Source organism: Molothrus aeneus, assembly GCF_037042795.1.
Source record: "Molothrus aeneus isolate 106 chromosome Z unlocalized genomic scaffold, BPBGC_Maene_1.0 scaffold_55, whole genome shotgun sequence".
NCBI lineage: Eukaryota > Metazoa > Chordata > Aves > Passeriformes > Icteridae > Molothrus > Molothrus aeneus.
Genome location: NW_027098762.1, coordinates 135162 through 189135, shown reverse-complemented (window position 1 = coordinate 189135; position 53974 = coordinate 135162). Strand labels below are relative to the sequence as shown.

General features: G+C 44.7%; 5 protein-coding genes across 8 annotated transcripts; 2 read left to right on the top strand and 3 right to left on the bottom strand.

The window, feature by feature from the left end:
- The first annotated feature begins 3909 nt into the window (after window positions 1-3909).
- SEC11C (SEC11 homolog C, signal peptidase complex subunit) lies at window positions 3910-7821 on the top strand. 2 transcript variants are annotated; one of them, XM_066569910.1, is made up of 6 exons: window positions 3910-4018; window positions 4704-4813; window positions 5257-5406; window positions 6530-6649; window positions 7177-7234; window positions 7638-7821. In XM_066569910.1, exons 1-6 carry the CDS (start codon window positions 3977-3979, stop codon window positions 7689-7691), a joined length of 534 nt encoding a protein of 177 aa, XP_066426007.1. In that variant the 5' UTR covers window positions 3910-3976; the 3' UTR covers window positions 7692-7821. The 2 variants fall into 2 exon arrangements, with proteins under 2 accessions (XP_066426007.1, XP_066426008.1); XM_066569911.1 differs by having other exon boundaries at window positions 3931-4014.
- Window positions 7822-11774: 3953 nt separating this feature from the next.
- Window positions 11775-16285, top strand: GRP (gastrin releasing peptide). The gene is made up of 3 exons (XM_066569912.1): window positions 11775-11961; window positions 12391-12641; window positions 15879-16285. The coding sequence occupies exons 1-3, from the start codon at window positions 11820-11822 to the stop codon at window positions 15930-15932; spliced, it is 447 nt and encodes a 148-aa protein (XP_066426009.1). The 5' UTR covers window positions 11775-11819; the 3' UTR covers window positions 15933-16285.
- Window positions 16286-21236: 4951 nt separating this feature from the next.
- RAX (retina and anterior neural fold homeobox) lies at window positions 21237-22829 on the bottom strand. 2 transcript variants are annotated; one of them, XM_066569927.1, is made up of 3 exons: window positions 22562-22829; window positions 22212-22441; window positions 21237-21689 (listed from the first exon to the last, which is right to left on the bottom strand). In XM_066569927.1, exons 1-3 carry the CDS (start codon window positions 22827-22829, stop codon window positions 21237-21239), a joined length of 951 nt encoding a protein of 316 aa, XP_066426024.1. The 2 variants fall into 2 exon arrangements, with proteins under 2 accessions (XP_066426024.1, XP_066426023.1); XM_066569926.1 differs by having other exon boundaries at window positions 22212-22507; window positions 22586-22829.
- Window positions 22830-29103: 6274 nt separating this feature from the next.
- On the bottom strand, window positions 29104-36629 carry CPLX4 (complexin 4). Its single transcript, XM_066569928.1, has 3 exons — window positions 36463-36629; window positions 34584-34671; window positions 29104-29331 (listed from the first exon to the last, which is right to left on the bottom strand). Exons 1-3 carry the CDS (start codon window positions 36627-36629, stop codon window positions 29104-29106), a joined length of 483 nt encoding a protein of 160 aa, XP_066426025.1.
- Window positions 36630-39266: 2637 nt separating this feature from the next.
- LMAN1 (lectin, mannose binding 1) lies at window positions 39267-52670 on the bottom strand. 2 transcript variants are annotated; one of them, XM_066569918.1, is made up of 13 exons: window positions 52480-52670; window positions 51528-51682; window positions 51337-51444; window positions 50813-50874; window positions 49990-50089; window positions 48722-48845; window positions 48307-48365; window positions 47591-47723; window positions 46591-46787; window positions 46415-46485; window positions 44041-44191; window positions 43212-43333; window positions 39267-42127 (listed from the first exon to the last, which is right to left on the bottom strand). In XM_066569918.1, the coding sequence occupies exons 1-13, from the start codon at window positions 52664-52666 to the stop codon at window positions 42091-42093; spliced, it is 1506 nt and encodes a 501-aa protein (XP_066426015.1). In that variant the 5' UTR covers window positions 52667-52670; the 3' UTR covers window positions 39267-42090. The 2 variants fall into 2 exon arrangements, with proteins under 2 accessions (XP_066426015.1, XP_066426016.1); XM_066569919.1 differs by having other exon boundaries at window positions 46591-46784.
- Window positions 52671-53974: the final 1304 nt, after the last annotated feature.

The following is a 53974-nucleotide window of genomic DNA, read 5'->3' as shown; positions in this document are numbered from 1 at the left end:
AGCTCTCTTCTCTGAGCTCCAGGATTCTATTTTGAAGGAAAAAATGTATTTGAAACAGTAATGTGACTATTAGCCAAATAAGCTGAGCACAGTACCCTTCTCAGCTATGTCCCCTTATATGATTTGGCGAAAGACTTTATGCAGTTCATTTCTTTTCTGCACTCAAATTGTGCTACTTTGTATTCAATGGCTCTAATGTGCTGGTGGGGATATGGATGCAGTGCATTACCAGCACTGCTCTCCCCGGGTCAGTCCAGCGCTTGCTAGCAGTGCCATACCTCTGCGGGCCAGACCAATATTGCAGGTCAAGCACAACAATATTTCCTGATTTAGTGATTGTTTCTGATTTTTTTTTCCCTGTTCCATGGGAGAAGGGGAAGAAAAAGAGAACATTATCAGCTAAATTCAACTGAGTGTTCAAATAGCTGGATCCTTCCCTCCCCTTACCCTTTTTCCCAAGCAAAATAAATTGTTTTCACAAATAAACTATTCCCTGAAACAAATCCACTCAGCTGAAATCCAATCAGCTCTGCAGACACCGGGTCACAGAGCAGACTCAAAATGTTGACTCATATCCTTAGAAAGTGACACTGGGGTTGCAAACTGTGCCTGTGAGTGGTCCTTGCCAGCTCCCAAGGCACATGACAAGGCTCAGGAGAAGAGTGACACAAGACAAAAGCCACACATGCTCCCAGGCAGCGGCTTCCAAAGTGGGGGTATGCATCCATGGGCATGCAGGAAGCAAACAGTCTTTCTACTCTTACAAAACTGCAATGAAACACAAATATTAAAAGCATCCAGAAGAGGGGAGAGCTCTGTGCCCATAACCAGTCCCCTGGAAAACAAAGAGCTGTCATTCAATATTATATATACAGGTAGTACTAATGTCTGGCTGTGTGCAAAGGTCTGGCAAATCCGCCAGAATGTCAAGTGCTACATTTTCTGTGTACTAAAAATCTAGCATGATTTTCTAGCTGCAGAGCTCCAGAAGATCTACTATACAAATATTGAAGTCAAACATCCAGCGCAGGGAAAGATTTCAAAATACATGAAACCTTTAATAATCGAAATCATGCAGTTGGTAAAATAACAAAGCCACCAAGAGAGCTGTGGGTGATTCCCAGCAACTCTGGAAAAGGAAGAAAAGCAACTTCCTAGTATGTTTCTCTTGCCTCACCACAAACAGTGGAGGAGTCCAAGTGTTTTCTGTGCTATCAAACACCAAGCACAACCAAACCAACCGGCAAAGGAACTGCAGTGTCAGAATTAAGTGTGGGCTCATGCCTCAGACAAAAGAAAGTCCCCTCTATGTGAGCAAAAACATGAGCAGCTTTGATCCTCCCAGGTCCCAACACAAAGCTGCCTTCTCACTTTTCTAAATTCTCCATACGTTAACTCTGCTTCTTCCCTCTGCTTGTTACAGAACTAGATTTTACCACCTCGATTTCCACTTTTAATCCTCTCCATCAGGAATGACTGCCAGGAATTGTTCCAACACTGCACTTTGTCACTTATGTTCTCTCAGCTGCTGCCATCTCCCTTTGTTGAGTGCCTTGTCTTTTGCCTGCAAAAATTATATCCCTGCTTCCCAATAGGCAAGAACATTTTTCTGCCTGTTTGATGAATAAAGCCCTACCCAAAAATAACACTCAGATTATTCTTCTACGACAGCCATTTCTCTTTGTTCTGTGAGTGGCAGCATTGCAACTCTAGTCTAGGATGAAAAGTCATCCATTTATATTCAGCTATTCCTTGTGTGACCAGGTAATAGAAAAGTCTCAAATATTTACTGTAAAGTGCAAATATATAATTAAATACAAAGTAAGGATTAATTCTATTGTACTTAAGGAGGAATTTGGGTGTGATACACAGCGTTTTGGAACAAAAGCTGGTTCCTTGTGAGTTTTTTTTCATATTGATGCAGATATGGTACCCAGCATTAATATAATGAATTAATAGCTAAAGTGGAATGTACAGCTATAGCCACAAGAAATGACAGAGATTTCCTTCCGATAGCAAAGCAAATTTAACAAAGAAGTTTTTGTCAAATGGTTTTAGATTGCTATGAGTTAGTGGTCTGAACCCTAGTGTAAATTAATGGTATGTTCAATGAGGTTTTTAGACACTGAGGTGAGTCTCCCCTGTGTTGATTGTACAGCCTGTATCAATTTTGCCCCAATCACCTTTTTTAATCTCTGTTTTCTTGGGGTTTTTAACAAAAATAAAGGCAAGCAGATTTGTACACAAAGGTAAAAAACTCTATTTAAAAAATCCATCCAAATAGTATGGTATGAAAAACCTACTCAGGGAATTGCAGAAAACCTTTTGCTGGGCAAGAGTCAATATAACATTTCAGTGGGCAGATCCCACTTGTACAGAAGATATAACTTGTTACACACCTTTTTAGTTCAACTCCTAATTGCACAAAGAAAATTCAGAATCTTTTCACCACCTTTGAGTCTGCTCTTGTATATTTTCCTTCTCTCTTCTAAATATTGTATCTGCTCAAAGGGGACAGTAGCAGATGCTTTTCTCTGAGTATGTAAAGGATAGCAGAGAACTAACCTGAAACAACGTAAACTTAGAGGAACTCTTGTAAGTAAAAGAATACTGGTGTCACTGGAAGATAATTAGATGAGGGGAAGGATCTTATCTAGATCATGCCTACCTGGTGTCCTTGGAGCTTTCTTTCCAATTTGCCATTTCTGTTCATTCCTAAGAGCATCACACCTTCCCCTGCGGTCTAGTGTCAGTTCTGCCTCTCTTAGTCAGTCCTAGTCTGTTTCATGCAACTGTTTACCAACACTACAGTCTTGATGTATTTCTAGCAAATTACAAAAACACTGCTCTGGTCAGAGCAGGTTTGTTTTCATTTATCTTAGTAGCATTTCCATGTGTTCTCTGTTCACCCATTCTCAGTCTTCAGGGGCTAATTTTAAACTTGGTGAATGCCTGACTCGGTTTGGTCCATTTAATTCCCAGGAAATCAGGCTCTGGGCTGTGTTTTTTATCTGTGTGCCTGCTTACTGCTTCAGGCTCATGCAACCATTCAGTGACGAACTGGAAACGGGTGTGAAGTCTGTCTGTGCTGCTGAGGGTCTGACCCACTGCCCGGCACACTGAGCGGCCCCGGCCCATCGCTGCGGGCCGCCAGGCCTGCGGAGGGCACTGAGGGGCTGCCGCACACGGCTGCGGCTTTTCCGGGCCTCTGTGCCCTTTGACCGGGGCCGTGTCGCGGTGCCTGAGCAAACGCTGAGGTCACCGCTAGCTGCTGCCATGAAATGACTCCGCTCACAGCTGCCGAGGAGGACGCTGCCGTGCCGCTCGCTCCCTTCGCACCTCTCCGCCGCCAAGGCCCTCACGGCCCCTCACAACCCCTCGCGGCCCCTCACGGCCCCTCAGGACCCCTCACGGCCCTCACGGAGTTCCCGCGCTCTGCATAGCGCCCCCTGGCGCACAGCGCCCCCTGGCGGACGGCGCCGTCCGCCCCTCACGGCGCTCGCCCCCGACGGAGCGCGCGCGCCCCCCAGCGCCCCCCCACCTCCCCTTCCCGCCAATCAGCTGCGCCCACGCCGCGGCGGCACCGGGATGCCCGCGGCGGTCGCCTGACCCAAGGCTCTCCAAGACTCTCCGCGCCCGGGAGAGCGACGCAGCCGTCCCGATGCTTTTCGGGCGGGTGGGGCTCTTCCCGCCGAGCCGAGGGGTCTGAGCCTTCACCGACGGTCCCTCGGTACAGCCAGCTGCTCAGGCACCTCCAGGGGCGACAAGCAAGGGGCCTCTCCCTCAAGACCTTTTGCCGCGATGCGTCTGGGAGTTATGGTTCACCTGGCGGCGGAGGCCCCCTGTGCGTCAGCAGGGCGGGAGAGGAAGCAGACTACAGATCCCAGAGAGCAGCGCGGGTGCCGCTGCCGTCGCCGGCGCTGCGCGGGGCGCGGGCAGTGCGGGCCCGGAGCGCGGGAGCCGCGGCGGGGCCGCCATGGATCTGTTCGGGGACCTGCGGCGCATGAACAAGCGGCAGGTACCGGGCCCTCAGCCCGCACCGGGAGCGGCCCATCGCAAACGCCAGCTGGCAGGGTCCTCCCACCGCTGTCCCCCTGTGCTGCTGAGGAAAGGAACAGAAAATGAAGGAGTGTGGTTAAAGCGCCTCCGCTGCTGAAAGGGCTGGCGGAGCAGCAGCATTTGGGGGCAGAAAGTCAAATCTGTGATTTTCTAGAGAAGAAATTTTAGTATGACAGTTGCAGGGAATGATCTTTTGTCGTCCCTCGTCCCCTGCAGCTGCTCTTTTTAAACAAAAGTCGCTCTCAGACGGGCGGCCTCTGCCTTTGCCCGGTGTCCCACGCAATGTCCCTCTGGGGCAGTTCCGAGCTCGGCAGGGAGGGAGGGAGGCAGGGCCGTGGGACCCAGCCAGCTCTGAGCGTTTGCCAGGTCGCTTCCCCAGCTTTATAAGCCTTTCTCAGAGTGCTTGCGTCTGTCACTGACACACAGGAGGGGATTAAACCAAGACTAAGGCACACAGGAGATTCCATCTTTATGCTGCAGCTTGGGGTGGATTCTGACATGGCAACCTGTGCTACCAGACTTGTGTTGGAATAGGATTCTAGCATAAAAACCTAGAATTTGTGGTGTGCTTGAGTTAAAGTTCTATGTTGTGCTTCTAAATACAATACAGGACCTTTAAAACCCAATTTTCTTGTTTCACACAGCTATATTACCAAGTCTTAAATTTTTCTATGATTGTGTCTTCTGCCCTCATGATCTGGAAAGGGCTGATCGTGGTGACTGGCAGTGAGAGCCCCATTGTTGTGGTGCTCAGGTGAGTCAATGGAAAGGCTTTCTGCTTCAAGTCCAGGTATTGTTGTGCCTTTTGTCTCCTCCCCCTTCCCCTTGGATACAGTTGGAATTTGAAATGTCACCTATGTAAAGAAGGACTCAAACACTCACTTTCTTCTAGCTGTGTTTGGGCTCTGGCAAAAGTCACACTGTCAGTAGCCATGGCCCAGTTCCCACTGAGGTTTGTAGGAGCAGTAGATGTGTGAGACCTTTTAAAATCCAAGGTCCTTCACTCAGTGGGTAAACCCCTGCAGATTGCTTTCTGGGATTTGGGTTCTGTTAAAGGTCTGAGCAGTGTTACTGAATGGGTGAGGCTGCAGATTTCTGTTAAAATTGTGGGTTTATCTGTAAGAATTAAATGTTCTTTGATTTCATGATGCTTCTTTCATTTATGCCAACAAACTCTCTCTTTCTTGTTGTTTGTAGTGGCAGCATGGAGCCAGCTTTTCACAGGGGAGACCTGCTGTTCCTAACAAATTTCCATGATGACCCAATCAGAGCTGGTGAAATAGTTGTTTTTAAAGTTGAAGGCAGAGACATTCCAATAGTTCACAGAGTTATCAAAGTACATGAAAAGTAATGCAACTTGGTATTTTTTTTGTTTGTAAAGCTCCTTTCCTTCCCCATGGCCTTCAGTGTCAGTTTAGTTGTGATTTAGTGTGTGAGAAAGGCACATGAGGATCAGCAGTGAGGGAAACCTCAGCTGTAGGATGTGATCCACTTCTGTCCCCAGTTCTGTGTCACACTTTGTGAGGGTCAGAGACCTTTCCCTCAGGGCTGGAGCAGGTGGAGCTGTGCCCAGGAGGAATCTTGGCAGCAGGAATGTGCGTGGGAGCAGAATCTGCTGCTTGTGCAGTTGGGATTTTGGTTGGAAGAGCAGATTTTTCATGGAAGGTGGAGATTCACAATCAGGGTGCAGCCTGACGGTGTGTGAGCTTCACTAACGGAAGTTTTCCAAATTTGATTCAGGATAAAAGGAGACTCTTGTTATTCTTGTGTCCCTTGGCCACACTGCCCATGACAGTTCTGGCTGAAAAGCAGCAGGGAGAGGGCTTGGTGTGGCCGTGATTGCAGATGCCTACCCTGCTAAACAATTCCTAACAAAGCACAGCTCTGCTGCTAGCTCTGCACAGGGGAAAGCCAAGCTGCAGGTGGCAAGCCCTGATGTGTTTGCTCCATGAACTGAAGGTGTTTATTCCTTGAGTAACATCTGTTCTTCCATGCTTTTTTAAAATTTCCAAGAACTGCCTCTGTTTCATTTTTTTTATTACCTAATTTGTCTTTATGAGAAGTCCTCATTTCTTGATATTAGTACTTAAACAAAATTCATTTGAACACTGTAAACTTAAGAACTTTATTTGAATTAGTGTTCTGTTGAAGATGCTGATAAACACACGGGATTTTGATGAAGTTTAGTGCCTGGATGGACAATGCCCCTTTCATGTCCATTGTGTAATTGCTTACATCAGTTGACAATCTAGGAGTGTTGTAAAAAATGTTTCTTGCTAATATCTGTTGATAGATAAAGTCAGTAAAGTCTGTAATGTTAATGATCTAATGGTGGTTGTTCAATAAGCAGGGCTGAAAGCAAACATTGTTATCTAATCTTGTGGCACTTTTCATCCTCATTTGCTTTGTAGATGTTAATTGAGATTTTTAGATTAAGTGCTATTTAGTTTATCACCTCATTGCCTTCTAGAGGAAATGGGAACATCAAATTTCTCACTAAAGGGGATAATAATGAAGTTGATGATAGAGGCTTGTACAAAGAAGGTCAGAACTGGTTAGAGAAGAAAGATGTTGTTGGAAGAGCAAGAGGGTAAGTAAAGCAAAATGTACTTTGTAATTAAAGAGAAAAATTAGCTCTTAAATTGGTTCTGCTGTTGATACAAACCAGATCTGATGTGTTTTTTAAATTTCTTAGATAGAATTGTAATTTAAAAGAAAACCTGGAAAACTTGCTTCCTATAGTCCTCAGACTGATGTGGAGTGTGGGCGGAAAAAAGGGGCATTTAACAAATAGTTCACCTGAAAATACAGTATTAACCAGCTTCTCCTTGTGATTGCTGGGCATTTCTAGAAAATTGTTTTGGAATTCCACAGGAATTTTATGGAAGGCTTGGGCTTTTTACTTTGTCTCCTTCTCCTTCAGTTGAGTTGAAGTCTCTTCAGATTTTCTCAGATAAATTCATTAGTTTTCCTTAATCAAAGTTTACTTCCTATTCAGATCCATATTAGGCATAAATTATGTGATTGCACTGAAATATTCCAGACTGAGTAGCATTAAAATACTTCCATGTAATGTTTGAGAGTTAATTTTGCATTCACCTGTTTTATCAATTACAGGTTTTTGCCCTATGTAGGAATGGTAACTATAATAATGAATGACTACCCAAAATTTAAGGTATGTATACTGACATTTTGAATACTTGAATTGCTAAAATAACAAGCACACACAACAAGAACCTTGCCTCTAAGCATACATGTTAAAAGATTTGTGTCTGTGGTTGGGTACCTAACGCAGGATGAGCTGGGTTTCCTTGCTTACTGTTGGGCAGTAGAATTTGTTGTTTGTAAGGAGTTGAAAACATGTCATTTATTAGAATGTTATTAGTTAAGTGTATGCAGTTGTGATGCCTGGTTATGATGAATTTGATCACTTTAAAATCTTCCTGCAATTTGGTAGGACCAGAGCTCTGTAATTGTGCAAAGTGTGATGTCTAAGAGGGCACCTTTTGAACAATTTGTGCTTTCAGAGCTCGGTGGAGAGGAATTGTAACGAGTCTGTGTTCTGTGTTTCTTTGCAGTATGCTCTCCTGGCAGTGATGGGAGCATATGTACTGCTCAAGAGGGAATCCTAAACACAGGAACAAAGGGAAATTCACAGGGGGGAAAAAAACTAATATATTTCAGATGGTTTCATTTCTGTATACAGTTACAAAACTGTGTGAGCTTTTGTCTTGTCTAAATAAATGACACCTAATGAGTGAAGCTATTGGCTGCTGGCTAATTAAAAATGATGTATTTACCACCTTCTGCAGACTGCTCTCAGCTAGCCTGGCACTGGTTTAGAGGGCTGTCGTGCTGGAGCAGCCAGGTGCTCTCCTGCCATGCCACAGTGGGTTTGACTGACTGGTGCTGCATCTGAACCCACTTTTGCCCTCCTGCTTGTCTTGGGGGTTATTTTTAATCTGTCAGTGCCCTCTTTTCTCCATATTACATTCTGTTTGGATCAGTGCTTGTAAGGACACAGAATCTCTGAGCAGGTAGGAAGTTCTCGGAGTTTAGTCAGACTTATGCCTAAGTTGGCTGATTGTGGCTGCCAAAAACAGCCAGGAAGGGGAGTTCCACTCTGACTTGGTACTGAGCAGTGGGGACTGAGAGCTTTTTCCTTCCATTTGAAACTTGCTCCTTCACGGGGTAAGGAAAAAAGCCCAGGTGGCCTGGTTTTTAGAGGCCTGGTTTTTAGGGACTGTGTGTGTTGCTAGCGCTCAGGCTGTTGACAATCTGCCTTTTGTGTTCCAGCTCTTAAACTAACCTAACAAAAAGGTTTTCTGGGGCTGTAATAACACTTGTAAATTACTGAATGAATAGCACAGTAGTACACTTCAGGGGTATTGCCAGGATGGGGAAACCAGAACTCTTATGCCAGTTTGGAGAATGTATTATTCTCTCCTATCATATAACACCTGAATAGTGTTAAACGTAAAATTGATTTTTCATTTAAAAACTTACCTGATAACTGTCTTTTATGAAATTTGGTATTTTTCTCTTATCTTCAAATATCAGTGTTGCACCTTCAACAAAGCAAACTTGTTTTCCTTGCTGGCTTTGTTTTTGTAGCTTTGATAAGGAACAGCATGGTGCTTTTTTCCTCTGGAGTTCTGTTTCTTCTGTAATCCCTTACCTCTGCAAAAATACTCTATTATACAATAATGACACCTTTTCTGTTGTAACAGCTCATGCTCAGCAGACAACTGCTGAATTTCTCCAAGTAATATTACTTCTTTTGTGTCCTACTAAGCAGTTTTCATGTCCAACTGTATTATAAAAATTACTTATTTTGTGTCAAATTATATAGAAATAAAATTGAGTATAATAAATGGCATGGCAGAATAATGTTGGGATCCTTAATGCAGTCTTCCTGGAAGTGTATCATCCCAGTTAAGAAAAAATAATGTGTTTTTTGGAGACAGTGTATGTGGAATAAGATTTTTTTCTTTCTCTTGGTGTTGCTGAAATCCAGATTTATGCTGTCCACCTACCCCAATGCAAGCACAGTCAGCTCTGACTTGGAGAGTGCAGTTGGACATTTTGCAGCTGGCCAACATGACAGTGAGATCTAGTCACAGAAGTGGCTCAGAGCCGTGCCAGGGGGGATCACAGTGAGTGTCAGGAAGCATTTCCATTCTGAGAGGGTGCTCAGACCTGGAGCAGCTTCCCTTGGGAGAGGATGGATGCCCCAGGCTCAGCTTTCCAGGAGCCCTTGGACAATGCCCTTGAGTTTCAGGGCAGCCTGGAAGGGCTCAGGCTGTTGGGCTGGATGGTCCCTGTAAGCTGCTCTGGTCCACAGGCATGTCCATAAATGCTTCCCATTTGAATTCTCCAATTATTGAACCCCTCCACTGCAAAAACCACAAACGCAAACTTGTGGCTGCCACAGCAGCCTGGCACAAGTTCAATGTGCAGTGAGCAATCACTGGGCTTTAGCTTCAACTGTCCAGGGCTTCCCAATGTGCAGCACAAACAGTGTCTACTATCTTACACCGGGCCTTATTAAATAAATGTTATTATTTCATATTATTCAGCCTCTGTGAAGTTGCGGAGCTCTTTTCTGAGAAATGTCTTTGGTTCTTCAGGGAGCTGTTGCTGCACTGAGTCGATGTTGAGGTTATTTGCAGAACACCTGCCCTGAGTGCAGGTTGGAAATGCTGGAGATTAGTCTATTCAGCATCTTCAACATTTACAGAGTATTCCTCAGTGATCACGCCTGTTATTGCGTTGGAGGCAGGCTCCCACCAGTGTTTGTTCTGTGCATACATCCTGGCTGCGTGTAACGCCAGCATCCCTACAAAGAAAATGATGAAAGGCACGCCATTCCCTTTTTATAGCCAGCAAATATGCGTTGCTGATAGAACAATTATGCTTGTCTAAAATGTAAAGGAAGTGGATTAAAGTGTTATCATGGTAATAGCATTTAAAAACCATGAATGTTTTCCTGCCATGAAGAAGCACAGCAACATTTTGCTTTGCCATGGGATACATGAAAACGGGAAGGGTATTTTAAAACAGAGAGCTGTTCCTTGATATTTAAACACAAATTGATGTTATCAGGCTTCTTTTTAAAGAGAAAGATTGTCTTGAGTGAATTGAGTCACTCACAGTTCGTAACATCCTTTGGTTGTACCTGGTTCCTTTTCTGTTGTGGGGGGTCCAGAATAATATTTCTCTATATAATCAAGTTACTATTTTCCTTAGAAGGGTAATCAGTTAAAAATTAGAATAAATCCTTATGAACAAGTAAATAAATAATAAAGGCAATAATAATAATAGTACATATACAGCATATGAGCAAGGTTTATTTGTTTGCATGGTACTTTCAGTACAAGAGATTTGGGACTGAGTAAGAATTCATGTTTGGTTGGTTTTGGCTTTGTTTTCTGAAAATGGACAATTTCCTGAATTTTTCAATTTCCTGCCTTGATTGCTCCAAACAATTAGAAGTTTCTCTGGATGGCAATATTTTATTTGATCAGCTGTCACTCAGCACAGAGCACATGTCAGTAGCTGTACTGCAGGCTGCACAGTGCAACTTGAGGCGTAAGAATACTGTTGTGAATTAAGCAGGAATGCATAATTAATAACCAAAAGAAAAGAGTGAATCACATTAATCAGTAAAAGAAGACTAAACAAACTGTGACTAAACAAGGGGACAATTTGGCTCAATACAGCAGGATACAGGATTTACTTCAAAAGGAATTGTACAAGAGTTTGCCTGGAAATTATGTTAATTCACATCCGTGTGAGTTTCCAGTAGGGATAGTTCAGTTCCAGTCATGAGGGGCTAGCTGGAGGAGCTGGCAAGTTCCTTACAGTCAGCTCTGCTCTCTGTGTATCCCAGTTCCTGCCATAGTTCTCTAAGACAGCAAAATCATCACATTACACGTGGCTTCATCCTGTCCCTGCTGTTCTCCTGGGTGACAAACAGCACATCAGGGCTTCATAAACATCCCATCGTTGCTCACCCACCTTCACTCCAGTGAAACCACTTTAAGTGTTCCACTTCAGGGCCTTTCCAGGGATGTACTTGTCTCTATCTTTTCCCTGCACTGCCTCTTCAGGCTGGAATTATTTTCATCTATTTACTACAAAGCTGGCCAGTTCCAGGTGACTCAAGGGCTTCAAAGTTTACAGGTTCCTTTGTGCAGGGAAAGCAGAAAGTCCTGTAAATGCGCACCCACTTTACTGTCACTTGTGACAGAAGATTTAGGTGGGACTGGAAATTAAGACAAGCTCTTTGCGCCAGACTTTGTACCAGGAGGCCCTTTGCCCCAGGTGCAGCCGGACCGAAGCGCGCCCGGCGCGGTCCCGCAGGGTGGCGGTGACGTCGCCGCCTGCCGCTCCCGGGTCCTCTCCACGGCTGTCGCCGCTCTCCGAGGAGCTCCGGTGCCCCGAGGTGCCCGGGCCGCCCTCAGCGCCGCCCCACGGCGAACGGAGCGGGGAGCGCGGACTGGCGGGACGCGCCCGTGTTGCGAAGGGAGGCGGGAGCGAGAGCGGCCCCCTCGCGCCGCCCCGCCCGGGCCGGCACCGCCTCGCTCCCCCCGCGGGGCGGGAGCGGCCCCGTGAGGAGGCGCCAGGCGCGGGGCTCCGCTCGCCCGCGCGGGCCGGCTCCGGATAAATGGGGGGCGGCTCGGGCGGCGCCTCGAAGCCCTGGCGGAGCCGGAGCGGAGCGCGGCTCGGGCGGCACCGGCAGCACCGAGCGGGGCAGGATGCGCGGCGGGCGGCCCGCGGCGCTGCCGCTGCTGGCGCTGCTGGCGCTGCTGACGGCGCAGGGCGGAGCGGCGCCCCTGCAGCCCGGCGGGACCCCCGCGCTCACCAAGATCTACCCCCGCGGCAGCCACTGGGCTGTGGGTAAGTGCGGTTTAACTCCTGCAAAGGCACTGGAACGCGCGGTTCCCGCGTCCCGTGCTGAGGCAGGGTAAGTCTAAAACCTCGCCTACTCCGTCCGCTTTTATTCCAGCAAATCTTACCAAGAGCCTCTCTCTATCTCCAGACAAAGCGCTTGGTAATCGCTGCCCCTTTCTCAGCCACGTTTTCTCTGACCACGTCACTTGTACAAGAGACAGAAGAAATTAATAGTACTGTATGACACTGACAAAATCTTCACTCCCAATAGTGCTACAACTTGACATTATCTACCCCCTTCCCTTCCCTTCCCTTCCCTTCCCTTCCCTTCCCTTCCCTTCCCTTCCCTCAGTCAGTAGCAGTCCCACTGATGTTTGAACAATCAAAGTTTTACCCGTTTTGGTTAATTTTGTGCTACTTTAATTGTTGTTACAGGACATTTAATGGGGAAAAAAAGCACTGGAGATTTTCCTTATGATTTTGAAGAAGAAAACAAGACACCATTTTCAGCATTACCTGAAAATATCAAGCAGCTGGAAGAGTATCTGCAGTGGGAAGAAATCTCAAAATATTTGCTAAGGCTGCTGGAAAGCAATGAAAATAAAAGTGGTCATTTTTCAAAAGGAGGGCTCCCGTGGTATACCAGGAACACCTGGGAGACAGATGACAATAGCAGTTGGAAGCATGTAAGTAAGATAAAGCCTGTAAAGGTGCTCCATGTGTTCAGTTTTTGGTTTACAGAATCATATCAGCTTCCTCTAACTGGTGGATTGTTCCAAAAAGCAGCAGAAGAAACACATCTCATATATTAGACATTCAGTACAGTAAGACTCTTCTCTTGATTGCAGATTGTCACTCACCGATTGTATTTTTGGTGACTTCATTTGCTAGTGGGCATAAACACAGCATGCATTCAGCAGATTTTAGTGCCTGGGCTCCCTTCAAGCTGCTTGGTTGGGCCATCCTTTTCTTTTCTTTTCTTTTCTTTTCTTTTCTTTTCTTTTCTTTTCTTTTCTTTTCTTTTCTTTTCTTTTCTTTTCTTTTCTTTTCTTTTCTTTTCTTTTCTTTTCTTTTCTTTTCTTTTCGGTGATCACATCAGCAGCACATATTGCCCAGCAAAGCCAAGCTGGTGTGAAAAACAAGTGTGAGGGCAGGAGGAACCACATCACACTGACCGCCCCCCACTCAGGATGTTCTGCCTTGAGCTAAGTAAAGCCACAGGGCTGCAGAATTTTTTCTGGTCCCAGCTTTGTCCCTGTTTCCTTTGCCTTTTCTCCAGCCCATGGGGCTGGCTATTGCTGTGGTCATTCCTGGGTTTGCTAAAGGAGTCTGGGGTTACTGATAAGCTGCCCCCTCCTCATCCCTCAAGCTAATGTTCTTCCTAGTGTTGTTGCACAAGACAACAAGGTTTTGGAACAGATTAATCCCTATTATTTTGGGAAATCCTATAAAATACACTGGGAAGGATAACAGTGAGGTTTTACAGAAAGTAGTTGGGGTCTAATGTAAATCACAGGATCTACAAGAAAAACAAAAATTACCACCTCAGACACAGTCATGGTGATAAAGCTTCAGAATTCTTTTGGGTGACAATGAAATAGAATAAAAAGATTAATACATCTTCTTAAAGACATCAGTGGGAAGAATTTTTCCTTCCCGTATTCTACTGCAATATGATGTCATTAATATTCCTGGGCTAACTTCAGCCTTGTTTCCCTCCAGAAATCCTGGTGCAATCAAATCAGTGAATACTTAGGCTTTTATTTGAATGTGGGCAAAAATTCACCCTTTAAATTAAGCTATGATTTAAGTCTCTCACACAGTCATATGAATGCTGCCCATAGGTTTCTTTTTGGCTGTAGCTTTGTGATAGTGATGCATCATAGTAACTGATTATTAATACTATCTAAAAGAGAAACTATTTATTCCATCTTCAGTTCTGCAGTGTGCAGCTTTGTAATCAAATTAAATGAACAAATTCCATTATTTAATGTAAAGAGGGAAATGTTCTGACTTCTAAAAGTATCTGTCAATAAATCCTGCTTAGGAGGGCTGGAAGTTGCCTCCGGTAAGTTGAATCATACCCATATGTGTGTACTTTCACCATAAATTAACATCCGCATTTCTGTGGTCAGACATCGGACATCCTTATGGAGTAATGAGGTTATTGCCTTAAGCATCCAGATTTCTGCAAGGATTATTAAAAAACAGCTCATGTTTTTCCTGTGACTAAGATAGAGGACAACTTGCAGAACCTCATTTGGCCATAGAACCTTTGATGCCCATCATTCAACAGTTTCTTTGTCTCCACCCTGAAGTAAAATCTAATGAAAGGACCTGTAGCTGTACTTTCATGCGGTTGGACACGAACATCTGATGATACACAGCCTAGACAGGATATGATGTCCTGTTTTCCCCTTGGCTTCAAGAAAGCACCTGAAATTTAAGGTATTTCTGAGATCTTCCTTTTAGATGAAGAAAACATGAAGATCAAAAGGAATATACTTTACTCTTTTGAGGGCCATGATAGTTTCCTAAACATTTAAATAATGAAAATTATTTTTCATTTTAAAGTTATTTTGAACAAAAGAGGCCTTATTTATAAAGGTGGAACTCTGATATAGGGAATGGGACATTCCCTGTAGTGTGCATAGTGGTACAAATGCATAACTGGCCTTTGGGGGTTGATTGTGTAGATTTGTCAGGCTGTGAGGGGTTTCATGTGCACAGACTTTGGTTAGATAACACCTTGGGGTAAGGTGCTGCTGTACCACAGCTGTGGAAGGTGTCCACGCACAGGAGAGGATTACCAGGTTACAGGAAGCTGAGGATGATGGCACAGCGTGTCCAGAAAATTTGTCCTTGGCATGAAATACTTTTCCAAGCATTTTTCATGTGAGTTTGGAACAGAAACTTTTTCTAGGAGGAACCAGACAGCAGATTTGCAGTGGGTTACTGTTCCCTGTGCAGTGGTCTGTTGGACTGAGATGCTAAATGTGACCAAAAGGAGGTAAATAATGAGCCCTGCTGCCAGCTTCTGGAATGGCTGTCCCAGGAGCACATGCCCACCGAGGGCTTCAATTCCCCTGCACTGACCATGAGAGATGCCAGCCCTGCCCTGCCTGCAGCCCTGTGCTCCACCTGCTGCACACGGGAAGCACTGCCTGTGCTGGGAACAAACTGACTCCAAGAACTTTGCTTCATGGATGCTTTCAAATTTAGCTGATTTAATTTAAAACTTGAATTTTAAATTTAAGATCAGGAAGGCCCAAAGCTAGAAATAAACACAGATGAGTACCTCAGGTAACTCAACTCAGGGTCTCTCTTATTAGCCCAAATCATCCAGTGCATCACCACTGATGCTCACACTGGGCTGCACATTTCTTAAGAATAAAAGAATTCTTTCTAAAGCACTCACTCAGAGGAGGGAAATAGCTGTAACACACAAATAGTCAAAAAATGGAAGAGGTGAGCCAAATACTTCTTGGGGTTTGGCTTAGGGTGGTGCACCTGTGTTATTTTCAGTAAATACCTTGCCTGCTCTTTATTCTGTGAAAAAAGTACAGTTTATGTAGTTAAAAGGGAGGCAAATCTCTCCTGCAAGTTGGACTAAGTGCAAAAGTAAGTTGGAAAATAAACTTTAAATTGTTTCTATTAGTTGGCTTTTTCACACTAATGAGACAGGATATAAATGAGATGGCACACGGAATTATCTGGGAGAATGACTTTCCTCCTACTTTGGCAGTTGGTTATTACACTAACCAAGACAAATGGGGTCTGTTTCAGAAAGATTATTAGGAATATGTTTGTTATGTGACAGAACAGTTATCTATTAGGTTTATTAACTTATAGAAGGTTTATTATCTTAGTGAATTACTTTTTCCAGGACTGGTCTATAAATAATATATTTTTCTTTTTTTTAGATGATGGACTATCTGCTTCAAGTTGTGAATATGAAAGAGAGCACTCCAAGCTGAAAGAAGATCGCTAAATCATGAAGAAATTGAATACTTTCTGTAAGAGACTATATTTCACAAGCACTTGATTGTATCAGATAATCAACACGGTCACTTTTCTGTACACAAGAATTCCTTTGTGTAAAGTACTTAAATACACAGATTCTTGTATGGTTCAGCAAGGACTAAATCCTCTACTTCATTTTCAAGGTTGCATTTTCTCATTTGAATGGCTTTGATATATATACATATATAATTGTCACGGGAGGGTCTTCCAATTAATTATATGACTTACCTATCGAATAATTTCATCTCTTAGTTTGAAACTACATGACATTGCAACATTCGCAATAAATAGTACCAAGAAAAAGGCGGATTTTATGCTTTTATTTGAGCAGCGAAATTCACTGTGTAAAAGCCAGTAGCAAAGGCCACCCCCTTCCCCGGGCCAGCGCGCGTGTTGTACTTTGAGCAGGTCTGCCGGGAGCCCTCGTGCCCGGTGTGTGCCCGGGAGGTGACGCTGTGCCCGCGGCCCCGGCTCGCTGGGGCAGCTCCGCCGTGCCCGGGGGCGGAACCCGGCCCGGGAGGGACCGACCACCTGCTCCCGCCGCGTCCGCCAGGGGGCGCCCTCGGCCCGGCCGTCAGGGGAGTGCTCCGGGGAGCCCGGGACCGACTGTACCACGGCCGTGAGGGGAACGCTCCGGTGAGCCAGGGACCGGCTGTGCCCCGGCCGTGAGGGGAGCGCTCCGGGGAATCCCGGGACCGGCTGTGCCACGGCCGTGAGGGGAACGCTCCGGTGAGCCAGGGACTGGCTGTGCTCCGGCCGTGAGGGGAGCGCTCCGGTGAGCCTGGGACCGGCTGAGGCGGCCCGGCCGTGAGGGGAGCGCTCCGGTGAGCCTGGGACCGGCTGAGGCGGCCCGGCCGTGAGGGGAGCGCTCCGGTGAGCCTGGGACCGGCTGAGGCGGCCCGGCCGTGAGGGGAGCGCTCCGGTGAGCCTGGGACCGGCTGAGGCGGCCCGGCCGTGAGGGGAGCGCTCCGGTGAGCCTGGGACCGGCTGAGGCGGCCCGGCCGTGAGGGGAGCGCTCCGGTGAGCCCGTCTGAGGCCCGGCCTTGCAGGGTGTCCGGGTGCGCTCCGGTGCCAGGTGAACCCCGTGGCTGAGGCTGTTTGCCGTATCTCAGTCGCACCACAGTGCCCGGCTCCACAATCCCAATCTTTATGAGGCAGAAGTGTCATATGACACAGGGATGACTGCCAAATGTCAGCCAGTTTTGACATAATGCCTTGGCAGAACACAGAGATGCTCAGAAAGGAGACACAGTATTAATTCTACTAGAGAGACTGGTAATGTCAGCGTCCTGGTCTCACGAGCTTTTGGTTTCACTTTTTTTTGTTGTTTGTTTGGTTTTTGGTTTCTTTTTTTTTTTTTTTTTTGTTTGGTTGGTTGGTTGGTTGGTTTTTGTTTGGTTTAGTTTTGTTTGTTTTGTTTTGTGGGGGGTTGTTTGTTTGTTTGGGGAGTTTGGGTTTTTGTTTGGGGTTTTTTGTTTCATTGTTTGTTTGGGATTTTTTGGTTTTGTTTTGTTCCACTATTTTCTCTAATGCTAGCATTTTGCGGGTGGGTACACTGTGGCTGACAAACTATTGAAGGAAGTCCCAAGGTTTATAGCAGCGCCAAAGGAGGACGGCTGACTGCATAGAAGAGAGAAGCTAAAACACTGTAGCTGAAGGGAACGCACTTGAATTAATTCCTGTTCATAGTACGTCCTAGAGATGAGGAAAGATGTAACCAGGAGCTTTGAGCAGCGACTTGAGATGTTGCAATAGTAAGAAGCTGGATGTCCATAATTGAAATGCCTGTCAGATGTAGCCAGGGCAGATGGAAACAAGATCGTTCAACTTTCTGTGCAGAGGAAGGGAACAGGATTGCCCTCAACGCCAGCAGCTAGTAACAGAAATTCGAACTATGGCTGAGCAACGTGTGTTTTCATGTCACAGGGGCTGTGAGCTACCATGGCAGTAGCACACACAACAGCCAGCCTGCTGCTCCAGAGGGAATGACAGCTTCCGAGCCATCCAGCAGAGACTGAGGGTCCCTCCTGCGCACAGAGACAGTCCTGCTCCACCGGGAAGCCAATGAGCTGAACCTCAAGTCAAAATTAGAGAGCTCAGGTACCTGCTAGTTTTCTTGAATACTGATAGGATTTTGAGCAGGGATAGAGAGAAGCAAGGGAGACCAGAATGCACTCTTGAGAACAAATTCCATCATGGCATTTTCCTTATAATTACTCATTCTCTGGCAGTCTTTTTTCTGTATTATTCTTCCTTATTCCAACTTCAGGTGTTGAAAAGAAGTCAAGTATAGTCACTAAAAATACTATGTAGCTAATACAGTTTAAGCAAAAGAAGAAACAGACCACTCAGAAGGCCATGTTAATAGCCTTAGCAAAGTTAGAGTAAAGAAGTGGTTAAGGATCTAGATGATTTAATCCAGTTTTAAGAAAAGGTTTTACAGTGAGCAATTAGATGCTGTTTAAGGAATTAATCGCTAATGGGTCATTAACTCTGACTGGTATTGTACAGTTAACAAGCCGAGGCAGGATTATTAGACTCAGCACCCAATTAAGGAGGAGAAGATATTTACAACAAAATGAACAAATGGGCTTTTAAAATGGAATGGGACAATTTGAAAGAAAGTGTAGAACACAGAAAACTAGACAGGCTGGAAGAAAGATGTGTTTGCATATGCCTCTGTCTCTTTATTTGCCCACTTCTGTGTAGCTGGTAAAATATTCATTTTAGCAATAAACTCACAGCTTTCCTTGAGGGACATGACTGCACAAAGTCGATCCACTTACAGGGTTCACCTGTACAAGATGTAAGAAAGACTAGTTTAATATGCCAGTAAAAGAACAACCACCATATCTTGCCATAATCTTTATTTGTTTGCAGGTGCTGGATCAGGACCTTATTAAAAGTGAGCAGGTATCTTCAGTTGCTCCTTCTGCTGCCCTGTCATTGTGGTTTTATCTACTGCCAGTCTTTGACTATCTCAAGTAACCAAGCATCAGCGCTGCTGACAGCTGATCAGGAATTAGAGGGCTTCTTTCCAACGGCTTTACAGGATACAGAAGAACTGTAGGTAAGAGAAAGGGAGGGTAGTAGTGCCAAAATATGGGAAAGTACTATTGAAATCTTGGGGAGTTGCTTATTAACCATGAGCAATAAGGACATGTGAGAACTTTAGGGCAGCAATTTAATGTGCTTACCTGCAGGAGGGTTTCCAGCTTTAGAGCCACAGCTGGACTGTAGCCAAGTAATGACAAGTGGGATTGTTCTTACCCTGAGAAGGAAGAGTGTGCAGAGCCTGTGCAGTCACTCATTAGTGTGTGTCTCCTGCTGGCACAAACCAGGCTATGCAGGCACTTCTCAAGCACACCAAGAGAAATCCTTCTCTTGCAGCCACCAAAAATGCCATCCATGTCTTTTTGCAACTGGTGATGCAAGCAAAGCTTACCTGTGAAAGGACCACTAGAATAAGACCTAAAAACTGAAGCAATCCGATTTTTGTTCTCCTTCAGGTGTCTTTGCGAGAAGTTAGCAAAATACCTCCCTTGTCCTGACAGCAATGGCAGTTCTTTTCCTGGCAGCACTTCCTCTGTCTGCCAAGGAAGCAAAGAGATGTGTGCTGGGAAGGGTGGGCACCACCACAAATGCACACACAGTAGAACTGTCAAGTCCAGAGCCCAGCAGGATAGTCTCTCCCAGCAGGGCTTCATTCCCCCCAGAATGAGGTCTGAGGAACCACTTGGCTTCCCTGCGTGCCCTGGACCAGCATAGCTCAGGGGAGGGAAGCTGGGGGTCCTGAACAGTGAGTGCTCTGGTCCAGAGAGGCAGGTTGTATCTGCAGGGAAGCTGGGGACAGAGGAAAAGGCGTTTGAAAACAAGAGGGATTCCTATTATCTGTAAAAGAAGCTCTCCATACAATAGATGGGGGCTGCTGTGGAGAAAGCTATGAAGGGATGTTTAGAAACTGCTGTCTGAGGTTAAAAAGCTCTCCAAAGTGAAGCTGAACAAGGCTGACATACGTGTTTCTGACTGGACTCTTAAAAGATACGCACAGATTGTGAAAATATAATTAGACGCCGGCCTTTGTCTGGCCACAACGAGTGGGAAATGGTGAAAGGAGAGGTCTCCCAGTCTGCATTGAATCATCCCCAGGACACAATGAGGGCACTTGTGCATCCTTCTCTCTTCCCTAATGAGAAACATTAATTGCCACAACCTCCCGAGTGTGTAGAGCACCCCATGCCCAGCAGAGGAGAAGGGGTGTTTCATTACAGCTTCTCAGCCCCATTACAGGCAGTAACGGAGATAATGAAAAATAAAGATGCCGCAGTTTTAGTTCGGGCAGCCTGGCGATGGGCACTGGGTGGGCAGGGAAGTGGGCATGGCCCAGCTCTGTGCCAGCCTCCAGGGGCTGTCCTGGGCAGCCAGAGCGGGCAGGATGAGCTTGCCAGGCCCCAGCCGGGTGTCAGTGCCCAACCCGAGACCGTCTGTCTGTCCCTGTGGGCAGCTGGGCTGCAGGGGGAAGGAGCCCTGTGGGTCCTGCTATTCCCCTTCTTTGCAGAGGCAAGCACTGTCACTGACTCAGGTCTGCAGAGCCCACCTGAGCCTGGCACTGCTTCACAAGGGCAATGGGGGGAGTAGTGTGCCTGGCCCAAGGACTGCAAGGGCTCTAAGTCCCCCTCTGCCCACTTCCATCTGGGCACACTCTCCATCACGGGGATGCAGGCTCCAATGCCACAGCCAGCTTGGGCAGGGTTCTGTTGATGGAGGACAGAGAAGAGCCCACAGCCAGGCATCTCCCACCCCTCCGTACATCACACGGAGCAGAGGCTCCAGCCCAAGATGCCCATTTGGGTTCAGAAACATGATACACAGCCTCCATGCAGATGGTACCATTTAATGGTGTAGAAGTAGAACCCTCTCCCCAGGTACAGCAGTCCTGAGCTCCCAGCCACCTTACATAGCTCTTTGCCCTACTGTAGCTTTTATTACAACTAAAGCATCCAGCCAAGGAGGGAGAGCAAAAGAAACTGTTTTTCCTAAGCTATCAGGCCCCTAACTCTTCAGGAGTTGTGGAAAAGGGAATTAAAAGGACCACAAAATACAAAAGCAAGTCAAGGTGTAGGGGAAAGGCGAGTGTAAGGGACAGCCCTCCTGTACCTGGCCATCCATCCGTGGCAGCCAAGGCAGGGTAAGGGTGTCCTTCAGATGTTCTGGGATGCGCCTCTCCCATGGCTTTCTCCCAGGTGCTGAGAGGGAGTTCAGATTGTCTGCCAGGGCTTGCCGATGGACTGGATGTGCTCCTTGGCCTTCAGCCGCAGGGCAGCAATGCTGGTGTTGCGTGGGTCTGCCTCATCCAAAGGGAACTTGTCCACAAAGGTGGCCCCACACTGATAAGGCGGCGGCGGCCCCATGGCTCCCAGGGGCTGCAGCGCGTGGGTGACTGCCGGAGAGTTCAGGAAGGGCGGTGGCGTGTAGCTGCCGGGCAGGCTCTGCGGCGAGGCCACGAAGCCAGGCAAGGTCTGCAGGGCCGTGCTGCTGGGCACCGGAGGGCTGAGCCACGTCTCCAGGGGCAGGCTGCTGCTCAGAGGACCCATGGGTGCTGCCTGCGGCGAGCGGTTGAATGAGAGGATGGGCGAGTCCTGCAGCTTCATGGAGGTCACCTCCAATTTCTCCTGCCGCCTCCACTTAGCCCTTCTGTTCTGAAACCAAACCTGCAAGCAGAGCTGTATCAGCCAGGCCCCGGGCAGTGGAAGGAGGCTCACCCCTGGCTGCAGCGGTGAATGCAAAACAGAGTGAGGGAAACACACCTTGCCGAGCTGGGGCAAAAGGGAATTTGGGGGGCTCGGGTGTTCTTCCACGACCCACAGCCCTGCGCTCGGTGGAAAGCAGTCCCGCAGTGGAGCTGGCCCGCCCATCCACCCGCCACTGCCCTGGCACACAGCAGATTGAGCGGCCCCGGGCTGGGGCACGCCGCTCAAAGGGCGGCAGCAGCACCGACGACGCGCTGCCGGACGCAGGTCTACCCCGAGCCCCGCGCTGTCCCGCCGGCCGGGCCGGTTCGCGGCTATGCGGCAGCCCTGCCCAGCGCTCCGGCGGGGCCCCGAGTGTGGCCGGAGCCGTGCTGCGGTCACGGGCCCGCGCGCCGCGCCCGGGCTGCTCCGGCCGCCGGGACCACGGGGCTGCGCCCAGGCGCGTCGGGCCGGGCCGTGGCGGGGAGCCGGGCCGGGAGTTACCTGGACGCGGACTTCGGGCAGATTGACCTTCATGGCCAGCTCCTCGCGGCTGTACACGTCGGGGTAGTGGGACTTCTCAAAGGCACGCTCCAATTCGTGAAGCTGGTACGTGGTGAAGGTGGTGCGGTTTCGCCGGTGTTTCTTCTTGGGCTGTTCCTCTTCCGACGGCTTCCCCTCGCCGCTGCTGCCAGCGGGCAACTCGGGGCTGGTGCTGCCGGGACAGTACGGCTCTACGAGGGGAAGACGGGAGGTCACCGGCGGGATCTCCCCGCGGGGCTTGCCCGGGGGCGCGGGGGAGCGGCGCCCACCCGTCCGCCCCCCGGCACCCGGCGTTCGTCCACAGCGCTCACCTTGGAAGCGCTCAGCGCGGCCCTGGGGCTCGGCCGGCGGCTGCTCTCCGGGCATCTTGGGCAGGCAGTGCCGGGGCCCCCGCCGGTCCGCCTCCTTGGCGCTGCCGTCGGGCGGGAAGGGGCCCAGCAGCCCGTCTTCCTTGGTGAACCCCAGGATAGCCTCGATGCTGTGAAGCCTCGACGGGTTTCCGCCGGGGCTCCGCGCCGCCGGGGCGGCCAGCGAGAAGGCGCCCTCGGCCATGGCGAGCGGGGCGCCGGGCGGGTGCATGAGGCTGCCGGCCCGGGGCTCCGCCGCGCCGCTGCGGTCTCACCCGGCCTCAGGGCGGCGCGGGCAAGTCTGGCACGGTGTCGCCGGGCGGGCTGGCCTCCCTGGGGCGGGGGAGGAGTGCCAGGGGGCGGTAAGCGAGAGGGAAGGCGAGGCCCCCGCACCTCTTCGGCGTGGAGGGGGAGGCAGGGCATCCCCCGGCCCCCGCCGGCCGCCCCGCCCCTCCCCGCCGGCCCCGGCCCCAGTCCCAGCCCCAGACGGCGCCGGGCGATGCCATCCGGGGCCCCCGAGGTGGAGCGGGGCGGCCCCCCTGCAGCCGGGGGCTGGCTGGCCCGGGGCGAGCGCCGCGGTCGGAGCCCCGGGACCGGGGCAGCGCTGTCAGAAACCGCGGTGGGACGGGCGGCGAGAGGCGCGCCGGGCACGGGGGGACAGAGCCGGGACGGCGGGAGCCGCGGCAGCCGCTGCCGGGGGCGCGGTAAAGGGGACTCGGCGAACGGGACGGGAGGGGCCGGAGCCCGGAGGTGCCGGGCCGGAGGACAGCGGCTTCCCGGCACGGCCCCGCGCTGTTCGGCGGCTCTCGGAGCCTCGCCGCGTTTCTCTTGTCCGACGGCCTCAGCCCAGATCCCTCCCGGACGGTTTGTAGGTGCGCCGGTTTCACGGCGGCCGCTCGAACGCTGCCCTGCGGGACGATCCGCGGCCCCGACCCGACTCAGAGGCTCTAGGGTAAAAGCCGCTGCGCTGGTGCTCTGCGGGACCCTCGCCCTGCGCCCGATTGCATCCAAAGGCATTTCACAGACCAGGCGCTTCCGGGCAGGACAGACGCAGGAGGTGGGCTCAGCCTCTCAGACTTCACAAACCCGAGGAAGCTCTAAGCAATATTTGCGAGGAAGTTTTCAAGTATGCTGCTAGAGGACAGAGCCTGTGAGAAGAGCTGATTCGGTGACCCTGTACTCCACGATGCGAGTGGGGCTGGGGGCGGTAGCAGGCAGGACATAGCTTCATGGGGGATGCACAAAATATTTTTGGAGGTGAGGCAGGGAGCAAAATCCCACACATTTCTCTTTGTACTTGGCTTGGTGGAAGACGTGGACCTTCCACAGAACCAACCAGATAACAGCATCACGTATCCTGCATCTATCTTTTCCCTGCTTTTGTCTTTGTGTCATTTTCACACCAGCACTTCCCAGTTCCTCTGAGGCACCAGCTACCTTTTGTCCCAGGTTGTTTATGTGACAAACGCAGTAACATCCAGAGTGATTTTCAGTCTACACTTAGCTTTAGGATGCTTCCATTTGAAGCCTGAGGAGAGTGAATGTGGAAGAAAAACACCACTGCTACTGCTTGTTCTTCCAGATATATTAGCTAGTCTAATAAGTATGACCTCTCTCAATAAATCTGCATTTTTTATTCCCCTTCTGCCCTAACAGGCTCCATATTATGTAGATTTTCTCAGAGGAATCACTTCAAAGATTGCCAGTGCTTGCTTCTGCCAGCGTCCACACCTTTTGCAAGTTTATGTTCTGATGTCCCAAAGTAGATTTCTTTTAGGAGTGCACGGCTTTTCCTAGCTTCAGATGAGGTTTCCCTCAGTTCATCACTGACTGCTTGGGGGTTGGTTTGAGGCCGAAAGAACTCAGACCTCCGTTTGCACAGAGGGAAGAGGCCAACAGAAGAGACAAGAAAAGGTTAGTGTGGCTTTTGTGGACACTATAAAGAGCCAGTCAATACCATTGTAGGGACATTGGAGGGTACTCAAAGCAATCAGCGAGGGGCCATTGTGTTCCTTTAATCTACATGTGTGTTTCCCAGGAACTCTATTAGTGAAGATGAATGAACTGTGCAATGTCCCTAATTTCTTCTAATTTGAAGCTGGGGGTTTACAGCACTCAAAATCAGCACAAAACACACCTGTCCCTCCAGAAGTCCTGGGCAAAATTAGGAATCAGTTTTGCTTGTTATAGTTAAGAAAGATAGGAATGTGAGATGAAGGAGCAAAAACCCTTTAGTCAGTGTCATAAAGGGCATTGGATCCTGGCACAGATGCTGCTTTTGGGATACCTGTCAAAGTTGTCAGTTATAGAGTCAATACTCGGTTTTTTGCTGTTAATCACAATATGAAGGCAGGAAAAAAGCTTTCCAGCCCTGGAGCACGGTGCTTGAGTTCCACACAGGACACAAGAGACCTTCCTCCCTGACAGAGAAGGTTCCTCTTTGTTCAGCAGTAGAATATTCCACTTGTGTTTTCCATGTGGAGCTACATTTGTCACTGTAGCATCCTTCTAGCAGGCGAGTGGAATTGTTGAAAGAGGAAGCCACTCCCTTGATCCCAATTTGAAAAAATACCTGAAAAAAACCCATTAACTGTGTAGCAGAGCAGAGAGAGCTCTGATGCTTCCAGCTCTAGATCTGTCTTTTCTCTCTTGCCCTGCTTCAGGCACAGACTGTGTGACACGCATGAGGCATTACAGTGCTCCAGGGAGGGAAGAAGTCTAATGGTTCCTCTGATTGCACAGAGGGTTTAGATAGGCAAAGAACGGTAACTGAACTTTTCCCTTTGGGTCTGATGTCCTGGCTGTCAGTTGAATCACTTGCAGCCCTCTGGGATTCGTATCGTATTAGTATGAAGCCTCAGGAACTGATCCTGTGGTACCTCCCAGCTTTGCAAAGACCATTGACCTTTGGGAACTTGTGGGGGCAACCAGAATCAAATTTGAGAGTATCCGTTAGGGGATGAAACAGGCAGCCTTTGTTACTTGCCTTTCCAAGCGGTATCCCCATTTCATCACCTTTTTTATTTTTTTCCAATGCATTATTAAAATTTCTGCTGAAGTTATGCTTGGAGAGTAACAGAAGTTGTCAAGACAGACCATCTGTAAAGTGCAGCAGTCTGCTGTACCTCCTTCCACATGTACAGTGAAGACTAAAGGGAAGTAATTTCCATCCTGTAGTCACTGTTGAGACATATGCATGGGATGTGGCTTCATGCAATGAAATCAGCACCATAAAATGCCCCAGGTTCCTCCTTCCTTTTCTCTTGCCTTTTTTTTAATGTCCAGGTGAAATAATTACTGCCTTGCAGAGCAGAGATTTGAAGCTGAAGTCGCACTACAGGAGAGACATCACTCTCCAGACCAAAGATGTGCAGCAGGGGGGACCTCCCTGAAAGATAAATGGGGCTTTCAAGATTAGACTGCAAATCAACAGGAGGGAAGCAAGGAAAAGGAGGAAATATTCACCTAGAGTGAACCTGTACCATCCTGCAGTTTGCATGCTCTGTATCATCCAGCAGATTGATAAAAACAACCCAAAAAAAGGAATTTTTCCGCCCCAAAAATTCCTAAGGGCACAGTTTCAGAAACCTCTTGGAAGCATAATGCATGAGGAAGCTGTCTCCTCCTGTCACTGTATCACTCACACTTTCATTCTTTTTCTTCTGGGCTTGATCTGCCCAGGAGAATCACCTCCCAGAGTCCTGTCTGGCACCCAGGAGTTGCACAGAGATCTTGTCCTGCTGTCTGTCCAGGCTGTGGGTGTAGAATAGGCTCTGGGAGTCAGGCAGCCCTTTCTGGTGGGAGCACCATGGCATTTGGGCCTGCCATGCTCATAGGGAGGGAGGGGAGGTTCATGCTATAAGGCTATATTAACACAATCCTTCTTTACTTGTTTTCCAATTAGCCTAATTGAATTCGGATTGCTTAAGAGTGGGCACTAGAGACATTTATCTTGATGGGATGACGGTCTTGAGCTCCAGCGATCCTATTAACTCTAAGAACCCAAATCCCAGGTAGAGTCGGTCCAGCAGTAGCTGCCATGTGACCTAACCCTTTAATCTGCTCCTGACAAAGACACACGGACACACGGACATGTCCCTGTCCATTCTCCCATGTGCATAGCTGCATGCACATGCGTACACGTGCATTTGTGCACAGATACGGACACAAACATTCCCAGACTCGCATACCAGCACATGCAGTGGCTGCCCTGTGCCCTGCCCCCAGGGCTGAGCACCTTGAGAGCTGCATGTACCTGGGGTGACCTCACCACCTCCTGCGTGTACTCATGTGCCTCCCCAGGCCTGTGCCTAGCGGCTGGAGCTGGGAACAGCCGGTGCTGGAGGGATGAGCCCTGCAGGTGTTGCCAGGGGCAGGCAGCCACCTCCAGCGAGCTGGAGATCAGGCTCCTGCTGAGGGCAGCGCAGATTCGCCCCCGCTGCCCTGGCTCTGCCACTCCAGACTAAATGTGGGAGCTCTGGTCTAACAGTGGTGCCTAAGGCAGCTCACTCCTGTACCAGTAGCACTTCAGTGGGGCTGGATACCCATCCTGTGCCAGTCCCAAGCCACCTCCCAGTCCCGCTTATCTCTGCCAGCCCTGACACTTTTTTTGGAATCTCATTAATCGTTTGTTTGGTATTCTGACTGTACTTTTTTCTCTGACCCTTTAAACTGTGAAAATGCTGATCCTATATCTGCTGACAAATTTCATTAGATCCTTTAAAGCACCAGATGCTTTCAGTAAGATTTTTGGGATGTCCCAAGTGCATTTTAATTCAAAGGTCAAAACCCTTAGGCTTGTTTATTTTGGTGTCTTATAGATAGGACAATTCAGTCTGTAAAGCAACACAACAGTGTGGAGACACCACCCAGATTTATAACCAATGCAGAGGGAAATGCATTGAGCCTCACAAACCTCAGGCTGGTTGAGCTGAGCTGGTGACTATTTTATCTACTTTATGTAAAGACCTCCTAAAAGACCCCACTTGTCTTTCCAGATAGGTAATTAGATTCTGTGGTGCCATGTGAGAGCAGAATCCCAAGAGGAAGAAATCAGATCAGAAGTCTTGGTGGGTTTAGGCAAAATAGTTCTGATGCTTGAGGGACCTGTTGAAGATAGGTTCTGTCCACTAAAGAAATTACTTGTTGGATGAGAGCCATTTAATGCACTAGGACATCCTCTGGAAAGAGCAAGGAAGGTCAGAACTTGTAAACTCTGTGTTTCCTAGGTGAGGAGGAAATGAGCAAGAAAAAAAAAGTATATTTTCTTAATGCTACAATGGGGAAGAAAAGGGATAACAGGTTTTCAAGGGAGGGGAGGGGAGGGGAGGGAGAAAAGACAAAGAGAAGAGGAAGGAAGCAAGCAAGGAAAGAAGGAAAAAAGAAAGAAAGGAGGTAAATAATAAGTAGTGAATTTGTTAATTTAACATTATTATTTTTACTTGATTGGCTAGAGACAGAAAGAGAGAGAGAGAGAAAGAGACTTATAAACCTGTAGGAAGGTGCTACATGTATTAATTTTCAAATTTAATTTCCAGGCTAGCTCCTGGAGAACTTACAAAGTCATTCATTTTCTAGAATTCCTTGGGAGTGGCAGCCTGCATGTCCCATAGGCACAGGCAGATTTAACATTAGTGAGAACTATGCCTCTCCTCAGGTTTAGGTGCCCCACCCTGGCATAACCTTCCATGTTTAGCCTTCGATGGAGACAACTCCCAGAATCAGTGTGGGGAGCTGCTTTTAGCCTCATGCCGGTACCCCCTGCCCCAGAATTTGGCACGCAGAGCGGACAAGCAGAGAGTCACTGCTGTCCCTTGGTGTTTGAAGTGCTTTGAGAGGCTGGGAAATGAAAGCAGCCTGGAGAAGCCTGCATTGCCCCAGAGCAGAGCTCACTGAGAGCCACCAAGCCTTATTTCCTACAAGTCCCTACTTAGTATATATGACAACATTTTTGGCCCAAGATGTTGAGTTACATGCTTCACTTTTTGCCTTTTGCTACACTTAATACAGAGAGAATTTTAAAAATCATGGTTTTGCAGCAAATGTCAATATCTGACCACTGTGTTTGCCTCAAGATGCTTGAAACAGACATGTTCTTATAAGAAATATATATATTTATTTCTGAAAGCAGATTAAATGAGTGGATACCTCTATGTGATGTATCAGAAGTACGATTTTGTTCAAACATACACATTTAATAGCATTTGAGTCATGTGGAAAAAATGGAAAAAGGCACATTTTTTCCCCAGTATTAATTGTTTTAAAGCCATTTTTTTTCCATGGGGGAAAAAGTTATGTTCAAAACTGAGGATCAATTCTAACTTCCTTCTAGGCAGTCCCAGCAGGTGAAATTTTACTCTCCCCTCAGGGTTTTAAGTCTCTCTCTCATCACTTTTCTATATTTACACTGAATGCTCTAGAGCTAAGTGCCTCCCTCTGCCTGCTCTCCCTCTGCATCCCCAGCAACACAAGACTGAAGTTACAGCCTTTGGGCAGTGGTGGCTCTTCTACATCATGGAACATTTCTGCTCAGCTGCCTGTTTCATCTCACTGAAGGTGGCTTGCGCCTTCTCTTTGATGGCATCCATGTCCATATTCTGGATGTTCTGCAGCTGGCCCAGGATAGAGTCCTTGTCTTCTTCCTCCTCCTGATCTTCTGCCACCATCTTCTGAAGGTCTTCTGGCAATCCCACATCATCTCCAGCCATCTGTATTTGATTCTCATCCAATTCACTCTAAAGCAGGAAACAAAACCAGCAAATGTGAGTATTTCTGCTCTCCCAGGATCTACCAGTGATGCCTCTTGTTTTGTTCTTTTTTCGGTTTTTAGGGAGAACCGAAACATGTACAGATTTTTCATTCAATTTTTTGTGTGCAACTTGTGAATTCAGGGCCTCAATCAGCCTCCATGAAAGTTCTAAGATTTTTCAGGCAATGCCAATTATATTTCTTTGAAGGGCTTCAGCACTGTCAAAACTGAAGCCCTCAGTGTCACTTGCCATTTTAGAAATCTTTGCCATGCTGATGGTGCAGGAATTCCATTCCAAGTTATTTGCATCCGCCAATGCCATGCTGCAGGACACTAGTGAGCCTATCAGCTGCTGTGCTGTGCCTGTCAGCTTCTGCTCAATGAAACAAGAGCTATAGAAGAGCTGAGGTACCATTTCCTTATTCGATTGTTGGGCGGAGAGGTGCAGGGGATTTTTAGGTATCAGCACTAAACTGAAACCTTCTGGAAGAATGATGCATTAAACTTCAGAACGAATCACTGGAAAAAGGGTCCCCCACCTTCCCAAACCATGTCTGAACTCTGTCTAGGTCTTTGGTTGCCTCTCTGAGTTGTGATGAAGAGCAGGGGCTGCCTGGCACATAATCAGTGTTGCAGTGCTGGTAAGTGGGGTAATAGGAGGACTTGGACAACAATAGAGAGGAGGGAGGTTGGTTGTGAGTCTGAAAAAGCAAAAGGAGACAGGGAAGAAACTGGTTAAGCAATTAAAAGGGCTGAGATGCAGTAAGCACTACATACACTTGCTTCCTGCCTGCCCACTGAATCACTCCATCAGTGGGATTATGTCAATTTTTCAAACAATGGTGATTTTGTTCACATTTTCTGGTGGATTCTGATGGATCCAGAGCTCAGAAGAACAGGATATTTCGACACAGTTCACACATCAAAGATAAGCATTAATGCCTCATTACATCTCCAAAATTAACCATGACAGCAGCAAAGGCCTGATATGAATAAGCAGCAATGCTATCAGCAGGGGGTGTTTTTTAGAGTGAGGGGTCTGGGTTTTGCATGAATGAAAGGACAAATGAATGCAAGGACATATATGAGCAATGTCTGTGTTGTTGCAGGCCATAGCAAGGACAGGCAGGGGGGTGGTCAGCTGCATAACCACTATTTATGGTTCCGTACTTTCACACTTTCTGTTTGCAATGACTGTACCTCCCTTTAATCTGATTTTCCCCCATATCTCCTGTGAAACTGTAGGTAGCTCTAGCAGGATTGTTACTGCTATGTGGATAAAATGGGTGAAGACATCTCTTCACCTTTTTGATAAGGGTTGCTGGAGTCAGATCTGTGGGAGCTAGAAACAATCTCCTGAACAGAAGAGGTATTTTTTATTAATTTTGTAGCAAGAAAAATGGTTTTAAGCTTTTATTCAGCAACTGATAGCTATCAGAGGAGTTAACCCTTTTGAAATCCTTGCCAGCAGCAGTAGTGGATGATAAAAAAATGTTAATTACTGAACAAGCGCCCCTAATCAGACAATCACACGTTCTTTCCTTTAGGATTAATTCAAATTTAAGGCATCATCACTGAACACTACTGTAGTGATTCATATCTTTGGCAATGTGAACAATTGTCTGGCATGTTCTTGCACCAAAGCCCACTGTCCTATGGAAGTCTGGGATGTGATGTGCAACAGTTTGGGGCTTCAAAGTGTTCTCTGACTAAAAACAAATATACTGAGATATAGTCTAAAGCAGTACAATTCTGCCCAAGCCACCTGCCTCTACCCACTTGGCATTTAGCTTTAATAGACCTAGAATGAGCTTCAACAGGGTGGGGCTGCTCAACAAGAAGCAAAGGAGCACATGATGCATGTACGGCCTCTTCGCTTCCTTCTAACATTTGAGTGTTTGATTCCTGTTTACTTTGATTTGAAATGGAAAAGTGAACATAGAAGAAACATCTATTTTACTAAATTAAATATGCCTGGCACTGGTCTCTTGCCCCAAGGCCAGTTGGCCTGGGAAAACCCACTGGGATGTTTTTGAACTCTGCTGCCCTACCAAACAGGGTGGTCCCATCTAACTGCCATTGGGAACGCCTGTCCTAACTCCCAAACTGGCCGTGGGAACTGCCTGGGAGAGTGCCCAGGCCAAAACTGGGTCAGACATTATTCTGACAATTCAACAGCATCGGCGGTAGAGTCTGAGTGCGTGCTAATATTTTTTGACCCTGATTATGCCTCTGATGTAGTCACTCCCAGATCTGTTTTGCTATAGATGCAATAGAGTTCTTTACATATACAACAATACACAGGTAGATGTGAGCAGAAAACTCTCTAAATACCTGCTTTGTTACAATTTGACAGTAAAGCCCTCTCCAAATTAAGGTGCAAGGGTCCAGTTCAAGCATACCAACTTTATTTTGTAGCATTAAGTGTGTACAGAAATGAGAAAAAAGGTGAATGAGAGAGGGAGAAGGATTAAGATAGCACAAGCAGGACATGGTCACCATCTGACCATCCCAGGGGAAATTCCTTCTCTGGCTCCCACAGGTAAAGGATACAGTTTAACATTAGACAGCGCCGTGTCCGCTGGGCAGGAAAAGCAATGTCCCTCAGGGAGAGACACAGTCCTTGCCCACGGGAACAGCAATGTCCCTCAGGGAGGCAGCTTCTGTCACTAAAAGTTTTGTTAAGCTCCCTCAAAGGGAGACAACGGCCCTCCACGAGGCGAGAAGAGCAATCAAAGTTTGGTATTGTTTGTTTAATGGCACTTTCGTTCCTCTGAACAATGATGTTAAAGTCTTCTGTGCAACTTAAGGAGCAAAGAAGACCAAATGCTGGTTCAACGCTGCTTCTATGAAGTCTACTTGTAAACCAAAAAGATCAAAGCTCACAGACTAATCCACAAGGGAGCCAAACTCTTTTCCAGCATCCCTGTGTGATGTACTGCTTTCCTTGTGCCTAACTTATCCTGCCATAACATTTACCTATGCTTATGTGCAGACATCCTTAGGTAGCTGACTCCAGACCTTATCCTGTGATTCATCACCTATAATGCACCAGTAACATACAAAATCAGAGTTCACCTTGTCTTGACCTGCAGGTGGGACATAAATAAGCAATACAGCAGCAACACCGTCCTTTTGCCATTGAAGGGCTGCAAATACCTTGCAAGTAGCTATAAGGAGAAAAATGTTGGAACCAGCAGCCTTCCTCCCCAGGAACACCTTCAGAGAATCCAGAGAGCACAGCTTGGAGCACAGAGCTGCTAAGTGGGAACTGCTCCCTCCTGACATCTGCCTTGGGACTCCTTTTTCCACAGCTCACCATCAGCTCATGCCCCTGTGTTTAGGCCTTGCAGAAATTAATTGATTACTGAATCCCAGTTCAGGAAAAAGGCAGCAAGTGGATAAGAGAGTTTGGTGAGTTTAAAAAAAAATTATTAAAATATTAATGTCTGTATTTATGTAGTTTTTAAAAATATTTTGTATGTATGTGATGCACTACATACACCAAAGATGAAAAAGTTGTCCATAGATCAAATGTCTCATGGCTAAAAACATCTTTCTGATGACAAACCTAAGTTGACAACTCTGTTAATAGGATTAGGTTCATTAAGGGTCTACTTTCTCTTATAAATCTGGCCCAGATAGCATACAGCTTTAGATTTTACATGGCAAAGGGGGGCCCTGCTTAGTCCTGAATTTCATGCTTTTACTTAAAGTGCTTGCTAGTGATTGATACTGGTAATATTCAGTGTTTCTAGACCATACTAGGCTACCTGAAATTACTTTCAATTTTCAAAATATTTAATGCATTATCACAAGCCTGAGAGCATTTGCTGCCAGTGTGTTGTATTACAGCACTGAATTGTTTTTCAGGGACACATTAGCATGCATGTAGTAGTTTCATTTTCTTCCTGCTATAACATGTTTTCATAAGGGCTGATGAAAACCAAGAAATGCTATATAGGGAGAAACAAATGCAGGAAAATGTGTCCTGCAATATTGTTTTCTGGCTTAGAGCTACTGTCCAACCTTGGAGACGAATCTTCTATTGTTATTACTGAAATATGGCCTTGGAGAGCACTTGGTACATGCCAAAGCCAAGATCCTACTGGAGATGGGTCAGAACACCACTGCATACTTGTGTGTCTGTGAGGAGCTCAGCCAAGGGGGACTGGTGACCTGGACACCATCTCCAGCTGTGAAAAGCTCTACAAGTGGGAGAATTTGAAAACCAGAGACACCCAGCTCCACTGATGTTTAGCTGAGACCTGGACACTCGAGTATCCTGGAGCTTTCCAAAGCAGCCCTCTTGGAGCTGCAAGCTCTGGCAAGACGCGGGGTAAATGCTGTTCAGGAGCTGTGGCAGCCTATGCCTCCGAAAGGAAAGCAAGGCCTAATGATATTTTACTCCTCAGCTGCTAATTAAAATGCTGGTGTTTAGAGACTTAGACCTCCAATCCAATCAATCACTTAAAATCTTGGACTTAATTTTTTTGCATAATTAATCTTTCTGTAATTAAACTCACCCTCAGGGTATGTTGTCCAGCTAGAGCACCAGAGGAACCAGGCTTTACGAGTGGAATACATCTTACCTGAGTTCAGATGTCACCTGGCTTCCCTCTGGAATAGACACAGCCACTGGGGGGTGACCCAACTCCACCCTGAATGCTTATTTAAAAGTTTGGCTAGATGAGGCTACAGGTGCTGGTTTCTTCCTGTTGATGATGAGTCCCTAAATGACTTGTTTGGATTAAGCACTACATTTTTTAGCAGCCAAATTTACAGGAGAGAGATTCTTTACCTTCCTCCATTTTAATTAATCAAAAAGCATGGGAAAGTACTGATCAGAAAATGAGTGGTAATGACTCAGAGCTGGCAGGTGAGTAATACAAATAAACTTTCAAATTGCTAAGAAGCACATATCCTTGAGGGGTATAAGTGAAATATGCCAACATCTTCCCAGTAGTGACAGATCAGAGCGAATGTGTGATCCAAACCCCTGGGAAGAGTACTCTGTCCTGTATTACGTCTCTGCTGCCCATGGCAGAAGCCTACAAAATAACACAGTAATTAAAAAAATTATTTGAAATATGTTGCTTGAAGATTTTACTTTCAATATTTTGGTTTTCCTGGAAATAATTGACAGTGCCAAGATCACTAAAGGAAAAGGAATGGGCAGTTTAAAATTGGTTGAAATTTGGCCTCTGGACTAGATGAGCTCATGAGCTACAGGCTTACCTTGGGCAGTCTGTACTTTTCTCTCAGGTGAACCCTCAGAACAGCTCGCTCTGCTTTTTTCTGCGCAAATGCTGCATCTCTTTCCATCCTGGAAATCAGAAAAAATGTTCCTTCAAGATGCTAATAAAAACAATCTTTTGAACTAAACCAGTTGCTTGGCTGCAAAAAGCTACGCATGGGAGTTATTGCCCAAGATAAGTAACTTGTCCAAAGGCAGAAAAGGAGCAATAGCAATAAAGTGATGCCAAGGGGCCACACTTCCTGTGCTTCTGTTACCTGTGAATTTTCCTGATTTTCCTGGTCTTTCTTTGTGCATTATTTGTTTCATAAGAGCAATGAATTCTGAAGCTTCCCGGTATGGAAGAGCACTGACTTAATCAGTGATTTTATAAAATTTTTCTTAGATTTAAGAACTGGTCTGTACCTTTTTTTTTTTTTTTTTTTTTTAGATTACGTATGCATTTATTTGCGAAATGTGTCTCCTCAAAGATTTTTGGTAACATGTTTCAGTATAGGTATTTTGGCACATAAAAGCTACTTCCAAATTAAATATTAATGAGTGTTTGGATTTTTCTCCCTCTAAGAACAAAACCCCCACAAACAAATCTAAAATCTGAGAAGTTCCCAAAGCCTGGTTGGTTACCGGTTCTAAACTGCCTGAGCACAAGTTCAGCAGGGCATATTTACTCATTTGGTCTCCACTCCCGCACAGCTGAGCACTGGGCAAAATCTGTGGAGCCCTGAAACAGGAGCATGCTCTGCCCATGTCAGAGCTTTCTGACACAGCACCACATCTCATCCAGAGATGATCTTTTCTCTTAGAGTTTCTAACTGTCCTATGGGGGTATTCCTGCTCTGCTTCCTCGGTACAGCTCGGCAGGGAAAGGACACGTGCCCCACTTAAAAACAGTACAGAAGTAATTCTTTTCCCAGGCATTTCCCTATCCCAGGAATCCTGTGTTTCTTTGTAGTCTCCCTGAAGCAGCTTCCTGCCAGCAGGTGGTCATTTCTCTTTTAGATATCACTTGACAAAAGACAGAGCAAAACATTCTGTGCTTTTTTTCCAGACCAAATGAGACCTCTTTAGGGCTTCCTGATTGAAATGTCTGATGCTAAATACAGACCTGGATACCTCAAATTCCATCAGTCATTAACCTGGCACCTATAATCATCTTACAAGAAGGATTTACACAACCATTATGTAATTGACCATTAGAGGAACAGATGCATTTGAGATTTAAAAGTCAATCGTTTTATTTATAATTATGCATGGTTTGAACTCCTACACCCCCCAAGTCTTCCATTTTACTTGTTTTCATAAACACAGGAAGTGATAAAGATTGTCTTTACAGACAAAATTGAGACTTAATTGGTTTTAAAGTTCTGCTTTATTTAGTAGATTTTAGGAAAAAAAAATCTTAAACCTTTGCTCAAGATAAGAGAGCACTCAGTACTTTTTCAGGTCTGCCACAATAAATGTGGACAATGAAATATTACATATTGAAAGTGTACTCCATGTGGAGTTCTAGAACAAATCATATACATTAGAGAATTAAATCCTGCACTACAAGCATCTTGGAAAATGTTTCTAGATAAAGTAACATCACCTAGGAATGAGTCCAGCATATCAAGCTGTGGATGGAGATAGCAGGAAAGCATAGGAGAGAGTTACAAGATGGGGGGCGGGAAGAGGGAATGTAATATTTTACCATTTCCAGCTGAGGAACTTTTATTTTGAAAAGTCTTTCTAGCAGAGATTCATCTACTTTTTTAAAAAATAGTGAAGAGCAGCATGTTTGGCTTTTTCTTGGGTTATTTTCATTTGCACAAAGTTACCAAGAATCAGCCCCGTATTCATAATAAGGGAACAGGTACTCACTTCTCTTCAACCATTTGCTTTTGATATTCCTCATACTCCTCTCTGGTCATTCCTGCAGCTGCTGCTGGATCAGAAGGAGTGCTTTCTTCTTTGCTTTCGTCCCCTCCACCTCCAAGTCCCAAATTCTTTACCTGGTTGCTCAACATACTTTTCATTAGAAAGGCCATCTTCTCAAAAAAAGGAAAAAAAACAAAAAAAAAAAAAACAACCAAAACAAACAAAACAAAACAAAAAAGGAGCTATAAGAAAACAACTCCAAGAAAGCCAAACAGAAAATGTTTTCAAACACAACAGTTGTAAGCGAGAGAGTTTCTACAGCCACATCAGCTCTTCAAGGGCACAATGCTAGTGAAACGTGAATGCCAAAACCAGTTTGTCAGCCATAATCTGGATTAAAGAAAGAACTCCTTAATATATAGAGGCAGATGGTTCAGATTACTCAAAAAAAAAATCATTAGATGCAACTACCTACTTTTTCTATTAATACTTTAAGCTAATTGTACACACACACACACAAAAATCAATTGTAGTGTGCAATAGCATTTTGACATCTTCAGTCTTGAAGTTTGCTCTCACTTTCACAGAGATCACAACATTCCCTGGATCTGAAGTTAAAACCCGCTTGACTCAATAGCCATAATAAAACAGCAAAATTCAGGCTACTGAGCAGAAACCCCTCAGATTTGAGATTTGAAAACTTGAATTCTTCATTAAGCAAAACCCCTTATTCTTTTTATCCATGCATATTTTATCCCACTGGACAGAAATATTTTGTGTGGTTTTTCTTCAGCCCCTCTTCATACGGCTGGTTTATCTTGCAGATGAATGAGGCATCATTGTTATGTTTACTCTATTTCAAGAAAGTAACCCCAAAGAAAGCAAGTCAGATCTTCCTAGTGTACTTTCTTCTGGGTTTCTGTCTGCTCTTCCCCAGGCTGTCTCCATCTAGACCTCTGCTTTGGTGCTGCATAAAACACCTGCTGTTTGTAATCCTAACTGCTGATGAAGGATGAATAAATCTGAATATGTATGCCAGAAAACAGTATGGATACCTTTTGGGTCTAGATTGTTTCTGTTGGCCCTCATCTTTCTAACCTTTACCCTCACCAGCTCTACTCAGGGGAGGATTTCCAGGATCTGCTACCTAGGTTATAGACTGTTTTGAGAAAGAGAATCACCTGCTAGGTTTCCAAAGTTCATGAGTTTGGGTTTTGAGCATTTATCCTACTGCAATGACTGCATGTGCCTTAATGCAGCATTCTGGAATTTTGATTATCTAAATGGTTCTCCCAGCACTCTCATAATTTCGATGAGAACAGAGAGATGGGAGGATTCCAATTTGCCTAATGCCTTAATCTATATTACAGACTTTCTAATTAAAGCAGACCTATTACTATTAAAAAAAAAAAAATAGATCAAAACCAAAACACCACAAAAAAACCCCAAACAAACAAAAAAACAAAAAAAAACCCAAAAAACCCCAAAACCAAACCAAACCAAAACAAAAAACCCCAAACCAGAACAACAAGGAAAACAAACAAACACCATAGGGCATTTTGAAATCCTGGATTATTAGTGACTAAACAAGAAACTCTTTCTTTTTGAAACTATCACTCAGAATTGTGAATTCCAAGCAACAACTACTTCATCTTTATTTAAAATTCTCCTAGCTGGAACTTTGTAAACACTGATTTTTCCAGTGTTAGGTCTCAAGGCTCTTCTCCAAGTGTATGGAAAGTGGTACCTGTTAAGCTTTGTGCTGTTGGTCTTTACTGAAAAGAAGGTTCCCTGACTTTGCTGTAGGCTTTGATCCCTCTAGAAATGTTTCTAACATAATTTTGTGCCTAGAACTGATGCTTTCACAGGATTGAGAAAGGTGAGGACTGGCTTGGGGAGAGACTGCTGAGAGGTCTTGCCCTCCAGCTCTCAACCTTACAATCAGCAAAAAGCTTTCCCATGTTAATTTTGAGATCAAAGATAACAAAAAGGGCTTTAAAAGTTACTGGGCCTATTGGCACTGAAGCTGCTGAGAAACACAGGAGAGACTGGTGAAAAAAGGCACAGCTCACCCCAGAGTAATTCTGTCCCAGGCAGTTGCTCTATTGCAGTTTAGAAACTTACTGCTTTTTGTTGATGACAGCAACCCCAGACTTCATGAGAACATACAAAACAGCAGCTAATTAAGTACACATGCTGTCACTTCCTTTGCTTTAGATCTATGGCTTTCCCTTCTAGTTTAAGCGAAATCAAAATTAAAGACTCCGTTCCTGTTTCATCTGATGAAAGTGGGTGATATATAAAAGCCTGTGTTCCACACCCAAGGAACACACAGATCTCTAACCCCAGCACAGAATTCAGTCTTGAAACAGGAAAATTCCAGAGGCCAGCCCAAAAATGACATCCAAAATCCCAATCTTTTCTAGAGTCTTTGTTCCTATCAGTCAGATAATGCAAAAATACTAAGGTGTTCTTGAAAGAACCTGGACTCTGCCCCCTGCTTCATCCCTCTACCAAGAGGATTGTAGCCTTTTCTACTAGCTGAACCATCAGAAAGAAGTGTTTTAGGGTTTTGTCAGCTAGAATGGATTCCATTCAAGACCCCTGTCCTCCACTTGCTAAAAAAACTTGCTCCTGGCTGGGGAAAAGTCACAGAGGGAATTCAGACGCAAAATGCCATTAACTCCCCAGTGTTAGGTAGAACTAAACCCAGATCTGTAAGTGTTCTGACTCTGAACTGAGCGTAACGAATGCTTCAAATACTTGCTTAGATTTCATGCACATGTACCAAATGAAAAGAAAAAGGCTTACTAAAAATATGCACCTTTATTCAAATAAGGTTATCTCTGAACTCCAAGTATCAATTTACATCAGTCAGAAACAAACATGAAACTGTCAACTGTTTGAATTTAAAATAATAAAAAGAAAAAAGTTGACATTTTTTGGTGTTACAGTCATCAATCATTGAGAAAGGTCAGATTTTCTTCCCACAGAAGTTGCAAACCACAGCAATTAATTTACAAACCATAAACCAGGTCATTTACAAACCATATTGTGCATTTGACTTGTGAAATATTCAGGGGTGACCATGTGTTTAATAAACCCCCACCAGTACAATCCCATTATTTTGTCATTGCCAAATACTTGCACTTATCCACAATTCAAATAGAACTTGTTCTCCCTAATACTGTCCAACTGCACTCTGCATCTTTTCCTCCTAGCTGTGAAATCTTACTGGATAAGAATCAAACACATTGTCACTGCTGAAAGACACCTAGCAGGAGGCTACATTGACTGAAAAATATTCTTACAATCCTAATTTGTTGCTATTACTTCAAGAACAGACAGGATGAAATTTGAGCTGGGCAGCTGGGAGTTTTCTATTGATCCAGTGAATTATGGAAGCTCCAAGGGGAGACAGCTGTGAGATGAATCATGAAGCAAAGTCCCCAGTTTTCTGGTGTTCCATATTAGACCTTCTGTTCCCTGCTGCAGAAGTTTTCTCATTGCATGTGGGAGCCATGTCTGACCCAGCAGCCTCCTCCTGAAAACAGAAGGCTCCAAGCTTCCTTCTAGACATGGCCCCCAAGCTGCTCTTCTTTCTAAACAAACAAACAGAAGTAGGGGCTGCTCCAGCTTTAAATCAAAGGAATGAGTGGGTAAATTCACAGTAACAAAATCCAAGCTCATTCCAATGGACACACCAGAACTGCTCCTCATTCTGCCAGATATGTATCAAAATACTTTCTGCATAAGGGGTTTTGCAAAGCCTGCTGTGAGAGGAGCTCTGTTTGGATGTTGCGCTGATGCAAGAAGGTCTGCAACTGAAAGGAAACACCACTGTACAATTTCAGAACCATTTAAGAAAATATAGTAAGTTTCATTACAAGAGTCCGGGTTGTAATAGCTTAGACTCAAGGCACCTGGAAATATTTGCTGGTGTTGAAAGAACTGAAGAGATAAATTCCAGTGGGTTATTCTGCTTTATCTGAAAAGTTGTTTATTCATTGATTAGCCTGAGGAAGTAGTTTCTCTCATCAGTACAGCAAAATCTGCTCAAATTTAGAAATGAATCTATAAAGCTATATCACTTGGAGTATCCTCCATAATGCAGATGTGTTAAATGGTGTGTAGCCAGTGTCATTTTCTTAGTATAGCACAGACATTCGCTTTTTGGACACTGTACTTAAAGTAACAAAATATATTGCATAGATTTATCATTTCTCCAAACTGACAGGCACAATACTGAAGTGTTCTTCATTACAGTGAATTTGGCAGCACGTGTTGCACTCCAAGGGAGCAGACTGCAGAAATGCAATAGGAGTAGTCATATTACAGATCATTCTTTGCAGATTTAGATAAACAAATTAACAGTTCTAAGTGAAATATCCTGATGCATTTGTGTATTTTATAGAATTTAGGAAACCACAGAAATACTTATTCTAATTCTACATACAACTCAAGGACAAAGTTACCACAGATATGTAAACAAGGCAAAATTAATTAATTTCACATTCCTAAGTTGGGCCCTCTGCTTTCTTTCTTTCTTTCCTGAAGCAAATCTTCACTTGATAAGCAGTATCAAAATCACATATTCAGTCTTATGCTTTTGATATCCAAACAGGAATTGACACAAAACACTGGTTCTACAGATTAACAAACATGTCCGAAGCAAGTTTGTGAAGAAATGGGTTAACACTCAATAGCTGCAGTTTACAATACTCACCAAGTCAAGATTTAAACCAAAGCATCTGTACTTGATACGTGAAAGACACAAGACAGCTTTAGAAAAGTAAAGACAAATTCACACACTAAATATATCCTTAATCAGACTGGAAGATGGATAAAACAATCACCTTTGTTGGGAAAGTTCCACAAATCTCCCCAAAAAATTACAGACTTGAAACCATGAAAAAAGAAATCAGCCCCACAATGTACTTGAAGAAACTACTTCATCACATTTTTTCTCACTGCCCAAAATCAAACTGCAAAACAGGGAGAAAAGCCTTTCTTTGCATGTTGCGTAGAATTGTTTTTTTACATCAAGTATCAAGAGTCAGGGTCTTAAAGGCCTGTCTTTGTGTCCACATATTAAAAAGTGTTTAAGTAAGAATTAACTAAAATATTCTTATACATTTAAATCCAAGTGGTAAACAAATAAAATGTTTATAATAAATTTTTACCCACCAAAAAACCCCAAACTCCACAGAAGAACGGTTCTTTGAGGTCTGGGATTTTTTACCTTCTTTTTATTTTAATTTTTTTTTAACTGCTATGTCAGGACACTTAGTAGCAAGTTTTCTGCACAAATCATCCATCTGCAATTCACACTCTGAACAAACACCAAGCCTGGGTGCTTCAACTCTTCCTCTGGAATCTTAACAAAAGCAGAGGACTGGGGAGTTTGCCTTTCAGTATTTATGAAAAAGGGTGCACAGTCTTACCCCATCCAGCATTTGCTCCCTGTTTTTAGCATCAACACTTGAAATGGGACCTCATTTTATTTAACAAAATTCAATAATTTATAATATTGAAGTATATCCAACACTACAATTTCCCTCATTTACAGAAGTGTAGAATTTTTTCTGTGCATACAGACTGGTGTTATGTACACACAAACGGAACAGGTCATCAAAAGAACTTTTTGGCTGCTGCTTCTTGTTGGCTCCTGAAAGAAAAGGCAGAAAATAATTCTTCAAGTCTTTTTAATTTGAAACTAGCTAACTGCTTTAAATTTTCCTTTATTTGAAGATTAGGAGATTCCATTCCTTATTAATAGAGACTTAGAGAAAATATAAATCATATCACAAAAACATAATATATTTTTTCTCTTCACAAAGACACACAAAAGGAAAAAAGACCCAAACAACCCCATGTGAACAAACAAACTGACTTTTAAAATACTCTTGAACATTTTCTGAAGCTTCTCAGTTTCTGATTTGCCTAAATATCAGGGAAAGAATTGACTTTAAGTGGGATTTCCTTTTGCCCTCTGGCACAGATCATTACTTTTCTTAGTGGATACAGACACTGTGGATCAACCACATCCAGGTGTTGGAATTAAAAACGCATCACAAAGAACTGCAGGGGATCAGCTCCTTGTTTGTCTTGGAAATCATCATTCCGGCTCAAAGCAAAAACACTACCAAGCATGGAGGTTGTCCTTTTCATCAATGCGAATAGAACTTCAATATCATGACATCACAAGGAGGGGGAGGAGAAGAGAAAGACCATCCCAATGAAAAAAAGAAAAAGAGAAAAAAAGAAAAAGAAAAAGAAAAAGAAAAAGAAAAAGAAAAAGAAAAAGAAAAAGAAAAAGAAAAAGAAAAAGAAAAAGAAAAAGAAAAAGAAAAAGAAAAAGAAAAAGAAAAAGAAAAAGAAAAAGAAGACATAGCAGTCAGGTTGAACCAGGTCAGGTTCCTACTTGATACATGGTGGGTGAATGGGGATAGAATAAACCAAACTTCATTATGATAATTCAACATTTTCAGTGGGTTCTGGAACAGTGGTAAATTTTGCATTCTCAGAGGTTTTGAAGGCCTGACCAGTTTAAATCCCAAGTGACCCTATCTGAATTCAGTGTGGACCCCGTTTGGAGCGGAAGATTAAACTGGAGACCTCCCAAGGTCTCTTCCAATCGGAATGATTCCTTGTTTTAACAAGATTAACACAATGATACCATTCCAATGACATTATCAGTCAGCAGTTCTAAAACTATTTGCCCTGCTGTCTTTAAGCCACACCAGACTTACCTATACATTACATAACCAATGAATAACACAGTTTGCACTGCCACAAATATGAAGAAATGCATTGTAGATAAGCAGGATGGGAATGGTGGCAACTCTGGACACTTCTGTTTCTCACTGGATGGCTAAAAACCAAGAAAAGAGCAAACAAGACATCCCATCAAAAGACTTACAAAACAAAGGCTTTGCAATTGTTTTGCAACTGCAAAACAGAAGATGGAGAGAAACTACAGTACTCTGAAAAAATAATCTTACTACTCATCTCACTCTCCCCTCCCGCCTCTACATTTCTCAGACAAATTGCCTGATGTTAAATTGAGGTTTACGTGGGAAAGAATACATAAATATGGTAAATTAATCAAGGACCTTCTACAGATCATAAGCTAATTCAGCTTAGCTGCTACCTAGGCTAGACTAAGGTACTGCTGAATGTGAACACAGTCATTTTTTTTTGCATTAAGAAGCCTTAAGGAGAGCCTGCCTGAGTTTTCCCTGATTAAAGCTCTCCCTTGTGTGCAGAAGCACCACAGAATCTCCTCTGTATAGAGCTGTTAAGTAGGGGGAAAACACACACACAAAAAAAAGCACCTAGAAAACCTAATTGCTTGACCTTGCTTCCACAGGAAATTAGACTAAAAATCATGCTCTTTGTGCAAAACTTCTCATCAAGACCCAGATCATGCAGTTAGGTCAAGGCAGCATAGTTTTAGTGAAGCAGCTTAATGAAGGATTAATTGCTCCCTAAATTGCATACTGGCTCTCCCTAGCTTTTCACTAAGAGCCAGAGAAAGCCGTATTACACTTACACTTACACTCCCAGCACATAAATTACCGTGTTGCGTTGCACTAAGTGCTCTATGTCCCTCTTCACTACGTGGAGGTGTTCTTTGATGTCATTGAAGTGCTGGGCTGTTTCGTAGACTCCTGCAGAGCCAGGGTGCTGAGCCCCACTGATGGATCTCAGAGCATCAGTCACAGAACTTCTGAAACAAGACAAATAACAAACCAGCTTTCATCACACACCAGCTTTTCTATAAAACAGCAGCTATTCTGGACAGCTTTTAGATCATTAGAATTAGGCTGAAATACATAATTGCACCAAAAGGCAGCAAATTTTACCAACTCTCAAGAATACCTCTCAAGAAATAATCCTTTAGTCAAGCTACTATTTTTAAAAATCATTCATTGTGCAGACAGTTGCCATTTGTAGAGTGCCCCATCTCTCAGTCACGCTGAGAATAAGAACTAGCAAATATTCTGTTGCCAGACATCTGCTTTGCCTGCCTGACTGCTGAGGGCTGTAGAACAAGAGTTCTGTCTGAGGCGCTGGCCAGGGCTTTAGGATCAGCAGAGTTTGCAATCTTTGTAGAAACCCAAAAGCTGTTTGAAAAATAAATAAATAAATAAATAAAATCAGTCATGTAAGAAATAAAAACAAGGAAGAGGCTTTAGGGATAAGAAAAGATTTAGATACATCCTTGTTTCGTGATTACCATTTATATGAGGAACTCAATTCCCATATGCGTTGTCAAAATACTTAATATTATCTTATTGTGAATTCATTTTCCTTCTACAACAAATGAAATTAAATCCAGAAAAAGTTGAGGTTTCATAACTAATTTGGTTTGAAGTAAACTAGTCAATGAAAGAAAAAAACCTTAATCTCTAATCAATATGTTTATATAATTTTCCCCTACTGTGCTGTTTCTTTTGAGTTGCAAAGAGGATTATTCTACAGCTAAAATATTTATCATGTGAATGATAATCTCTTCATTATTAACAGAATAGACAATCAAAATGTATGCCTTTGGATTTCTTTTTAATTTACTTAAAACTTTCCGTTTGGTCGAGATGGAAGCATACTTCAATGCTTTCATGGAGTACTCCTAACTCTCTGTAGAATGGTCAGCAATTTTTTCATTTACCTGGACTTGCAATTGTAATGATAATTTTAGTTATAATGATAATTTTAGTTATAATGATAACTTTAGAAGTAGATTTCTCACTGAAAGGTTTTACCTTAAATAGCCTGTCATGCCCACTGCCTCATAACCACTGACAGTAATTCTGTCTTTCCACACACCTCACAGTGTTATAACACAAGTGGGACACTCGCTTGGTTCTTCTCCCTCCTCACAGAACCGTCTCTATATAATGAACAGAAATCTGCACACCCACCTTCCCCCAGACTAATCCAGACTTTGTTAAAAGCAAAATAACTTCCCTTAATAGACACGCCTGTGTCAAATTGAATTTATATTGACTTTTGCACTAATAACACCCTGCTGATAGTTTCTATTGTAGGAACATGCAAGATTCTTCTGTAATCAGGTGATTAAGAAATCCACAATCTTGCCAAGAAAATTACTTGGCCCCTAAGTCCTTTTCCTGCGGGATGACAAGCAATGCACAGAGGGGCTGTTTATTTCTCTCTCTAAATAAAGCATTTCTTTAATCTAAGAAAAGTATTAAGATGATGTTACGCAAACTGTGAGCTGGTAAGTAGTCACTAAAAGGGCAGAATGCCAATGTTAACAAGAAAATCTAATTTGCTCGCAAGGTATAAAGATTTGTCAAGAATATTAACATAAAAGCTTCTGTGGAAGAACAAGTGCAAAAATGGAAGCACTCTAATCTTCATTCTACAAAAAAACTGACCTACTTAGATAAATCACAGGAGCTGCCCTTAAACTAATATGGGGGTGGGGGAAGCACAACTGAAGGAATTGTTTTTCTCCTTTTTTTTTAAATACAAGGTAAGTAATGTTATGTTTTAGCTCCTGCAAATGAAGGGCTAAACCAGCTTAAAGCCATTCCTGATTAAGACAGCAACAGTAAAACATCTTAAAAGAAGTATTGAGACACCCCCATCAAACATAAGCATCTTCACAAATCTATTTTAGCAGTATAGCACATTCAAGATAAGGGATTTACTTCATTGTTTTTAAAGGGGCTAAACTTAGCTGTTGAATTTTATTATAAAAATAATGGAATTTCATTATAAAAAAGAGACAAATTAGGGCACTTAGCAATCCTTGGGGCATGAACTGACTTTATTACAGAAATTAAATATATGCAGGGAGTCTTCACTAAGGAACTGACACAAACGTAAAGTTTGTCAATACTGTCTCACTGAAATAATACAGAGGATTTAAACGGAAATCATAAAATTCAAACCACTCCCATAATATTCGGAAGGTGTTTACCTTATTTCTTTTACTTGTCTAATGACCTCTTCTTGGGTTTTCACAACTGTCTCTATCTCTTGCTGGGAAACCTGGTAGGGGCAGGGGGAAAAAAAGATCAACATATCTTGGAAAAAACAAATGGATCCCACTGCTGAAATCAGGCTGGGTTCTGAATCACCATGGGTTTTATTTACCTGTCCCTGCTGACCTGGAGACCCAGCTCCTCTTTTGGCAATCTCTTCTGTGACTGCAGAGACATATTTCCTCTGCTCGTCTAGAATCATGTCCAGCTGTCTGTTAAGCTGTTTGATTTCCAGATGAATTCGATTCTGCCCCTCAAAGATTTGCCTCAGTTCACGATCACTCACAGTTTCAAAAACATCATCTGCTGCTAAGAAAAAACACAGGGGCTTTTTACACATGTGCACATTCCTCACAAGTTGCATTGGATCATTCTTCTTGCTCCCTTAACATATTCACATCCATCTACCTTCTCCTACAACTTCACCATCCCAACGTCCAAAAGACTCTGTGGCAAAGGGATTATTTCATATCAAAGAAAGAGCTGAACCATATCTCAAAAATGCATAATGGGACCTTTAGAACATAATGTCATAATGTATCACTATGCAATAAAGATGACAATTTTACATTGAAATTTCACCTTTAGATGCCCAAAGTATATTCCCAGTGTATTTGCAGTCACATACAGCTATTATACATACAGAAGTAACAAATGGCTTCCATTATATTTTCAAATAATTGGGTTCTTGTCTGTCCAGCATTAGGCAAGCATTAAAAAGTTTTTCCATGTTAAGAACATGTTCCAAGATATGCACTAGCCCACCTTTAAAAAAGTTTTCTATGAATATACAGAAACAGACCAAAAAGATGTCCTTTAAATAATGAAAAAGGCCACGCTGTCTTAATCACCACCTTACAGAAATGCATGACCTCCTCTCCCTTCTGTTGTTCATAATTCCCACCATGTTTCCAGTCATTCATTTTGTTCTCAATACAGGCACACCACCAGGATAACTTTAGAAACAGGAAACAAATTACAGTAAAGACTTGAAAATAATGTAAGTAACATCAGTGGGAGCTTAGCAAGATCAGCCAGAGTATCCCTAGTTCGGAATATCCTGGAAAACAAATGTTTTCCTGGACAACTGAAAAATAGCTCAAATAACTTGCCTGGCTGTCCTTGCACATCAGGATGTTCCCTTTGAAATTCTTCCTTCTTCTTATCCAATTCTTGCTGAAAGTGTTCAAACTGTTCTTGATACTTCTCTTTATCTTTCTGAGGGATTTCTGCATCTGGTGTTGGCTTTAAAACATTATCAGAGGGAAGGGCATGTGTGAGATTTTTTCATGTTCTCCCCCACTCTCAACACAACTGACTCTCCTGGTCAGATTTCAGATGTGAACACCTAACAAAATGACTGCAGCACATTCATACATTTAGCTGAAGTGAAAAATCACACATTCCCATGTAGATCAAATAGAAAATTTTCCCAATAGAAAATTAAAACAAGTTTAACAAGGATAAATGCTGTTTAGCAGTACGGAATCATCCTAGAAGTAGGGAAAGTTGAAAGTGAGAACAGATATTGGCCCACTTCCAAAAGAAAATTTACTTTATAATACTTCACGGTTTGATTTAACATCATGAGTTTTGTTGCTTCACTGGTGCTTCCAGAATTCTGGTCTTGAGAATATTAATGACAATATTACTGAAACGTTACAATACCAGTTTAATTTTTCTAAAGCACGTGACAGCACAGCCACATGCCAAAATTGTGAAACAGGAATGCCATGTGTGACTTAAGAGGAAATACCATAATTTGGTGCTGCACATACAATAATATGTACAATACAATATTTTACTAATCATGCATAAAAATTCTTACTGCTTCCTTCCCAGGTTCAGTCAGCTGGAAGGTCAGAAATGACAGCACATCATGGTCATCTGTATTCGACAAACAAAAAAAAAACCACCTTACAAATGTGTCTAACTCCCAAGCCAACCTCCCACTTGCAAAGGATCTTCAAAAAACAGCATCCTCACAAGAGGATGTGCAGTGGGGAATGAGACTATACAGGGGCTTTGTCAGGAAAAAATGAAAATTCTTTAGCTGGAGCAAGGAAAAGTCCAAAGCATGTAAGTAATTTGGGACTGCAAGAGGGTTCATTACATCATCACGGTCAAAAATTGGTATAATGGATCAACACGAGTAGTAAAAACCCAACCACCCAACCAATCAATCTTTCTTGCAAGCCTTACAAGTCCCCACAGCATTTGCCATAATTTTTAACATTTTCTACCTGCAAGTGCCCCTGTTGCTGCAGATATTCCAAAATACCCTTGTGATGGCAACACCATATCTTCCACTTTGGCACAAAACTCATAGTCCTCTTTATCCGGAGTAAAGCCATTATTAATTAATACCTAAAAGGACAAACAGTTATGATTTTCACCACATTTTTGTGTTAATTGTTTTGTCAGTTCGCAGTAATGCTCACAAAATACAACTTTTTTGGGTAACTCAGCTCATACCGGAAACAAAAAACTATTTATTTTTTGAAAGAAACATTTTACCAACATTTTACATAAGCATTCTATTTGCAAAAGTCCACATCCTAAGAAGGTTCTGGGCAACACAGAACTGATCTACACCAGTCATCCCTTGCAGTTCTGATTCAAAGCTTAAGGAGATTCTGCAGATGCATCCCCAGAGAAAGAGAGAACTGCTAAGTTTAGCAGCCACATCTGGGACAGAGGAGTTCCCAGAGGAGGCATCAGGGCCCAGGTGAGAACAGAGCAGCCTTGGAGGCTGAAGTTTAACTTTCAATCAGGAGTGACAGGCAGCTTTTCCCATTACAACATGGTACAAGGTCTGCCCTCTTCTAGGTGCAGTCATGTTTACTTTTAGAGAAACTTCTACTACAAAATGATAGCTCTGCACTTTATGGCTGCTACCTGTGAATATATCAACAGCACCTTTCCAGAAGAGATCAGGTGCCAACAAACACACACTCTGTAGCTTTCACAACCTGGCACCACACAAGTATTTTTCTCTCCTTACCTAGAAGGAATTCACAATCAGCTAGTATTTAGAAAAGCCTTGAAGACCCCCTTATACCAGTGGGTTTTAGTCTTTAGTCTTGAAAGCCCTACTATTTCTTGGAGGTGAGAAGCCCCCACTAGAAAATTTAAATCTACTGTTGAATAGTTTTAGGTTTTTAGTCACATTTCAAGAACCTCTGGTACAAAAATCAGCTATAAACCCCTCTGCAACTCTTAGATTAGCTTAAGAAATACCAAGCTCAGGAGCAGCTCGATCACCTGTAGCTTAAACAGATCCTGACTTTGGGACACCTCTCCAGGCAAGTCCAGAGCAACAGAAGGGTTTCAGCACATCATGAGTGTGTTTGCACAACTGCCTCCTAAGTCACATTAGAAAAATCAGCAATACCTGCATTCTAATGCAGCCAAAACGCTGGAACTGACATATTTGTTGCAACTCTGTGAAAACACAGTTTCACATTTAAGAAGCTGAGAAAAACAAGTAATTCTGTTATTTGGGACTCACAGTCAGTGTTTTTTGGTAGTAGGTGATCTTGACTCGCACAGGATAGGGCTTGTTCCGAAAGTCCCTCTGACAGGATGCCAGGGCTTGCGTGGATCCATCGCTGTGCAAAAAGAGAACATCAATAAAACTCTGTGTTATCATTCATCAGCTGGGACAAAAAAGTGTCTGACTCTCACTAAGCAACCTCATCACATTTTTTCAATCTGCAAGAGCTTTTCTAGGCTGCTCTGCAATTGCAGTGAGCTTTCTGCAGGGATCTCCAGTACTGCATGCTGTACTCAGGACACAATCCAGACGGAACGCAGCAGTGGGGAAGTCTGTTTTCTGAGATACATCCTAAGACACAATTTTCAGACATATTCCTGCACCCAGGAACCTAGATGGAAATAAGCTGTAGTGACTGCACCAACTGAGCTAGACACCTCTCCTCTCTGAAATCCAAAAAGGTGTCCATTGTGCTGCTGATAAATAATCAGAAATCAAAATGAATCCAACTAATTTAACAGCAATTTGCTTTCAGTTAGTCACTTCTGCCAATTATTAGCTGTGTGTGGAGGACCCCCATAAGCAATAGTCTGGACTGTACCTGTATTCATCTGAGCTCATCCATCCCAAAGAGCGTATGCCAATAAAATATCCATCAGTTGCCAATTTCTCTGCTGTTACTGCCAAAGCAGTGTTTTAACAAATAAAAACCCTCAAATGTAAAGGAAACAACAAAGTTTTGTATGAAAGAAGCTTTATAATGCTTCTCAAAGGGTTTCATGGAACAATTCATCATTCAAAAGCAAGCATTCAGCAATAACGCTGAAAATAAACTTACTTCTGATGGTCATACAGCAGCTTTCCATTGTTGCCTACAACAATCACTCCGGGATTGTTTTTCTAGGGAAAGAAATGGCACACAAATGGATTAGTTTAATTTGAAGGGAAATATCAGCTACATCTCTGAAAGCCTTCTGCTAAAATCAGTCTAAAATGTCTAAAAGCAAGCCAAAGTTGTGCAGGGAAAGCAAAAGCACCCAAGTAGACCTACTACGCATTGTTTAAGTTTCAGGATCGTTCTGGACTGGAAAATTAAGAATTGAATACAGCAACTGTCATCCTCATCAAGCTACAAAATCTTTGCTGCTGAGCTGCCTCAAAGCAGATTTCTCCCAAGAAAAAGAGCATCTCTGAATACACGTATAGAAATTGGTGTTTCCAGTGGAAGGGAAACGTGACTATTTTATTTTAGCCCTTTGAAGTGAAAGAGGGGAAGAGTAAGAAAACAACATCCTAGTTTCTTCCACGAGAGACAGGAAATTAATTTGTCATCTTTGCTGCAAGAGTTTCCTTCCAACCAACCTTCCCATCATTGTCAAACGAATCGAAGAAAATTCCAACACCGTTCCATTTATCAGCTGCCCCGAAAACAGGACCTTCCAAGCCTTGCTCTTCTGTAAACCAGATTGCCTATGAAGAAAGCAAAAAGTCATACGTCAAGATTCACTTTTAAAGCACATTTGTTTTTCTCAGTTACATTAAACTGCTCCTACCAATCCATCAGCTCCAATGCGGCCTCTTCCTGTAACTCGAAAGGTCACTTCCACTTCCCAATATTCAAATATTGATTTGTTTTTTGTCCACACTGAGCCCTTCTGGCTTTTCAAGGAGGTTGTTATACGGATCTGATCTGCACTTGGGATGGCATCTATAAAGAAAACAAGATGTTCTGACTTTCTGCTTAGTAGTATAAAAGAACAACAGGCATACATTCAGAGAGAGATTCATTTGCCTGCATTAAATAACATTACTTTTAGGGATTATTTTCTTGAAAAAGAAGGGGGGAAAAAATCTAGAGACAGTTGCCTTCATGTCACTTGCATCATAACGTCAAGTAATAAAAAAGGTACATTTGAGAATTAAGCAGTAGCAACTAAGTTAAAGTCTGACAAAAACCAAAACCACAGCAGAAGTTACTGCAGACAAACTGTGAAGATGGAACTGTAAATGTCAACACCTTTCACAACGGGGGGACACTCAGGAAAGGCAACGAGCCTTTTGGAGCACCACGGAACCCTTAACCCAGAGCGCACAGAAACAAACGTTGTTCCACGAAGTCCTATTTGCATTTCGAGCTTTAAGACGCCGAAACCCAGCGGTTTGTGTGGCAGCCGGGCCCGGGCCGAGATGGAGCGCGGCAGCAGTGACACATCAGCACTTCCCGGCAGCGCCACGAATGCCCTCCCCGGGCCCGCGGCCGCCGCACCAGGAGCCCATAGGGCCATGGGTGCCTTCGTACCTGCGGGCAGGCCCGGGCACCTTCTCGCCACCGCAGCATCTCCCCTGCGCCTCCGGTGCCACGTGGAGACCGAGGGCACGGCCGGCACCCACGGCCAACTTCGCCCGCGGCTTCTCCCCGAGACCCCGCGTCCCTCGAGCGGACCCTGCCGCCTCCACCTCGGGAACGCCACTGGCCCGGCCCCGTCACCCCCGCCTGGCACTTACTGCCCGTGTGCACCCAGAACGGCACCGTGCCATCCGCCTGCACCAGGTGCGGCCCCTTGAAGCTGTACTTGTACTCGAAGCGCCGATGCGGCGCAGCCGCCGCGCCCTCCGTGGCCTGTGCACCGGAGAGCGCCGGGCGGCCGAGGGCGAGCAGGAGGAGCACCAGCGGGGCGAGCGGCGCCGCCATCTTGGCCGAGCTGTGGGGCAATGCACAGGGCCAGCGGGGCGGCCCCTGATTGGCCGAGCTCGGGGGCGGGCGCGTGAGGGGCGGGGAGAGAGGCGGGACCGCGGTGAGGGCGGGGAGCGGGCGCGAACAGGGGCGGGGCTGAGGGCGGGGAGCGCGCCGGGAACCGGGGCGGGGCTGAGGGCGGGGGGTGGGCGGGCACCGGGGCACCGGGCACCGTCGGAGCGTGCCCCGATCCCGGTCCCTCCTGGTGAATTTCCGAACTGCCCCGGGTCCGAGGGGCTGTGCGCTGTGAGCTGGTGTGCGGGTCAGCCGCGTTCGTGCGGCCTCTCAGACAGCTGCGAGCCGCTAACGGTGCACAGAATGTCTGAAAGATAAATACCCTGTTCGTTCCCCTCAATGTTACTTCCTTAGCAAAGACGGCGTTTCCACGGGCTCTTTTCGGTTCATTTGCAGAGCAGTCGGAAGTCCCGCGGGAAAATCCACGCTGTTTCTCCTAACATGCGAGACCAACCTTCCGCAGAGGTGAGCAAAACAAAGCCCAGGTGACAAGGTGGAAGGCAGGCCCCAGCCGTGACCGGTGACAGCGGGGACAGGTGGGGATAGCCCCCGACACGGTCCAAGATGAGGAACACGGCTGCTTGTCGGTGTGCAGCGTCACAGAGCGGGGCAGGGCTTGTCTCGGAGTTAAACCAAGCACTGAAGCAACAGTTAAGAGCTTCCTTTTCCATTCTCTTCGTTTTCAGCCTGTCTTACAACCTTATTGGGGAAGAAAATAATTATCAGGAGTGTTTTTCTTTTTCAGTTTCTTTACACCCTTGGGTTTTGTTCTACATTTTTCATACCCATTTGATTCTGACATCCCTTCTTTTCCTCTTAATCTGCAAGTATGAGCAATCTAAGACTCAGTAAGTAGGTTCAGAGCCTGCTAAAAAAAGAGGATGACCTTGGAGGCATTTGGGAGAGATTAAGTTATTTTTCTAAAATGGCACACATTTCCTTCAGCATGGGTGAAAGTAAAACCTTACATTCTCACTTCTTTTTCAGCTACACAAAGGAGTAAGCAAATATATGACCAGATGAAACTTGGCAAGCAAAATGTTTCTGAGATAAATTTTAGAATGTCTATGTATAAGCATATTGAGGATTCTTGAGCAGTTAACACTTGTTTCTATAGAGAAAGAAGTGCTTGACGTTTTGTTTTGTATAGTGTCTTCCATCCAACAATATTCTAAACCATCCCTGATTTCTGAATCTATTTTGCATTTTTAGAGCATGTATGTGGGAGATGTCAAGGGAATTGGGAGTCTC

Bases quoted from the DNA above. Each gene is read 5' to 3' on its own strand.
- GRP (XM_066569912.1), top strand. From the start codon at position 11,820: ATGCGCGGCGGGCGGCCCGCGGCGCTGCCGCTGCTGGCGCTGCTGGCG. The intron at 11,962-12,390 runs GTAAGTGCGGTT...TTGTTGTTACAG, and splicing joins CGGCAGCCACTGGGCTGTGG to GACATTTAATGGGGAAAAAA. The intron at 12,642-15,878 runs GTAAGTAAGATA...TCTTTTTTTTAG, and splicing joins ACAATAGCAGTTGGAAGCAT to ATGATGGACTATCTGCTTCA.
- LMAN1 (XM_066569918.1), bottom strand. From the start codon at position 52,666: ATGGCGGCGCCGCTCGCCCCGCTGGTGCTCCTCCTGCTCGCCCTCGGC. The intron at 51,683-52,479 runs GTAAGTGCCAGG...TTTTCTTTATAG, and splicing joins GTTCTGGGTGCACACGGGCA to ATGCCATCCCAAGTGCAGAT. The intron at 51,445-51,527 runs GTAGGAGCAGTT...CTTTCTTCATAG, and splicing joins GCATTGGAGCTGATGGATTG to GCAATCTGGTTTACAGAAGA.
- CPLX4 (XM_066569928.1), bottom strand. From the start codon at position 36,629: ATGGCCTTTCTAATGAAAAGTATGTTGAGCAACCAGGTAAAGAATTTG. The intron at 34,672-36,462 runs GTGAGTACCTGT...TCTGATTTCCAG, and splicing joins AAGCAAATGGTTGAAGAGAA to GATGGAAAGAGATGCAGCAT. The intron at 29,332-34,583 runs GTAAGCCTGTAG...TTCCTGCTTTAG, and splicing joins AAAAGTACAGACTGCCCAAG to AGTGAATTGGATGAGAATCA.
- SEC11C (XM_066569910.1), top strand. From the start codon at position 3,977: ATGGATCTGTTCGGGGACCTGCGGCGCATGAACAAGCGGCAG. The intron at 4,019-4,703 runs GTACCGGGCCCT...TGTTTCACACAG, and splicing joins GGCGCATGAACAAGCGGCAG to CTATATTACCAAGTCTTAAA. The intron at 5,407-6,529 runs GTAATGCAACTT...ATTGCCTTCTAG, and splicing joins GTTATCAAAGTACATGAAAA to AGGAAATGGGAACATCAAAT.
- RAX (XM_066569926.1), bottom strand. From the start codon at position 22,829: ATGCACCCGCCCGGCGCCCCGCTCGCCATGGCCGAGGGCGCCTTCTCG. The intron at 22,508-22,585 runs AGGGCCGCGCTG...GTGGGCGCCGCT, and splicing joins GCAGCCGCCGGCCGAGCCCC to CCCCCGCGCCCCCGGGCAAG. The intron at 21,690-22,211 runs GTAACTCCCGGC...CTCTGCTTGCAG, and splicing joins TGCCCGAAGTCCGCGTCCAG to GTTTGGTTTCAGAACAGAAG.